Source organism: Cyprinodon tularosa, unplaced genomic scaffold (assembly GCF_016077235.1).
Source record: "Cyprinodon tularosa strain WSP-4 unplaced genomic scaffold, ASM1607723v1 ctg1396, whole genome shotgun sequence".
NCBI classification, from domain to species: domain Eukaryota; kingdom Metazoa; phylum Chordata; class Actinopteri; order Cyprinodontiformes; family Cyprinodontidae; genus Cyprinodon; species Cyprinodon tularosa.
The window spans coordinates 1-67,407 of record NW_024038217.1 but is presented as its reverse complement, the minus strand read 5'-3'; the positions used below and the strand labels follow the sequence as shown (position 1 = coordinate 67,407).

At 39.9% G+C, this 67,407-nt stretch overlaps 3 protein-coding genes across 3 annotated transcripts; 2 read left to right on the top strand and 1 right to left on the bottom strand.

Annotated features, from left to right (window-relative positions):
* Nucleotides 1–35,777: 35,777 nt before the first annotated feature.
* On the top strand, nt 35,778–38,874 carry LOC119778827 (GTPase IMAP family member 9-like). The gene is made up of 3 exons (XM_038278213.1): nt 35,778–35,784; nt 38,092–38,708; nt 38,836–38,874. Exons 1-3 carry the CDS (start codon nt 35,778–35,780, stop codon nt 38,872–38,874), a joined length of 663 nt encoding a protein of 220 aa, XP_038134141.1.
* Nucleotides 38,875–50,574: 11,700 nt separating this feature from the next.
* Nucleotides 50,575–52,286, bottom strand: LOC119778826. The gene is made up of 2 exons (XM_038278212.1): nt 51,390–52,286; nt 50,575–51,113 (listed from the first exon to the last, which is right to left on the bottom strand). The coding sequence occupies exons 1-2, from the start codon at nt 52,284–52,286 to the stop codon at nt 50,604–50,606; spliced, it is 1,407 nt and encodes a 468-aa protein (XP_038134140.1). The 3' UTR covers nt 50,575–50,603.
* Nucleotides 52,287–56,033: 3,747 nt separating this feature from the next.
* LOC119778828 (GTPase IMAP family member 9-like) lies at nt 56,034–63,594 on the top strand. Its single transcript, XM_038278214.1, has 2 exons — nt 56,034–56,113; nt 62,326–63,594. Exons 1-2 carry the CDS (start codon nt 56,107–56,109, stop codon nt 63,237–63,239), a joined length of 921 nt encoding a protein of 306 aa, XP_038134142.1. The 5' UTR covers nt 56,034–56,106; the 3' UTR covers nt 63,240–63,594.
* Nucleotides 63,595–67,407: the final 3,813 nt, after the last annotated feature.

Genomic DNA, 67,407 nt, shown 5'->3' with positions numbered 1-67,407 from the left:
CCTCTGCTGAGAAACAGAATTAGAAAATCTTGCTACAAAAAAAAAGTAAGCAACGAGGACGGGTCCTCTTAAGGGAGCCAAGAGGGGGATCCTTCTTTGTTTTTGTATATTCTGTTTTCTGCATTTTATAAGTTTAATATTTACTCAGACACCACCACATCTTATATTACTCACTTCTACTATATGGTGTGTGTATAATCTCACGTTTAGTTTAGTGTGCACAATATATATATATAAACTTTTGTCACTTGGGTGAGTTCACATTTAAGGTGTTTTAGATTAGTTATCACCTGCATAATCACATAAATTGATCCTTTTAGGATCAAAGGGGGGAATGTTGTGTATTAATCTGCACTAATCATAAGATAAAATAAAGTTAATGTTTTATAAGTTTAAAGTTGTTTTCCCAAATACTGTTATAAGAGCCATTCGAGGCCAGAGAGGAAAAAAGCAGAGGAGCGAGTGTGTGTATCTGTTGCAGCTGGCGCCAATGGGAGTGAGGTCTACAGGACAACGCAGGGTTGAGGCCCCTTAGTGATAAGAAAGCACCCGCAATAAAAATGAAATATTTGACATCTCAAGGTTGCCCAGCTCAGCAAAAATTTGGCCATACAAAAGAGTTGTTATTTTCAAAGCACACGGAGCAGTAATGGTCCTAGAAAGGGTGATGAGACGAGGGGGGAGCAGTATGTTAGACTGACATGGCTTGAAGCAAGGGCTGACATGTTTGTGACTAAACCGTCATAAGTTTCTGATTTGAATGCACCAGATGTTTTCATGGCCTGAGAGATTGCTCTCACAAGAATGAGATGTGTCTATGAATGTCACCGTGTTTTGCAGATAAATATCAATGTGACCTTTACCAATGACTGAAATATGTTCTGAAGGGGGTTTTTCCACCGATAAGAAATGTATAAAAGGGAGCTGGCTTCACCATTTGTTCAGCTTCGGCTCACCGCTGACCAGCTCATTGTAAATGTGTTGTGTTCAGCAATAAACTCACTGGACCCGGACTCAGCGGCATCTGTCTAAATTTTTTGATCTTTGTTTGAGTCTTTTTCTGCTTTTTAAGAACTTTGAATTTTTATAAAACTTAGCTTCAATTTTAAGTCGTCAAGAAGAGAATTATAGGACGACAAAATCCACAAATCTGTATTCAGATCTACAAATGTGTGTTAAGATTTTCAGATGTGTACTAAGCTTTACAAATGTGTAAATCAGTCTGTAAACACACAGTCACTTAAGTCTGAAGTATTTTTTTTCAACACCCACAAATACAGACAAATCATTATTTACAGGTCAAGCAGTTTCTTGGTTGGCTCTTTACACATGTAATTTTTGCTACACTTCTGCTGTGTGAGATCTGCAAATGCATAGAGAGGATTTGTATGTGTAATATCTTGATTTACTAACCTGAGCGCAGGCTAACAGGCTTTTGGGCAGCCGTTTATCATAGAATCAGCTTTTCTGACCATCCGTAATTACTTCAAAGATATCAAGATAAAAGTTTTAACTTGAAAAAACTAAATTTTGACCATTCAGAAAGATATTTTAAGATATCTGTCAGGGCTCCTACACCAATGCGTTTCTTGAGTTAGTGGGGGAAGAAAATAAAAAAGGGGGCTGGGCGAACATTTCGATCCTCTCAGCGGGAATCACAGTGGGACCATTGCTGGGAGCACTTTTTGGTGCTATGTGGTTGTACAGTATTTTCCCTCTCTAGTGGCGTCAGCAGCAAAAGTAGCTGTGGGTGGAGCAGTAATTTTAGGTGCAATAGGGGGACAAATGTGTGCAGGAAAAAGCACAGAAAAATACATTTAAAACACTGTAATTTTATTCTTTTTGAAGAGTTAGAATTTGTGCATGAGTTTGATACCATGAGGCTGTTTATCCATGTTTTTAATCAGCAGTGGAGAAGAGTGTTTTTAGAACCACAATGTTAATTTAATCTTAAATGAATGTTGTGCCATGCGCCATGATCATGGTTTTTGGACATTGGGAACTATATTTCATCTTGACATTTTGCCCAGAGAAGGAAATAAAAGTTTGGTGAATAACCAGCTATTAGATCTCTCCAACCCCCCCTTCTCAGCCAAGTCCTCCACAGGAACTCCCACAGAGGTGTGACTTGCCAGCCCCCTCTCTGTGAGGACTGTTGGGTTTTAATCCAGAAAAATGTGAGTTTAAAAGATTAAAAGGAAATGATCAACACAGAGACAGGGTTTTGTGACGTCAGTGTCTGCCGAGTGGAGAGAAGCTGCTGGCTCGGAAAACCAGCACCTTCTCACACAGATCCCTTCATAGCCAAGCCTTTTATTAACAGTTTACAAAATCAAACAGGCGGGCCTAAAACAGAAGACCCAGTAATGATTGTCTGGGAGGATGCAGGTAACAAGATAGTGTGAATTGACCAACTGGCTGGATGGAAGTCACACAACCGTGTGATTCTGCCTCATGACCTACTAGGGGTCATAAAAGTTTATGACCCTTCTGGTTGAATCACAGGATAGTTATCACTCTAACAAGGACAAGAAAAGCACAGACAACACAGGATTCCTTCTCTTTGCCTCTTTTCCCTTGCCGATGAAGCTGGGATCCACTTCGACCGCATCTCCAGCAAGAATGGAGATCTGGACCCCAAAATACCCAGATCTCCAGAATCATCAAAGATAAGTCATCATGGACCTTCAAGAACCAAACTGCTGCAAAACAGACCTTTTGCAACACATTTCTCTTGAGTTTTAGAACTTATAGAGCCAGACTGGAGAGAAGGCCTGCCTTGATGAAACGCTGTGACAAAGAGGACCCCTGCTGTGAACCACTGAGACAGAGAGCCTTTGTTGGGATCCAAGGGTTTGCCCTCCAGAGGGCTGTGTGGATCCCTTCCTGTGGGCTTCTATTTCTGTTGGGATCCAGAGGTTTGCCCACCAGAGGGCGCCATGGATCCTCTCCTGGGAGCTGGTTCTCTGCACTCAGCTGGTTCCCATCAGCTCTGCTGATTAACCTCTCCCTATATAAACTGTTTGATAGCTTCACTCTGAGCCGGATCGTTTCCATGCCTTGCCATGTTCTCCCATGCTCTGCCATGTGCTGCCTTGCCTTGCCTTGCCATGCTCTGCCATTGCCATGCCCGCCTGAATCTGCTTTTCTGTGCCTGTTAAACCCAGTCTGTCAGAACCAGCGAACCTGTGAGTTTGAGCTTGTTAATCTGTCCCTGTGTTTAACCTGTGCTCTGTCTTCTCTGCCTTTCAGGGCAGAACCCTGTGTGAATCCATTAAACATTGGACTTTAATCCTGCCTCAGTGTCTGTTGAGTTCTGCATCTTGGGCTAGAAATCCCTGATAAATCATGACAGCCTTGTTGTTAGCTGCCTGCTAACAAAGGTTTGCAGGTCTGGCATGAATAGAGAGAGAACAAACAATATGTCTTTTGATGATGTTGATCATTTCATGTGTTTACTGATGAGTACTGTAAGAACAAGGCTAACAGAATGGACTACATGCTATGCTATGCTATACAGAAACATGTGTTGAGTTGTTGTTGAAGATTGGATAAGCTTTATTTCACGGTTTAAACACTGATATAACATTAGTGTTCATGTGTTCCTCATATGCTCATTACATTTCGATAACCAAGTATGACCAAGAGTCATTTACTGGAATACTGTTGTCTATACGCTGCTAGCTATTCCAAAGAGTATAAAGAATAATTTACCTAAAGGTTTATTGGTTCCTGATTAAGGGAATCATTTAATAAAACCTTATTTGGCCAAATAATGTTTTATTCACCTCATGGATTTGCATTGTGAATTGGTTTGAAAACATTCCAATTTCTCCAAATTATTTAAAAGCTAATTTGATCACATCCCAAATTCTTCCAGATAAACTTTGGTTTTCAAACACAAAATCCATCTTAAACTGTAATATGGTTTTCAACCATGCTTCACTTCGTCTTTGTACTTAATAGTTTGGTTTAGTTTAGTTGAGTTTTACTAGTCTTAGTTGAGAGTTTTAAACTGAAATATGTTTGACTTGGAGCTGAATGATTGTTAATAAACTTATATTTTGAACAGAAGTTGTGGTGAATTTATTCCATGTATGTGCAGAAATAACTGTTTTATCATGATTTCAGCTTGAATCACTATTTCATTTATTGTTCTAACACACAGCTAGTAGGGTGTGTGTTCATAAACAATATATAACAGCTAAAATAATATCTGATTAAATAAGATATTTTCTACCCCTAATGGGGAGGGCAATAAACTGTCATGATGGGTTACTGAGTAAACCCAATATGCAGAACACAAACGGAGGCTGATGAAAAATTTAACAAGGTTTACTGTTACACAAGCACATGAATATTGCAACTGGAACTGGTTCAGGCCTGGGGGCAGGTTCACTGGAGTCTGCAGGGATGATGTCATGATGGGTTCTCAAAGAGCGACCCAAGTATGCAGAACACCACTGACGGACACAGGAATAAAAGTTTAACAAGTTTATTTTGCTACAAGCACACAGAATGTACAGGTTCTGGCTCGGGCCTGGATACTGGTTCACCGGAGACTGCGTGAGAGACAGTTCAGTTAGCGTTGCAAGTTGGAGCTTGATTTCTTGATGATTACTGATTGTACCTTGAGGGTTCTTGAGGTTAGCCTTGGGAGAGTCACTGTTGGATCTGGAGAGGAGTTGATCAGCAGAGTCCGCTTGCTGCTTCAGCGTCTCACGTCTATTAATGAACAGACCTTGGCTTTGGGTTTTCCAGCTCTTAGTCCTGAGCTGCATGGAAGTTCTCTATGGTTCTTCGGGTTTGGCTCTGAGGGTCGGCTCGGCAGGTTAGCTCTTCCTGAGCTTCACAGAGGAGACACTGGTTTCCTGGAAGACAGAGACAACGGTTAGAATCCAGGCTGGATTCAAACTCACAAAGTAACACTGAGAGTCTAGGCTTAGGCGCTGACCAACTGGATCAACACTGCGGCGTTGAGGCAAGGTCTGAAGACAGCTTATATACTGGATCCTCTGATGATCTTGATGAGCTGCAGCTGTGCAGGAGGCTCACTCAGAAGGATCCACGGCGGACTCTGCTGGAGAAAAGGTGGAACTTCTCCAGCTCCCAACAGATGATAGTTCAGTTAGCTCAGGGACTGATGAGTTATGAGACTTAGAGTTTGCTGAAGAATACCTTGAAGGAGTCCGGGTTTCTCTTTGAGAGAGGTTACTGTTGGATCCAGAGACTGTTTGTTCAGCAGAGTCCAATAACTGCTTCAGCGTCTTACTTCTGACTTTGGGGGCAGACCTTGATTTGGGTTTCTAGCTCTTAACCAAGAGCCACAGGGGAATCCAGAGAAGAGTCTTCAGGTTTGGCTCACGAGGGCAGGCTCGGCAGGTTAAGCTCATCCAGAGCTTCACGAAGAGACGGGATTCCTGTGAGGCAAAAACAAGGAAGAGTTAGAATTTTATCTCAACTAGAGATAGCAAAGATTCTCAGGTTTACTAGGCTCAGGTTGCTAACCAAACTAGATCAACACTGCGGCGTTGAGGCAAGGTCTGAAGGCAGGTTATATAGTGGTGGATCCTCTGATGATGAGATGGGCCACAGGTGTGTTGCAGGCTCAGCTCAGAGGGACCCACGGCGCACTCTGCTGGAGGAAGGTGGTACAGCTCCAGATCCCAACATAAACATCTTAAAGTATCAAAATATCAATTCCCAGCTGGCTGGGAATTGAATAGAACATAAAATCACAACATGTCTCATCTATGATGTGGGGTAAACAACAACAAAAAAACAAAATGTTTTTTAACATCTTTCTTTTTGCTCAAACTGTGTGTAACAGATTTTAAGACCTTCACAGCTTTTTGCATACGTTTAAGATACTTAGAATGCTTGGTCAGAACAGGACTGAGCACGTGAGCTGTGGCTTGTATGATTTTCTTGTTCTTGTCTTTGCAAAGACCAAATTAAGTGCAGACTAAAGGATTAGCACTGATCTCCCTTTATTTAAATTAAGTAGCAAAGGTGAATAATGATTTTCTACAACAGGTAACGAAAGTTTTAAATACACTTTCATAATAGATTACTATAACAATGGCACACTATGCATCACTCTACTTTTATATAGTGTTTCATTTTCATCAAATATAAAATATAAAAACTTTTTAACTTGATTTTTTATGTACATCTTAGCATAACTAATTTTCTAAAAAGAAGTTACAATTCACATTATCAAATGGGACCCAAAGAAAAAGAATAGTTTAATGTCAAACAGTCTTACATGCACTTTCAATGTACTAGCAGATAGTTTTTTAATGTTCATTTTGCTGTAAAGCAGTGAATGACCTTAGAATCTATCTCCTATGTTGGGCCATAAACCATGATAAAGTTTTGGACATTGAGAACCATGTCCATGTTTCATCTTAACATGTTCACTGGGGAAGAGCATGCAGCTTTGCTCATCAAATGGTTGTGAGAACTCTCTTCCCTGCTCTGCAACCCCCTCTCAGCCCAACTTGCTCCACAGTTTTCCCTTCCTCTTTGTACATAGTAGATTAGTTTAGTTGAGTTTCACTAGTTTTTAGGCAGGATTTTTTTTTTCTTTTTTTTTTTTTTTACTGAAATATGTTTGACTTAGAGCTGAATGTCTTTTGTTAATAAATTCTTACATTTTGAATGGAAGTTGTGAGGATTTTTTCGATGTATGTGCAGAATTATCTGATTGAGCATCCCGAGCATGATCCCGAGCTTAGGAGGAGCTGGCGTACGTGGAGTGCGATTTTCTCCTCTTGAAGCTGCAGTTATGTGTGATTTTGAGGTGCGGTGGTAGATAAACCATGCACAGAAGTAGTTTAACATACATGTGAGTATGTTTAGTTTGCTCATGGAAATTTTTAAATAAATGTGACGCAATATAATCCCTAAACATTTCTACTTTAGCTCTAACTTCAAGTGTGGGAACTGGAAGATGAAATTCCACCCTCCCAGTTTTACTTTAACCAGCTCACCTGTCCTGCTGATAAGAAACATCCCCACAGCGTGATGCTGCCATTAACATGTTTTACCACATAAATGAAACAAAAGGGGAATTTATAAAATTAAGTGGTATACTTATCAAATGTTTTTGTAAAAGATTTAGAGACATACTTTCTTTGACTTCTTTTTTCAAGCTAAATTATTACCATGTCTTTTACATAAACTCCCACATAAATGCACTAAAGTTTGTGATATGTAGTAGAGTGACATTTTCTAATGGTAGCAATATTTATAAAGGAACAATAAGCTGTTCATATATGACCTTTTTTTTAGTGCACAAACAGTATAATATTCCTTCATCAGGGCTGCCGAGAGAAACAACATTGAGGGGTTGATGTCTAAGAAGAGGCGATGAACTGAAGCAGATCTGGATCTGTGCTCTGCACTTTCACATTCACCTCTCTGTACTTCTGTTTTCATTTAGACAAAAGTGCAAATATTCGTTTTGTGTAGTGTAATTAAGAGAGGCAAATATAATTTACCATCACTCTCTCACAGCACAGACAGAAAGGAGAATGTTGGCCAGGATAAAATCCATGCTGGACAATAGTGCACGTTCTCTTCATTATATGCTGGCCGCCCACAGTATCATCTTCAGTCAGAGACTCATCACGCTGCACCACAGAACACCACAGGAAGTCATTCCTGCCTGTGATCATCAAACGGTATAATTCATCTCTCAGACAGTCACTTAATTTTGTTACTTATTATTTATTTATTTCATTACTTTACAGTGCGCAATAACACAGTACTGAGCTGCATTGAAAATTATAAATACTGTTGTTTGTATATAAGGTGATCTTTAACTTATTTTATTCTTATATCTTATTCCACACTGTCTATATGGTCTGGGTTGAAATTTTGCTAAGTTTACTTATTGTATTCTGTCTGTCTTGTTATTAGTGGTGTCATGATTGGTTTAAGGAATCTGACCCAAATAGAAAGAGAAAAACACTCAGAGAACACAGAAAAAAGTTCAACAGGTTTATTTGTGGTAATGAGGACAGGGGTTGGATCTGGAACTCAATGAACTGGTGAACCGGAACTGGAAAGTCTGAAGGGAAGATCACAGCGACCAATTCAGGGACTGGGGGAATTGAGACATGAATTGTAGGAGAATTATGCTGGAGAGGGACTCGCGTTTGAGGGGGCTCTTATCAATCCTTGAATCCAGTCTGTGTGGGATTATCCAGAGAAGTGGGGACTCGTTGGAGAGTGGAGAGGTAGATATACATTGGTCCCGGAGGAGTAATGGAGCAGATTGTCACTTGGATTTTCGATGGGAACTTGAACGGATCATGTGGAGGTTTTCCCCTGCTCAGTGTAAACTCTGTTATTCCTTCCAGGGGGAGAAGGTCCAGGTATCCAGTTATACAGGAAGGCTTCCTGCCGAAGAGCAAAGACAAAAACAACACAAGTGTCAGAGAAACAAAGCTCAAGTTAGACTGTGCTAATCTCAGCTTGGCTAGAGTACCCAAAACTGGCAAACACTCTGGCGCCGACGTAGTAACAGCCCATTACTCAAGTACTCCTCCAGTAATGGTCCAGTGAGCCGCAGGTGTGCCGGGAGCCCAACGAGGACAGTGGTGTGGGGAGAAGGAAACACACAAACAGACCACACAAACTGGATTCATAACAAGCAGTGGGCATAGATTCATTTTAAATCTAGTTTAATCTCACTGTAATCTCAGAATAAATCTAGATTAAAATGGCTCGTTTAAATTTTGCCAAAGGGCTTAATGAAACAGAATCAGAATAACTTTATTATTCCCTTGTGGGGATTTTTTTCTTGCAGTGCAACCATTTACAGAAGAGAGAAAAATAACATTGTGAGTACATATAAAATGTAAGAAAAAAATAAGATAAGGATAAGAATAAAATAAGATAATAAGTAAAAGAAAGTCTTTGAACAAGTTTCTCAAGCCAGGAGGCGCGTTAGACCAGGGTCTCACCTCTTGCAACACAAACTGCTTGAGAAAGTTTTTCTCTAATATGATAACAGTTGATGAAAATTAATAATATTCAATAAGATGTATTTGTTTTTAATAAGTGTTTATTCAGATAAACATGAACTCAGAACTGTAGGCCTACATAATAGGTCATGATGAACTCTTTAAAGCATTGTGTCAGTCAGGCCAAGCTCTATTTCTCCTTTTTCCACCAGTCACTCAGGCAGTCATTGTAACATCCTGTGAGCTTGGAGTAGCCGCAAGGGCTGCTTGGGTAATGTCAAGATGGGGATAACATCACCATTAAAGAGGGTTGTTAATGTTTGTAATATGTTCATGCTAAGCTAACATTATGCTCTGGAGGTTGCAGTTATGTTAACACTGACACCATCGATAGAATGTTTAACCATTTTGATATAAAGGAACAATCATTTCCTGCTTTTTGGTATTGCATAAATGAAGAGCATTGAGACTGGACCTTAGTTTCAGTGTGAATTACTTACCTGCAGGCAAACACGCTACAATATCAAGGTGAAAGACATCATTAGTACAGACCCAGCTCCCAACCCAAATATGAGAATAAATTAACGCCGAGGTTTTTTTTATTGCCCGATAAGAGTCTCTGGTTAAAGCATTAACGCAGCACGTTACTGCAAATAATGGCCCACCACTACTTATTATACTATATTTTATTTTCCTCTCTTCTACTTACAATCTTAATTTTTTCTCTTATGAAAACAGTTGCACTGCAAGAAAATAATTTCCTGCGAGGGATTAATAAAATGTCATTCTGATTCTGCTGACAAAGTACAGTGTTTAGCTCTAATCAGACTTTTCTGTAAAATGTTGCATTGTTCATCCTCTCTCCTGCTAGTTGGACTCAAACGCTGTTTGACTGTTTAGTTTCACTTGTGCCTTGGCTGCGCTCCAGTACCATTTCTTGTAAAACAAAAGGCACAGAAAGGGAGTGTACTGTCATTTCACAAAAAATGACTGTATTTAATGTGGAGTGCATTTGTTTTTAGTTTCTGCATTTGTTTTTACCAAGGATTTGAAACCTCTGTACAAGGCTGTGAGCCTTGCATCAGGCTGCAGTTATACAAACCTCAGTTGGTTCAAAGAGCCCTCTTCTCATTCGAAGACAGGGATCTTGAAGTGGCTCTGGATCTTATTGCTGACTCCTAAAGCTGCTCTTATGATTCAGCAAGTATTATTATTCATTCGATCGCTGTTTGGGCTCCTTTGTTTAAGGAAGAAGGGACAAATAATAGAAAGAAATAAAAACCCTGCAAACATACAAGTAAAAATTTTTTTAAAGGCATTTTTTTATGCATTAGAAATGTTATTCCAACAGGAGAGGATTAATTGAAGACCAACAGTAGGAATTTCCTTCATTTTTTTAATCATGTCTGTAGTGCTGCACCCACCATTGTTTTCTGTCAATACATTCTTCATAGTTGTGTGAAGCTGCGTCACTTAGAACTGGTTTGTTCTGTTGTGGTAGAAGAAAAAAAGCAACATACCATCTGTTTATAACAATTGTGAGATTGAGAATACCACTGCTAGGTAGTGTTGCTTTTGTCAACGAATATTTTGATGAAAATATGGTCGTCAGCTAACCAATATCACATGGCAAAATCTTGTTGGTGGTTTTGTGAAAAGAAATAAAATAAGAAGCCATTCATTCTACGCACACATATATGTATATATTGTAGCCATGCCAAAATGCCTGCTTCCTGCAGGTATTTGTCTGTCATTGTGTCACCTTTTTCTCTATTCTACTTTTCTTTGTTTGTCTGTGTATAGTGTATATATATATTGTAATAAGTACAAAAAAAATCCTAAACATACGTGAGTGGCTCTTTTTCTGCAAAATATATGCATCAAATCAAACTAACGTGTCTGGTGAGTGCCATACCCTACCAATAGACTTTAGGAAAGCTGACGAATCGTCTCATATACCTATCATTAGTAATAGCAATAATGACTCATATTCTATCTTAAAAAGATGTTAAAAAGAAGCCAATTTGACCACAAACCTGTCCAATATGTGCCAGAACAACTAGATGTCCTTTCTCTCTCATTCTCAAACTTCATGCACAAAGTTGACTTTGACCCAAAATGGACGACTTCCTGTAGGTTTTAGAGCATAACTCCAATTAACTTTGTTTTCATGATTTGTTGAGATCTGCCTACCTGCCAAATCTTAAGTCCCTGTGACCTGCGTTTTTCCCCATCTCACTTTTGGGGGCACTGTAGAGGCATTTGGTCACGCCCATTCTGAATTCCAACATAATTAAATCTTCACAGGGGGACTATTTACTGCCAAGTTTGGTGAGTTTTTGAACATGTTAAAGCCTCCCAATTACCAAACATTTATAGACTCAATTTTATGTTAAATAACATCTGTATGCATCAGAAATGTATTTCATACATATCTTGTAACTACTATGCACATTCAAATGAATATAGCATCCCCTTAAATTGGCCTCTTCTTCACAGCGAAAATACAATAATTCTGTTTTTATAAGCTATAACTCGGTAGTAAGTTGTTTTTATCCTGTATGATTTTGTCTTACTCTACCTTGTCTTTCAGTTGGTCAAATAACAAATTTTTTTGTTAAGTAAATGCTGATCCATTTGCTTTTGTTAAATTATTACTTTAAAACATTTTTTGCATCTTTATAATTCCCACCTGACCTACTGTAATTGTGATGGAGTGTTCACATTAAAATGTTGTAAGAGAAGATTTATAAACCTGTAAATTGGTTTAATATTTGTTATTGAATAACTATCATTCATGTAATTAAAAATAACATGTTCGTTCTTTTAGGATCAAATAAAATCAATATTTTCCTGCTGGATAAAAACTTGGGAAGAGCAGCCTGAGAAATACCATACTAGGAGACTGTTTAAAAAAAAAACATTTCCCAATTTCCCATCTCTGAAACAGATGAGGGCCAAGCAGAAAGAAAAGACATCGGTGGGGTACCTGTCAAAGTGATCGACACTCCTGGCTTCTTTGACAACACCAAGAATGAAGAAACACTAAAGATTAAGATAATGAACCCAAGATTAATGCCTTTCTCATTGTGCTGAGAGTGGATCTATACACAGACCAGGAGAAAGAAATCATCAGTGAAACAGAACAGTGTTTCTCAGAGGAGGCTCTGAAACATGCAGTGGTTGTGTTTACGCATGGAGAGCAACTCAAAGATGGGGAGATAATTGAGGAATTTGTTAAAAAGGATTGTGATCTGAAAACGGCAGTAGAGAGGTGTGGCGGCAGGCAGTGGCGCAAAGTGAGTATGCATTGTGTGCAACGCATAGGGGCACTGCACTAGAGGGGGCGTCAAAACCCCCTCTAGAAAAAAAAGTTCTAGTTGGCATCTTTTATATTTAAAAATATAAAATGATTAATAATAAAGTGACTGCACTGATTATGCGCCCCACTGTTCCTTCACCTCCCCTCCTATCGCTCTCCCTTCCACACAGGTGATTTGGGCACACTCCCCCTTTTTTTTCTTAACTTAGACTACGGCTGTTCCTTGAATGTTTTCTATTGAGAAACACTCAATAAATAGAAATAGTTGTTTTAATGGTTATTGAGTCAGATATGTGGCTATAATGTTTGATTTATCTAAATGTTTTTATCTGATACTGTGTAAATGGATTTGACTGTCATTTAAGGACAGATTCTAATATATCTGCAGTGTGGGGACTATAAATCTAATAGGAGTTTTATTTCTTAACTTCTATTTTGCACAATTTGCTTAACTAAGTATTTTTTGTTGTTGAATATAAGATGTTAGATTTTTTTGTTTAGATTTACTTATATCTTTCTACCCCTTTTATAGAATAGAATAGAAAATCCCTGTGGAAAATACACAGCAGCAAAAGGATTATTAAAACAAATGGTTACAAAAGTGTACCTTAGAAAAATGTATAAGATTAACATATTAGTGAAGAGTTACAAGAAAAAAAATAAATAAAATACTGTACTGTAAAGTGTTTTAACAAAATAAAACTGTGGACCTAGAGAATAAATAACCAATATACAGCTATAGACATTTTTACAGTATGGATATTTGAAAAGATAACATGTTTTGAGTGTGCCTGTTTCAGTAGGAGTAATGATACAGACATCCTAAACATTCACTGCTGTACTGTTTAGGGGGCAGAAAGCAGATGCCTCCCTACTCTAGACAAGGTTGAAGGGAAGGTCATGAGAGATAATGAGTTCACACAGCCTCTTTCAGATTTGTGAGATGATGGGGATAACATCACCATTAAAGAGGGTTGGTAATGTTGGTAATCTGTTCATACTAATGTTGGGATATATTGCCAAAATGGAGCTTAAAATCAGTTGGATGAACCTTCTGAAACCATGCCCCTTTCCTTTTCCACAAAGAGAACAAAGGATTTCCTGAAAAATACTGTGGGAGGCGGTCACTTCAGGCACAGACAAATCAGCTGATGAATCTGCTGATGCTTCAACAGGAAGTGCCCCCATGTCAGTCATGGTTTAAAACCCAGCGCGCGGACTTTATCTTTCTCTTTTCCGTGGATTTCACTGCCCAAAAGGGGAGACCGGTTTCACGTGAAATACCAGAAGAAAGCTTACTGAAAGTAACTTTCGTTTTCCTGCATCAAAAGTCACGGATTGTAGTGTTCCATCGTGCATAGCGGCTGCGCCAACTGGGGAGACAGAAGCCTTTGAAGCTGACTGCTGAGTGCAGTGTGTTTTTCCCGTTTTCGTAAGGATCGGCCAGGGGGGACGCTTCCGGCCGATTGCTTCCACAAAATTAATCTTCCTCGACTTAAGAGCACATCAAGCTCTCTGCTGTAGCATCGAACTGACTGAACTTTCCCGAGAGCGGATCCGGTGTTGAAGAACATCCGCGCGACCATTGCCAGGCCACTTGTTCCCTCGGAACTCCCCGCTCCTTCACGTACCGAAGGCAACTCACAGTTAATCAATTTCCTTTCCTTTTGATGCATTAATGAGGTGCTGCGCTCGGCGAGAGAGACAAGTAGATTCAGGGATTTGAATTAATGCTGAATATATATATATTCTTTTATCTGTGTTGGTTACAAAAGTTCTGATTCATTTGGTTGAAGTAAGTGTGCTCTGAAAGCTGCAAGTGATATTTCTTTCTTTTTCTTCTTTCCTTTCCTATCTTCTTTTGTTTCTGCTTTAAGATAGTTATAGAATTATTAAATTCAACTGCATGGGCCATTTTACCACCGATCGTTGTCCCCCCCCCCTTTTTTTTTCTTCTTATCACATGAAAGGGGGCTCCCTCATTCGTTTACATGCCCTCCTCACGTACATGCATACTGCTCTGTTGATGTTCTTTTGCCAAAACGACTTCTGCTGCTGTTTGTTTAATGCATTTTAATCATTTACCATTTTTAAGCTGAATGTATTAAATTAATGTTAATTAATTGCACTGTTATCATTAGGGATGGGGATCGTTGATATTTATTGATATCGATACCTTTATCGATACTCCTTATCGATACGAGTCTTTATCGATACCACTATCGATACTTTTCTGTTATTTGGTGGAAAGACGATGCGACAATATGTATAAATATATGTAAATATTTGAAGAAATGTCCTATATTTTGAAGAAATGTCTTCTTTTGGTTTAAAAAAATATATAAATTTTCACAATTGTTGGTTAATGTATTGTCTACTGTCACTTTTCATCATGTTTTTAGTGATTAGGAAAATATTTAGCAAATAAATAATTGTATTTTAAATTAAATGTAATTTTTTAATAATTGTCGGCATCAGTAGTTTAATTATATATTCTAAAATAATTAGAGCAATATACAACTGGATTACTCATGTTTCTCGCCAAAAACTAAATTTCCTTTTTCTTTACGTTACACATGATCTGAACACATCATCACGCAGCACGTCTGAAACTTTATTTACTTTTCAAGCTAACTAGCTTGTATGCTGCCGATTACAACACGGATTTCACAATTAGCCCTTTGGTTGCCCTAGGCGAGATTGAGTTTTTATATCATTAATATAAGAACCTAATCTCCATTGAACATATTTTAATCCGTTTTCCTCGTCGATATGCAGTTCAACAGAGCGAGGCGCGCTCCCGCGACTGGGGATGCATATTTCGGCAGGCATGCACTTTTGGGCATAACACCTGTTGACTTCCAATCTCCACTCATTGTCCGACTCGCTGTTGTTCGTCCGCTGCCTTCTCTTCATCTGAAACATCTGGGTCGAACATGTGAGGCTCCAGACACAAATATTCTTCCTCCGATACATCAGAATGGTCTCCTGGTAGGAATCGCTCGGTTGAAGTCGAAATTTTGCTTTCAGATTTCTCGTTTTGGCTATCACATTTAGTGCAGTAGACTGCCATGAACGCTCCCGTTCTGACGTCACGACTTCCGGGTTGGAGGGCGCTTGAAAAGTGATCAGAATCTTTTCCGATTTTCTCTTAAATGTGAAAAAATAAATAAAAAAATAAAAAACGGTGGTATATTTATTTGTTCATATTTTGCTATTTATATATACGTAAGGTTAAGTCAAACTGACGGACGCTTCATAACCGGTTTAATTCGCTATTTTTTCTAATTCTATGATTAATGGGAAGTAAGCCTAAGGGCGACGCTAGAGGGCGCCCCCAACACATTTGTCGCCCTAGGCAATTGCCTATCTCGCCTATAGCAATCGCCGGCCCTGGTCGAAGGTACTGCATTTGGCCTTTATTTGATGCACAATACTAATGTGCTTGGCCATTGAGGTTGTGTTCCCCCCTTTAAAAGAGATGATTTTGCAACATAAGTTGCATTTCGCTTATTCTTTATCTTTGAACTTGGTAAAATGAAGCCAAACTTTAGCCATCCTCGAGTCGCGAGCGAAGTTAACTGCCAGACTTCACTTGTTTTACTTTTAATATCTGTTTGCTTACAATTTCATTCCAAAACATTGGTGGATATGCTGCAGTGATTGGATTGATTAGATTTAAATGCTGTGACTCGAGGGACACACAATTATGTTACAGGACCTCCGGGAGAAAAAAAAAACGACCAGACTCGATAGTGGTATCGATAAGCCCAAACGTTATTGATTTTCGGGTTTTGAAAAAAGTGGAACCGGGTCCTTGATAGAACTGGGTTTCGATCCCCATCCCTAGTTATCATCATACCTGCTGCTATTCCAACGGACATTAGTGAATGTATTAATATCTGGCATATTTTGGACAATCTCAGAAGCCAGTAAACGGACTCTTAGGGTTTTATTCTTTTTATGTTATTTTTATTCTTTATCTCGATTTCTTTAAACTAGTCATATAACCTACCTCGTGTTTATTTTTCTAATAGCGTGTAGTGTTGGCATAGATGTTAGATTTTCTGTAATCCTGAATTATTAGAATAAAGACATCATTGGTTAACTTGTAGTGGTTCTGTGTTTCATATAGTGGACGATTTATCACTCAGGTCAGATCCACCCCCTTTTTTTGTAATAGTGTGAATAAACAGAGATAAAAGGTTCTTTATTGATAATTAGGAGCTCTGCTGAGAACTTAGCCTGGGCCACTAGATTGGTGGAGACCTGGATTTTAACAGCCGGTCTAGGAACCTTCCAGAGGTGAAACCACCATCCCTGGTAAGTACGTAAGTTAAAGCTATAATTATTCAACTAAGAACACTAAATTGATTTTACCTCCGATTTTGAATAGGTTAAATAATTAGCTATAACTCCAGTTCTGGTTAATCATTTATTCATTATCTGCAGGATATAATTTTGCACAACACTAAGCTAACATTATGCTCTGGAGGTTGCAATTGTGTTAACACTGACCCCATCGATAGAATGTTTCACCATTTTGATATAAAGGAACAATCATTTCCTGCTTTTTGGTATTGCATAAATGAAGAGCATTGGGACTGGACCTTAGTTTCAGTGTGAATTACTTACCTGCAGGCAAACACACTACAATATCAAGGTGAAAGTCATCATTAGTACAGACCCAGCTCCCAACCCAAATATGAGAATAAATTAACAGCGAGTTTTTTTTTATTGCCCGATAAGAGTCTCTGGTTAAAGCATTAACGCAGCATGTTACTGCAAATAATGGCCCACCACTACTTATTATACTATATTTTATTTTCCTCTTCTCTACTTACAACCTTAATTTTTTCTCTTGTGTAAACAGTTGCATTGCAAGAAAATAATTTCCTGCGAGGGATTAATAAAATGTCATTCTGATTCTGCTGACAAAGTACAGTGTTTAGCTCTAATCAGACTTTTCTGTAAAATGTTGCATTGTTCATCCTCTCAGGGTGTTTTCTCTCCTGCTAGTTGGACTCAAAAGTTGTTTGACTGTTTAGTTTCACTTGTGCCTTGGCTGCGCTCCAGTACCATTTCTTGTGAAACGAAAGGCACAGAAAGGGAGTGTACTGTCATTTCACAAATAATGACTGTATTTAATGTGGAGTGCATTTGTTTTCAGTTTCTGCATTTGTTTTTACCAAGGATTGGAAACCTTTGTACAAGGATGTGAGCCTTGCATCAGGCTGCAGTTCTACAAACCTCCGTTGGTTCAAAGAGCCCTCTTCTCATTCGAAGACAGAGATCTTGAAGTGGCTCTGGATCTTATTGCTGACTCCTAAAGCTGCTCTTATGATTCAGCAAGTATTATGATTCATTAGCTCGCTGTTTAGGCTTCTTTGTTTAAGGAAGAAGGGACAAAAGGCCATAATAGAAAGAAATAAAAACCCTGCAAACATACAAGTAAAAATGTTTTAAAGGTATTTTTTATGCATTAGAAATGTAATTCCAACAGGAGAGGTTTAATTGAAGACCAACAGTAGGAATTTCCTTCATTTTTTTAATCATGTCTGTAGTGCTGCACCCACCATTGTTTTCTGTCAATACATTCTTTATAGTTGTGTGAAGCTGCATCACTTAGAACTGGTTTGTTCTGTTGTGGTAGAAGAAAAAAAGCAACATACCATCTGTTTATAACAATTGTGAGATTGAGAATACCACTGCTAGGTAGTGTTGCTTTTGTCAACGAATATTTTGATGAAAATATGGTCGTCAACTAACCTTTATCACATGGCAAAATCTTGTTGGTGGTTTTGTGAAAAGAAATAAAATAAGAAGCCATTCATTCTACGCACACATATATGTATATATTGTAGCCCAGCCACACAGCAGCAAAAGGATTATTGAAACAAATGGTTACAAAAGTGTACCTTGGAAAAATGTATAAGATTAACATATTACTGAAGAGTTAAAAGATAAACAAATAAAATACTGTACTGTATCGTGTTTTAACAATATAAAACTGTGCACCTGGAGAATAAATAACCAATATACAGCTATAGACATTTTTACAGTATGGATATTTGAAAAGATAAAATGTTTTGAGTGTGCCTGTTTGAGTAGGAGTAATGATACAGACATCCTAAACATTCACTATGCTGTACTGTTTAGGGGGCATAAAGCAGATGCCTCCCTACTCTAGACAAGGGTGAAGGGAAGGTCATGAGAGATAATGAGTTCACACAGCCTCTTTCATGCCATGGTTAAAATTTATGTCCTTGAAGAACTGAAGACTCAATGTTCGTGAGTGAGAATTCTCTTTCTATGCAGGGGTACGAAGCTACCTCGCCAGAGCCACACTAACAGTTCAACAGTTTGTGCTGTTCTCCTCTACAGAGCAAAATAAAACCTTTTTTTGTTGCGTCTTGCCTCTCAGCTCTCATTTTTAATTCAAAAATTGACGTCACGAAAACAGGATCCTTCGCTGATCCGTCCGCTCGGTGTATTCCAGAAGAAGGGCTGATCACCAAAACTATCTGAGTTTTTCTTTTACCTTAAATATGCAATTTCAGAGAAGGAGGAGACTGAGAGAGGAAGAAAACTAACAAACTCCTTTTAAGGTAAAAAGCTAAAATATTGTTATGACATTAAGTACTGTAGGCAGTCGAAAGACTGAACGACGTAGGTCTCTCATAGGCTGAGGGAAGGTCATAATAGACCGAGGAAAACTTGTAGGTCTCTATTACAATTATTAGACTGAGAATAAATGTAGGCTTTAAATAGGCTGAGTGTAGGTCCCCGGACTGAGTATTAAAATGTAGGCCATTTGATATTGTTTAAATCGGCCGGGGGTTTTTAAGACCGAGGTTGTAGGTCTTACTGAGACCGAGTGTTGCAACAAAATAAAAAGAGAAAACAACAAACCCGGAGTCATTTTGAGCACTCAAAATAAAAAAATGAAAAAAAAAAAATACAAAAAGAAAAACATCTCATATAACATATAATATAATGACAGGAACAACTTAAAAAAATTCACTTCTGTTCTATTAACTACTGCACATCTTTCTTTTCTCTTTTACTCTTCTGCTTTGGCTGTTGTGCCGTGGGTTCATTTCCAACGGCACCATCGAGCACCTCCAGCCTTTATCCCAGTTTACCACAAGCCTGCTGCTCCCTGCTCCACCTCCACCTTATAAACCGAAGGCTACAAATCCTTTTCTAAAAGAGACAGACTTTTATGACCCTGGTTCTCAGCGAGCCAAACCAGAGGAGGAAGACGATGGGGGCAATCTGAGACAATCATTTCACCCGAACTAGACTCAGAATCAGACTCTAGTATCCCTGGGGAAAACGGCGGGGATTCCATTCTATCACCTTTGCTCCACAGTCACTAAATTGGAGCCACTATCCTCAACAGACTGCAAACAGCCTGTATGGACCAGCTCTTCATTCAAGTAGGGGCCGCCCTGAGCACAGTTGAGTGACTGAGATAGGAAATGTGTGCAAAAAGAAAATAACAGCCTGAGGAACAGCTGACCCTCCTCCAAAACTGCCACTGAACTGTTCAAAATGTTCTTCATGCAGCCTCAGACAAGAACAGTTCTCCAAATGATGGTTGCTGCTACATCTCCGGCAACTGGGCCAGAAACCGTCCAAACAAAAAATGTGGGGACAGAGGAGGATGCGGCAGAGGCTCAGTTCATCATGGGGGTCCACCACCCTACCATGGAACCCAGGGAAGAAAAAGAAAAAAGTGAGGCTGCAACCACAGGCAGAGGCTATTCTCAGCAATGTCAGGCACTGAAGAGAGGTTACACCACCTGCCTAGTGAGGGAGCCGTTGGAGTGACCCCAGTTCGACCGACTGTAAGTAACACACACACACATACACCCACAAAGTACATTTTAAAGACGTACATTAGTTTTGTCATTTTCTTGATAATTTTTTATTTTTTACTCCAGTGAGTTGCTGGTCTCATGTTTGAGTCGATATTCTTTTTTCATCTAATAATGGATATCCAGTAACTACAACAAATTGGCAATAGTTACCTTTTCTTCTCAAAATTAAATGCTGTAATAACAGGGCTGTCTCATACCTAAAAATAATTTATTTAATAAATTTGCATTCAGTAAACAACACCTGAGGAAGCCCCACCTCATAACAGTGTTGTAAAAATTAAAATAAGGGACCCCTTTAAATTTCCCTGGATCTGGAATGCTTTTTCTTTTCAGATCATCACACCTATAGAATACTCTTATTATTTAGACACATGAGAAAGCATGTGTTAAAGGGGGAGATTTATATAAGGGTTTATATATCATTGTATCATATTATATATCATATAAAATGTAATAATAATGATATTGAAATTAATACAATATTGCTATCATTAAATACTTCAGTTTAGTCATTCTAACATCTCAGTCTAGTTTTTTTTTTGGGCTCCTTCTTTTTTCTTAAATCTGAGGGGCAGCCATTCTTCATCATTCCTCCATGGCTTATTTATGAGGCTAAACTATTTACTTAGGGCCGGATCTATCAAAGGTTTGCGTGTATAAAAACGTGAGCTATTTCACTGCGCACGCTAAAAAATGTACAAACTGAACTATCAACAGCGTGCTAAAAGGATTTGGTCTTTAAAATGTGCTAAATAGCGCCTGTTATCCATTTAGTACTTTTTCTGCAATGAATATGCAATATGGGGCATTTACACGCAAAAGTGCGTCTTGTGGGAGGAGAACATGTAAATATATTAATTTAGCACTCGCAAAGTGATTTATCAAACCTGAAAGCAATTTTGCTAACGGTATCTGACTCTATATTTAACACATTTCAAAAAAAGGTGCAAATGGTCTGTATGCGTAATTGCGCACACATGGCAGCGGTTATTGAAACAAGAAGGAGACATCGAAATGAAGCAAGGAGACGCAGAGAACGCATTTTTTCACTCCGTGTGAATATTTTTCGAATGAACAAGGAAATGATCAAAACATATCGTTTATCCAGCATTGCCATTTTGGAGCTGCAATTCCAGTGATTTGCTCCTCACAGAGCGTCAGCTGTACTTGTTCCTCAATGCTGGTCAGAGGCATCTCATCTACTGTGCCCCCTCCTCTTTTGTTCGCAGATGTTTTGTTATATGCCAGTTTTTCTTTGGTTCGCCTTCTAATATCCTGGTATCTTCTTTTTACTTCATCCACTGTTCGCAAGGTTTCACCAACAGCGTTTACTTTATTACAGATTTGTTCACATATAGCGTTCCTCTGTGTGACAGTCACACTTCTTTGCTGTAGCTCACTTAAATGTTTGTTGGCTTCATCCACCAACACCTCCATTTCGATGGGGTCGAATTTCCTTTTGCGCTTTCTGCTGTCCAAACTCGCCATTCCGCAAACCACCAAATGCGCAAAACCATCATTTAAATAGGGTGTCTGCAACAGTTTTGCACCTGCCACCAGTTACGCAATTGCTCTTGTTAAATCACCCGCAAACCATGGTTCAGCCCCCCGCGCAAAATTCCAGTTTGCGAGCGCAAATTACTGCACGCAAAATTGGATCTTGATAAATCCGGCCCTTAGTTGTCTATCCAAACCTGTGAACTGCATGGCTGCTAAATAGGCTGCTGCATGCCCCCACCTTTCCTAAGATGAAGTCCTTTGCTCTGACATCTGAACTAGACAAATGGAACACTTTGTTTTTCTTTTAAAATAACATCTGGTGGGGCTTAAATGGTTACCAAAACAATTTTTTTCCATCCCTTTTGTGTTTTGACCCATGGGGGACAATACGTCAAAAAGGGAGGAGTAGGAAATGGATAAAAATTGGTTCACTGTTCTTTTTTTTTTTTCTCAAACAGCAACAAAATATTGTGAAGATTGTTTAATCTGTGCATGTCACTACATTTCTAGAGGACAGAAAATTATGTTCCAGGGAGCTGTGGCTGTGAATGCTCCATTTCAACATCTTGTGATAGATTATATTGAACTAACTCCATGTTAAGGAAAGAAATATTGCTTGGTGATTTAGATATGTTCTAAAGATGGATTGAAGCATACCAAGTAAAATATTACAACACATGCTGAAATGTTTAATGTTAACCTAATGAAGCATTGTGTCTGTGAAGAAATGGGTCTGAATTGGGTCAAGGCACTTCAAATTGCTTTGAGGCACATATGCCGCCATAAAAAATCTAACCCTTAGGCTTTTTGAAATTCTCTTTGCAGGACTGCCAGAGACTTATACATCTACACTTGCATATGATGATAAAATGCTTAATTGCTTAATTCATGCTTCCTACTGCGAGAGGTCCACTGGTAGAGTACCAGACTAAAGAAGCAGATGAACATAGCTCAACCGAGGAGCTACATCAAGCACCTGAGTTTTCCTTAGCTGCCAACTGCACTGGCCTACTCAGTAGAAGCAATCCTAGCTGAGGCAGTGTAAAAATAAAACATGACTGAAAGAAGCCTGCAGATAGCACAGGGGCTAAGCTGCTATAATGTGCTAGATTTTCCATCTGGGGTGCATGCTCCTCACACTGCTCTTCTGGTATGTGCATACATCCCAGATTAAAGGACGACCTCCTGTGAGTAATAATACCCCACATCGAAGGAAGTGAGCTGCAATACGACCTTCCAACTCTTCTTGTGAAGCTGGCTGCTCTGCAATAAAGGCAGCTATCCCGGTGCCTCTGTGCATGCATTCTACTTGGAACATGGAGGAACAATGGGGAATAATAGATAAGGAAGTTGTGCAATGACTTCCAGTTCCGCTGCACTGTGGCTTTTCATGTGCTGGGGATGAAGTGTTGAATGAGACTCCTAAAATACAGCTCAAGACTGACAACTCGTTTAGCAGAAGCATCAATACACAGACAAAGAGCTAGAACTAAAGGATCAGTCTGGATCGGAGTTGTAGCATTAAAAGCTCCAATAGAAGACATTTCAATATCTGATATCTAACTGGTGAACTAAAATGTGTTTAAAAAAAAAAACACTGATTTTCTAAATGTATTAAAAAGCTAACCCCATCAAAATCAGGTTCTTAATATACTCAACATGGCCTCTGTAATAGGATCTGTTAAATGCCTTAATTTATAGTCATAGACTTGGATGCTTTCAAACTGTGACATACTGTGGGTTACAGCTGACTGACTACTTCTTGTCAGTGCAGTTAACAACTTGTGCTGTGAGATCTGTTCAATAGCTAATCAGATGTTTTTGTACTATGTATGGCATGTCAATTTTTTAAAAAATATCTTGATTGTCATAACAATCTAAAAAGGGAGTGATTTACAGTTATGTTCTATCATAGCTGTTTGTTGTAGAACCTGGTTGTCAGATTAAGGCCTCAATATGTTTTTTTCCCTCATCTGCCTTTCATTTTTCTTTTAAAGCAGGTTGTGTGAGAGGCATTAGAGAATTTATTAATTTTACATGTACAAGTAAGCAACAATCTGATAACTTCACCAGATCAAGAAGAACATCTCATTAAGTGGGAGAAGATAACGGCTTCTGTTGATGTGCATGTAAACTATTAGTTTTTCATATTCAAATTCCTGCCTCGATCAGAAATCAATAAATTTTCTGCCATTTGATTAATAGAACATGGTAACAACCAGAGGGGGGTAGTGTTTAGTTACATTTAATTGAGTAACAATTCGAAAAAAGATATACTTTAAGGATTAGGTTTACTGTGTTGTGCTTTTTACTTAAATAATCTAGCCCTACTTATTTAAAATCTCTGACTATGTTGTCCTTTGTGAGTATTTTGAACTATTTAAAATTCAGGTAAACATATAGTAAACAGTAGATATTAATAGTGGAAGTTTGTTACCGCATCCTAAAGCCATCCTCAGTAGTGTTTACAGCTGCAGGGTGCTCTAACTAAATCTCTGAGATTGCAGACTGCTGCCTTGTGTTTATTTGGTTGAAGAGCTACCTTTTAATCTAAACAATCATTCTAGGTTGAATTAACAGTTGGACTTGGACTCTGATGGAGGTTTAATTGCCCTATTGGAGAATGAAGCTGTTAAAAACAACTTTGTGTTGTGCCAAAATGACCGTTTCTATTTTTTGTTTTCTCAATCTTACTCTTAAAAAATAAACATTTTCTTTTATTTTGCTTATTATCAACTAGATGTCCATTTCTGAAACAACAGCTTATTTCCATTAATGTGTGATAATGAAGGTTCTGTCTTAAACCGCTGTATAGTGATGGATAGGAATGGAAGCACTGGTGTTTGTATCTGTTTTATCTTTGTTTATAATTGTTACGTTAAGGAACAAAAGGGAGGATATGTGGAATCCTATTTTTCCTTGGCCTGTTTGTGAGATAAAATGTTTAAAGTGTGACTTTTCTCTGCCTGAATAGAGGTGATTATTTAGAAACCTTGTTCCATTCTTCATGCTGAGATGTAGGAAAAGGAAGGAGGTGTGAAAAGAAGTAGTTTCCTACCTAGTTTAGATAAGGGGGAAATATAGATAAACATGTCCTTATCGTGTGGAGTCTCCTTATATGCAGGGGTGGGAAGCTACCCTGCCAAAGCCACACTAACAGCTCAGCTGTTTGTGTTGTTCTCCTCTGCAGAGTAAAATAAAACCTTTTCTTCCTTGCATATCAGCTCTCAGTGCTCATTTTAATTCACAATATGCAGTTGCATTTACCACTCCGGACCAAAAGGCTAAAACTGTCAGTGGGAATACTTAACAATTACTAATGGTTTTCCAGAAAAGATTCACAGTGATCAAGGTGCAGACTTTGAATCAAAAACAATCAAAGAGCTTTGTGAACTTGCAGGGATTCAAAAAGTCAGAACGTCACCCTATAACCCGAGGGGAAACCCTGTAGAAAGATTTAATAGAACACTACTAAACATGCTTGGTATCCTCAAGGAAGAAGACAAGAAACTTTGGCCATGTTAAACCCCTTGTGCACGCATATCATTGCACCAAACACGACAGTACAGATTACTTGCTATATGACTTAATGCTTGGTAGGCAGCCCAGACTACCTATTGACCTTGCCTTCAATGTTCCACTGAACCAACCTCAGCAACAATCTCACTCACAGTAAATCAAAGCCCTTAAAACTCATCTTCAAGGGAGCTATTAGTTGGCTGCAAGGAATGCTGCCAAAGTTGCTGAACGAAACAAAGTCAGATATGACAAATATGTGACTAATCTGTCCTTGATTGTGGTGATCGTGTGCTTGTTAAGAATGTCAGGCTCAGAGGTTAAAACAAGTCAGCTGACAATTTAGAGTCCACAGTTTATGTTGTTGTCAGCCAGAAACACAACTTACCTGTGTTTAAAGTCAAGACTTAGAACCAAGATGATCCCACCAGAACTCTTCATAGAGATCTCTTGTTGCCATGCAGGTTCCTGCCAACTCTTACTCATACTCCACCTGCTGTTAAAGAAAAGCTCTGCAGGCCCAGCACATGTCAACATCCAGCAACTGACACTGATGAACCTGAGCATGATAACAATTCTGAGGAAGATGTCAATTACTTACAGTATTACCCCCCAGGTCCTTCAAAAGAAATCTTTAAGGTCACTGGAGGAGTACAGAATAGTCATTCCTCCCCAAACTCACCAGAGTCCTACTGACGAGCCCAAGTCAGTCCCAGAACCTGTAATGAACCCTGATAGTGCTCCAGAGCATGTGAATTAATCAGAGCTTTTAAATGTACCTGATTATTGTTGGGATCTGGAGATCTGCCACCTGTCTCCAGCAGAGAGCGCTGTGGGGCTCCTGAGCTGGAGCCTTTCTACACACCTTAGGATCATCAGCTCATCAGGAGACCTCCCTACATAAGCAGCGACCAGACCTGTCTTCAGCGCCGGAGTGTTGACCAGTTTTGGTTAGCGGAACCTGAGCCTCAATCTGAACTAAGAAACTCTGTTTGCTCTAGAGAGTAACCTGATCCTAATCTGCCTCTGTTCTCTCTGCTCACAGGAAACCCGACTGAACTAAGTAGCTCTGGGTCAGCTCATGTTTGGAAACCTGCCTGCCTGCCCAAAGAAGCCAAACCTGAAGATCCTCAGCTAGAATCTTCCAACTAGTTCTCAGGGAAGAACAAGCAGAACAAACTCAAGGTCTGAATCTTGCTAGCCTGAAGCTAAGCTCTGTCGCTGCTGAACTCTCTGCTGGAATCACAGTCTCTGGACCCAACCGGTTCCCCCTCTCCACTGAACAGTCTGAACCTCATCAGGTACAAACCAAGATCCAAACTCTGCCAAGCTAACTCTGCTGCCTGGCTAACCAAACTACCCCTCTCTACAGATTCTCTGTGAAACCGAGTCCTGGACCAGTACCAGAACCAGTGCATTATTTCTCTGTGTTTTTGCAACTCTTTAATAAACTGTTAAACTTTTACCCTGCTTCGTGTGGTGTTCTGCATGTGGGTTTAATCACAGAGACCCATCATGACAATTATGACAAATTAACTGAATGTGAGGAACAAACCGAAAATTACAAAACAGCTGATCATGGAAACTTACCGGATTGTGGGAAAGAAACTGGAAATGTAAGTCTACCTGAAGTGGAGAACTTGTCTCAGTTTGCAAAGGAAGGAGAAATCCAAATACCAACAATTGAAGAAGACGCTGACCCAAATAAAGCAATTACAAATGGGACAAAGGGAAGGGAATCAAACCAAAATGAGCCTATGAATGAAAATGGCACAGAAATCAGGGACACTGACATAGAGCAAAGTGTTAGAAGGGAAGAAGGCCAAACATCCCGCTTGCAGGATGGCTTCCTGCCGAAAGGCAAAGACAAAACAAAGTTAGGCTCAGTGAAACAAAGACTCAGGTTAGACTCAGCTAATCTCAGCATGGCTGGAGTACCCAAAACTGGCAAACACTCTGCCCTGAAGTAGTGACAGTCCACCTCTTAAGTACACCTCCAGATAATGGTCCAACGAGATGGTGTGCAGGGAGTGTCATGATGTTACAAAGTTCTGACCCAAATGCAGATAACCGAACAGAGAGACCAGGGAAAAGGTTTAACGGGTTTTATTGAAGAAGTAAAACAGGGGGAGAACTTTTGCTCTGAACACTGTTCCACCGGAACTGTAAAGTGAGGGGAAGACAGTGGTTAGTTCAGGCTCAGTGGGGAATTTGACTTGTGAAACTTGGAGAGGAGCATTTGGTTGCCAACTCACGTTTCCAGAGAAGTTGTTGTATCCTGTTTGTGTGCCGGGGTTCCAGTGTTTGTCTGATTCGGTGGAGGGCGGAACAGGGTTTACCCAGAATGCGGTTGATAGTTGGTGAATGGAGAAACTGACTGCCACTCAGATTTCCTGCGGTACTTGAACGGGTCATAGTGGAGAATAATCCCTTTCTCAGTGGAAAGCTCAATCGATCTCTTGGGGAAAGTGGATCCAAACCACCTGTTTGAACCCCAGCTCAGTTGATCTCTCTGTCATGATGGGTCTCTGTGTTTAAACCCACATGCAGAACACCACAGGAAACAGAGTAAAAGTTTAACAGTTTATTAAAGAGAAGCACACAATTGTTATGAATGAGCAGGTTCTGGTTCTGGTCCGGGACTGGAATCACAGAGTAATCTGCAGAGATGAATAGTTTGGTTAGCCAGGTAACGGTGATGACTTGTCAGGGGTTTGATTCTGGTTTGTACCTGATGAGGTTCAGACTGATCGATTGAGAGAGGGAACAGGTTGGGTCCAGAGACTGTGGATGCAGCAGAGAGCTCAGCAGCGGCAGCGTTCAGCTTCAGGCTAATGAGGTTCAGACCTTGAGTAGTCCTTCTAGTTCTCCCTTGAGAACTAGCTGGGGAATTCAGACTGATAGTCTTCAGGTTTGGCTTCCTTGGGCAGGCAGTTTCCAAGCACAAGCTCCTCCAGAGCTACAGACTTCAGTAGGGTTCTCCTGTGAGCAGAAAAGACAGAGGCTGGTTAGAATCAGGTTGCTCTCTAGAGCAGACAGAGATTCTCAACGTTTAACTGAGGCTCAGGTTCCGCTAACCAAAACTGGTCAAAACTCCGGCGCCGAAGACAGGTCTGGCTGCTGCTTATGTAGGAGGTCTCCTGATGGGCTTATGATCCTCAGGTGTGCGGGAGGCTCCAGCCCAGGAGACCCACAGCGCTCTCTGCTGGAGACAGGTGGCAGATCTCCAGATCCCAACACTCTCAGGGTGTGAAGGTCCGAGAGATCCAGTTAGATAAAAATAAAAACAAAGTTTTTATAAGATAAAAACAAAGTTAAACTCAGGTTGACATAAACTCAGCTTGACTCAGCAAACTCAGCTTGGCTAGAGTACCCTAAACTGGCAAACACTCTGGCCTTGAAGTAGTGGCAGTCAGCAGCTTAAAAACACTCCATTTAACGAGGAAACCATCAGAAGGTGTGTAAAGAGGCGGACCAGAACCAGGCGCCTCCTGGTGGATGAAGGGAGACCAACACAGACACAAAAAAAGGAGTCCTGACAGGGAGGACCAATGAAGACGGGCACCAGCTGGTGGAGGAGAAAAGGAAACACAAAAACTCCCGAAATCCCGAGTGTGAGTCCGAGCGCGCCTGGGAGGAGCTGGCGTGCGTAGAGTGATTTTTCTCCTCTCAAAGCATCAGTTTCTCACCCATGTAAGGTTTTGTTGTGCGGTGGTAGAAAAAGCATGCACAGAAGTAGATTAACTTACATGTAAGTATGTTTATTTGCTCATGGGCGTTTTGAAATAAATGTGACACATTATAAACCAGGTTCAGACTGGTAATCTGTAATACTGGGCATTTGCCCCGTGGGCTGGTCCTGATTTCAGAATGCCGGCCCCAACATTTACTCTTCGGCCGAAATACCTACCTATGACAGTAAATAGTTAAAAGAGCTCAATAAATAATTCAATGTTAACTACCTAAGTGATGCATGCCATATATATAGCCCTTCCTTGTCATGCACATCCTTGTGACGGCTGAAATATGTTGTATTTTTTTTATTTCTCCAAACTGTAAAATTGTTAGGTTAAAAAATGTAGGTTCATAAAAGAGAAACTGAGTCCACACAGGAAAGTGATTTTCAGCAGCTCCTGCAGGAGGAGAGAGCCACAACCCAACTCTCCAACTCTCTGACGGACTTCCTTTGCAGAGCCTTTTTATTAGCAGATCATAACACATGGGGTGGATTACAAAACAGAGTGTTCTTCTGACAAGGCAATTGATCAGGTCATAGGACAGAATGCTCCTCTGATTGAATCACACAACAGAGTGCTCTTCTGATAACTGTGGTTTAGTCAGCACAAACATCAGTAATTTTCACCACAGCTGCATGACAGTTTGCAGTAAACAGAGTGAAGCATCTAATTTCCTCAATGTTTAATATGCACACACATTAACTTTATAATCATCATTGAGTAAATCTTACAAAAATCCTTGCAGCAAACTAAATTATAATAAAACTAAAATGCTTTCTTTAAACCAAAATGTGATGTTCTGCCTATATTTGTGAATTTATGTTTGAATATTTTGCACAAATATGTTGCGGTACATGATGGGTTTTTGCATCTGTTTACAGTATTTCGTTGGCCGGTGTAAATGGAAAAAAATGCCAAGGTCGAAAATCATTCCCAGTCTGAGCCTGATATAATCCCTAATCATTTCCTCTTTAGCTCTAACTTCAAGTGTGGGAACTGAAAGATGAAATTCCAAGCTCCCAGTTTTATTTTAACCAGTTCACCTCTCCTGCTGATAACAAACATTCCATCAGCCTCATGCTGCCATTACCATGTTTTACCACATAGATGACACAAAAGGGGAATTTATAAAATTAAGTGGCACACTTATCAAATGTTTTTGTAAAAGATTTAGAGAAATACTTTCCTTAAACTTTTCTTTTTTTTAAACTAAGTTATTACCATGTCTCAGTTTTTTTCATAAACTCCCAGTTAAATGCACTAAAAATTGTGATTTGTAGTAGAGTGACATTTTCTAATGGTAGCAATATTTATAAATGAACAATAAGCTGTTCATATATGATATTCTTTTAGTGTCCTTCATCAGGGCTGCAGAGAGAAACAACATTGAGGGGTTGATGTCTAAGAAGAGGCGATGAACTGAAGCAGATCTGGACCTGTGCTCTGCAATTTCACATTCACCTCTCTGTACTTCTGTTTTCATTTAGACACAAGTGCAAATATTGTTTTTCTGCAGTCTTACTAGTACTTACTAAGAGAGAGGCAAATATAATTTACCATCACTCTTTCACAGCAGAGTCAGAAAGGAGAATGTTGACCAGGAGAAAATCAATGCTGAAAAATAGTGCACGTTCTCTTCATGATCTGGCCTGTTTGCTCCTCCCTAATTAGTAACTCCTCTCACCTGCCCTCTTCCTTCCCTGCCTCAATTATAATTTATCCCCCTCACCTGTTTCCTCTGGTTTATATTCAGTTAAGCCTGAGCATTCAGTGCCAGATCATTGCTTGTCTTTCTGTCAGTCTTTCTGTTCAATTTTATTTGGTTCATGTCCTGGATCCTAGCTGCCAGTGGAAAGAGGGTTTTAGTGTTTGTCTCGTCTCCTGATCTTCCACTGTTCCTCCCCCGCGGAGTCCTCTGGGTTTTTGGCTCATTATGGGGGGAGGTTCAGTTTTTATCAAAGTAAGCCTGGCTCCAAGGAGGAGACCAGTTTAAAGTCCTGCTTCAAGTTCTGGTTCCTACGTCCTGTCTTGGCCACCCTCTTCCACTGAGCCTGCTCTTCTGCACCTGATCCAGTCTGCTCCTGTGCGTGACCACCTGGTTATACTTCTGGTCCCAGTCAGACTCTGAACCCTCCTGGAAGCCTGTGCATGTCTGGAAGTCTGGATCCTGCCACCTGTTTCTGTTCCTGCCTGATCTGGATCCTGCCTGTTTCTGTCTGTTCCTGTCTGTTCTGGATCCCTCACCAGGATCGGCTTCCAGTCTCACCTCTGGGACTGCAGCACTGGAGACACTTGTGGTCTTGACTGTTAAACCAGGTAAGTGACCAACCCAGATAATCTTATATTAGTTTATCGTGGTCACTTAGAAATCGTGGTTTCCTCCATAGAGTGTCTGAGATTGGGCGGTGCCCCGCCCCCCCGCCTGCAGTGTCCGTGAGCCACAGCTCCGCTTTTGTTTTGTTTTTATTTTAATAAACCTTTTGAACTTTCCTACTGACTGTCTCTCCTGAATACTGGGTCCATCTGTCAGAGCTGTAAGCCTACATAATAGGTCATGATGAACCTTTTAACGTCAGTAGTTTTGTGTCAATCAGGCCAAACTCTATTTCTCCTTTTTTTCACCAGTCACTCAGGCAGTCATTGTAATGTCCTGTGAGGCTGGAGTAGCCACAAGGGCTGCTGGGTAATGTCAAGATGGGGAAAACATCAACATTAAAGAGGGTTGTTAATGTTGGTAATCTGTTCATGCTAGGCTAACATTATGCTCTGGAGGTGGCAGTTGTGTTAACATTGGCACCACTGGTAGAATGTTACACCATTGTGATTTAAAGGAACAAGCATTTCCTGATTTTTAGTATTGCATAAATAAAGAGCATAGTTTCAGTGTGAGTTACTTACCTGCAGACAAACACACTACAATATCAAGGTGAAAGTCATCACATCTGACTGTATTTATTCTGGAGTGCATATGTTTTCGGTTTCTGCATTTGTTTGTACCAGGGCTTGGGAACGTCTCTACAAGGCTGTGAGCCTTGCATCAGGCTGCCAGGTTCTACAAACTTCAGTTGGTTCAAAGAGCCCTCTTCTCATTGGAAGATAGGGATCTCCAAGTGGCTCTGGATCTTATTGCTGTCTCGCAAAGCTGCTCTTATGATTCAGCGGGTATTATGATTCAATAGAAGAAGGGGTAAAAGGTCATAATAGAAAGAAAGCAAAACCCTGTATACATACAAGAAAAATCCTTTTAAAGGCATTTGTTCTGCATTAGAAATGTAATTCCAACAGAAGAGGTTTAATTAAAAACAAATTTGTTCTTCATAAATGCAATTTTCTGCAGTGGGATTTGATACTAAACTACCTATAGTAAACTTAAAAATGTAGATATTTACAATATGGTGAAATAGGCAGAGGAACCACTGACAAGACACCATGGCTACTTTTAAGTTAAACTAACTCAGTTAAAATATACCTAGTATCACAGCTAAGAAATCTGTGTTAAATGGAGCCTAGGCGGAAGTTCAAATGAAAAAGCTAATTGCTCTCCTTCATCACCTGAGACTCAATCATAGGCGTAGGCTTGCGTAGGGACCATAGGGACATATCCCTACCAAAATTTTGAACCAACCTAATTGTCCCTACCAATAATTTGATGTGAGCAACATGTTTATAATTTACAATAGAGCGTTGCTACAGCAGTCGCTTCTTTTCCTCTTGCAGCTTTGCTGCCTGGGAACTGCTGCTTTCCCATTGCATTGGCACTCATGGAACTCTTTTCCATTGCAGCATGCATTACGGCCAACCAGCTCTTTGCTTCAGGCGCATCCCACTTAACTCATCCCAGCAGGTGCATCACGGCCCTCAGTTCATTGCTTCCGGCGCACCGCACCCAAATCCATTTAATGCGTTCGCATCATAAGACTTCGCTTTGAACCCCTTAGCACATCATGGATTATGTATCTCAACTGAATATTACGCTTATTCATCAAGCCTTGCTCTTAACTCATCAATGCTTGCGTATTATATCCCCAGCTAATCGCTTCACGTGCGTGTGTTCTCTGCTCACACCCTCAGCTCATTGCTTCTTAGAGCCTGTCTGTGGTTGGGGCGGGCAGAGCGCTCAGCCACAGCCTATTAATACTTTTTATTACTGTTATCACCACAGTCATCACTGCATCGTTATTTTTCAAGCGTCAGTGTCTCTTGTTTGGTCAGCATTTTGCCATTGCGCATCATCCCACGTTGCATTTTCATTTTCAGGCTGCTTGATGGCTAATTGCATTTCTTTCCTCCTTGTAAGGTTCACTGCTTAAGGGCCGCATTCTGACCTTCTTTTGGTTAAGACTGCTTCTCGTTGGATCAGGAATCTTTCTACTGTCTCATCATGTCTGCAGCTATGTTTCACTATAGTGACATGCCCCATTCATAGGTTTTTGGGGGATCTTTTAAATGACAAAAAGGCAAATGAATTGCCTGCTACCCTCATCAATTCAATTCTCCGCTGTGAGATTAATTCATTAGCTCTAGCCTGCGTCGTCGTCGGGCCTTCATGGAGCATCCACAACAGCTATATGTGGCATCTCATTGAATCTCTCAGCAACGGGGCTGAGGGTCATCAGCTAACCTCATATCCACCCTTAGCATGCATTCATCCCTCCGAACTGCTCTACGTTCTCTCAGCCTTAAGGGTAAGCTAACTACAAAAACTGGTGGTGATTTCAAAACTCATTCACATCCTTTTATTAGATTTAATATTTGATCAATCCAGTTGTGTTTACAACCCATTTCCATCTCGCATCTAACTCCATTAATTCCTCATGCGAGGTGGTTTTGGACCTGGCTACCTTCCATCATTTATCATATCATTTCGTTATGCCAGCTGTTTTTTTACCTGGCTACCTTCTATCGTTCTCCTACCAATTCCTCATGCCAGATGGTCCTTTACCTGGCTACCTTCTATTGCTTTTCCTATCATTTCCTCATGCTGGAGAGTTTTATACCTGGCTATCTTCTATTGTTCATCCTATCATTCCTCATGCCAGATGGTTCATTTCTGGCTACCTTCTCATTCATTCCCTCATTCATCCCAGCAATCATCCTAGCTTTCATCCCTCATCCTATCACCATTCACCTCACCATCCCTTCACAACTTTTTGGTAGGCCTTCGCGGTAACCGGCCCTCTTTTGGTAGGCCTTTGCTGCATTCGACACTGTTTTGGTAGGCCTTTGCAGCAACCGGCCCTCTTTTGGTAGGCCTTTGGGGCAACCAGCCCTCTTTTTGTAGGCCTTTGCGGCAATCAGCCTTCTTTTGGTAGGCCTTCGCGGTACTGGCCTTTAGTAAGCCTTCGCTGGCTCATCTCCTCTCTTACTCCTCCTTCTGTTCTACATTTCTTAGATTTCAATTCAGTCTCTGCCTTTTCAGCATGCAATCGTATCGGCCTCAGCCTCTGCAACTTTTTTGGGGGAAACAGCCCTATTCTTTACTCCTTTTCATCCATATTGATAAAAAATTAAGCTCTGTTTCCTGCTGTGGTCTGAGCGCCAAAGAGTAGTGTCAATAAATTTCTTCTTTCTTTTCTCTCCGTGTGAGTTTTTCAAATTGAACTGTTATTTGTATAAACTGTGAAAAGTAAAGTCCATCCTCAACTTATTGAACAAAAATGAGACAGGTTAATAATAATAGAAAAACTCTGGCTGGATTTAAGAAGTTAATGTTTACATCCAGTCCAATAAGCCTTTAGCCAACAATAAAGTCATGACTAAACTGTTTCAACAGACAGACCACTTTGAACCAAACATCTGTCCCTAAATGGTCTCTGGTGGAGGTTTTTTATCATCTTTTCTATTGAGGTTAACATACCTACAATCAGTACCACACAAAAATTAACATACAGTAGACTTATTTCTTGTATAATTTACCAAACTCTGGAAACTGCAGACCAAGCAATTTCCTTTTTTTTTTTTTTTATCATGTCTACAGTGCTGCACCCACCATTGTTTTCTGTCAATACCTTCGTCATAGTTGTGAGAAGCTGCATCACTTAGAACTGGTTTGTTCTGTTGTGGTAGAAGGAAAAAAACAACATACCATCTGTTAATAACAACTGTGAGATTGAAAATACCACTGCTAGGTAGCATTTCTTTCGTCAATGAATATTATGCTGAAAATATGGTCGTCAACCAACCTATATCAGGTAGCAAAATGTTATTGGTGGTTTTGTGAAAAGAAATGAAATAAAAAAAACATTTATTCTATACACATATATATGTATGTATTGTAGCCTGGCCCTCTCAGGTATCTAAAAAATGCCTGTTCCTGCAGGTATTTGTCTGTAATTGGGTCACCTTTTTCTCTATCATACTTTTCTTTGTTTGTCTGTGTATAGTGTATATATTGTAATAAGTACAAAAAAAGTCCTAAACATTTGAGTGGCTCTTTTTCTGCAAAATATATGCATCAAATCAAACTAACATGTCTGGTAAGTGCCCTATCAATAGAGTTAAGGGAATCTGGCAAAATGCTCCATAAAGTCTCATCTACCTATCATTAGTAATAGCACTAATGAGACACATTGTATCTTAAAAACATGTTAAAAAGAAGCCAATTTGACAACAAACCTGTCCAATATGAGCCAGAACAACTAGATGTTCTTTCTCACTCTTTCCCAAACCTCCCCCTAACTACCCAAAGTTGTTGTAAAACACTTTTGGGTAAAGGGAGTGGCTATGAACCCAAAACAAAAGTGAAACTGTTTAGCACCTATAGTTGAGAGAGCAACAGACCCAGGACCAACATTTTAAAAACTGACTACAAAATCTGCACCTTTTTGAGCTTCTCTTCATAATGGAAGGTAAGATACATGTCATTTATTTTGTCTGTCCCAATAGCCATACAGTTACAGTACTTATTTTTAACAGTGACTTTGATATTTTCCATAATTTTTCTGACATGTATTTTCAGATGCCATGGTCTTTAACATCTACCACCTAACTATCGTAATATATCATTAACATTCTGGTAGACTAGCATTTTTCCAACTATTTGTAGTTTAGGCTTGTAAAAAAATACTTTTCAAGTTTTTTACAATGTACTTTTTTTCTGAGGTCTTTCTATATATGAAATAGAATAGCTTCATTTTAACCAGCATAATAATTAAATCATATAAAATGTTAGTGAATGTTTGGATATCGGATTCATTAATCACCTTCTTATTAAATTAGCATGAAGAAAGATTTAAGATTACATTAAAATATCAAAACTTTAAAAAAAATCTTGTAAGCTAAATAAGAGTTACAGTACTAGACTCTGATCTCATCTAGGCTTTCATAAAATGGTCTGTATAAATACCTACTCAAACAAAATACATATTAACACCTAATTATTTCTTTAACCACAGTAGTGTTTTCGAGTGAACATTATATACTATCAGTGATGGGTTTAGCAACGCTGATGATTTTTGATGAGCTCATGATGTAAAACCCATATCAGTTGACATACTGCCTTTAGAAAAGGTCATCATAGGTGTAGCTGTTTTGCTGAGATGCCAAAATATTTTTTTAAGGTAGCATTCACATTTTAAAAGCAGCAGCAGCCGTTTATCAGCCACCCCACCTGCACATCAGCTGCACAAGTAGACTACTGTTTGAGGAAGTAAACAGCTGTGTGTATCATGAATCTGCTTATCTCGCTTGTGATTGGCTGAGGCTTGTGTCCATCTAACGGTGGTAGATATTAGCATTAGCATTAGGCATTAGCTTTATATATATATATATATATATATATATATATATATATATATATATATATATATATATATATATATATATATATATATTTATATTTATATTGTCAATAAGGGTGTGTAAGTGAAGATTGACGACAAAAAATAAAACTTAAGATTTTTAGGAGGAAAACATAACAGCAATCCAAATTTTAAATTTCAAGAATGAATTCCTAATTTCAGCACTTGTGCCAAACTGTTCAAAAAAGTGAGAAGTTTTCTGTGTAAACATATTGGGTTTTTTTTAGGCGAGCCTTATTTCTGAGCCATTTAAATCTAAATTACTCAGGCCCCGAATAATTTACTTTCAAATGTTCACATCCACATCATCCTGCATGACCTTTATGCTTTTTAATAACAATATAAGCAGTTTAGGCAGTTTACAAGTTGAGAAAGGCCTTATGAAGTATGAGTATGTCTTTTTTGGAAATTAGCCCTGTATCCTTAAGAGCCTACAGGGTATAAAAAAGAAAAAAAAACTGAAAAAATTTTAACTTGAATTTATCTATGATTATACATTGCTGCGTTACTTGCTTAACTGATTCCAATTAATACTGTTAAAAGAAAATTAGGGACTCAAGGATCTTCCAGATCCGTCGTACGTTTTGCTATCCAGATAGATCAAAGACCTGAATTACCAAAATAGCAAAACTTTAAAAACACTTAACTTTTAAAATAAAACTCTTACATACATAAATCACTACATCAATGGCATGTTAGTAAGCAACAACAGATCCACAAAATGCTGATCTTAATTTTTTACATCATAAAAAAATCATATTATTTATTGTTTGAAAAAAAGTCAGATGTTTGTTTTGTTTTTTAAAGTTAGATAAGTCCAATTTTAATATAAAATTATAGAATATTTTCCAAGGTTCACAAGGACTGATATACCAATCACCAAACATTTATAGTCTCAAGTTGATGTTAGATAGCATATTCTACAAGCATCAGAAATGTATTCCATACATATCTTGTAACTACTATGTTCATTCAAATTAATATAGCATCCCCCTTAAATTAACATCTGCTTCAGAGCGAAAATATAATCATTCTGTTATAATCTCTAACTCAGTAGTAAGGTGTTTTTATCCTGTATGAGTTTGTTTTATTAGGTTGTCTATCAGTTGGTCAAATAACAAATTGTTTCTTTAAGTAAATGCTGATCCATTTGCTTCTATTAAGTTATTACTCTAAAATATATTTTTTTGCATTTATATAATAATTCCCACCTGACCTACTGTGATTATGATGGGGTGTTCCATTTGAAATGTTGTAATACAAGATTTATAAACCTGTAAATTGGTTGAATATTTGTTTTATAATAACTATCATTCTATCATTCATTTAATTAAAAATAACATGTTTGTTTTTTAGGACCAAATGAAATCAATATTTTCCTGGTGGGAAAAACTGGTATTGGGAAGAGCAGCCTGGGAAATACCATCCTGGGAGACAGTCTGTTTAAAGAAAAAACATCTCCTACATCTGAAACAGATGTGGGCAAAGATGAAAGAAAATACATCAATGGGGTACCTATCAATGTGATCGACACTCCTGGCTTCTTTGACACCAACATGGATGAAGAAACACTAAAGCGTGAGATAATAGACAGTGTCAAACTGTGTGCACCCAAGATTGATGCCTTTCTTATTGTGCTGAGAGTGGATCGTTACTCAAAACAGGAGAAGGAAATCATCAAAGAAATAGAACAGTGTTTCTCAGAGGAGGCTCTGAAACACGCTGTGGTTGTGTTTACGCATGGAGACCAACTGGAAGATGGGATGACAATTGAGGATTTTGTTGAAAAGCATTCTGATCTGAAAAAGCTAGTAGAGAGGTGTGGCGGCAGATGCCACGTTGTTGATAACAAATACTGGAAAGAAAAGCAAGAAGGTTACAGGAGCAACAAGTTTCAGGCTGAGCAGCTTCTCAACACAATAAAAACAATGATAAACAATCAGGGCTACTACACCAATACGTTTCTTAAATTAGTGGGGGAAGAAAAAAAAAAGTTGGGCTGGAGGGAAATCTTGATTATCACAGGTGGAGTCACAGTTGGAGCAATACTGGGAGCACTTTTTGGTGCTTATATGGTTGCACCTTTTTTACCTGCTGCAGTGGCTTCAACAGGAATTCCAGCTGTGGGTGGAGCAGTAATTGGAGGTGCCATAGGGGGTGTTGCAACTTACTTCAAATCTGAGCAAATTATTAAAATCGGAGGTAAGATTGTAAGAATTCAAACGGAAAAAGAGGAAATGAAAAAAAAATGTTGAGGGTTCAATAAAACAAACTTACAGCTTCAAGATCCAGCATACTGCAGATATAATATCCTTTTTATGTTTTAGTAATTTGTCTTCATGGAGGGCTTTAGCTGGAGATGAAGAATAAACTTTAAACCTTACCAAAATATTAAAAAATACTGGAAAATCACTGTGTAATTTTATTCTTTTTGTTAGAATTTGTGCATGACTTTGATACCATGAGGCTGTTTATCCATATTATTAATTAGCAGTGGAGAAGAGTGCTTTTAGCATTTTTTTAGCATCTTTCTGTTTGCTTAAACTCTGTGTAACAGATATTAAGACCTTCACAGCTTTTTGCATAATTGTTAAGATACTTAGAATGCTCAGAGCAGGACTGAGCATGTGAGCTGTGGTTGTTATGATTTTCTTTTTCTTGTCTTTGCAAAGACCAAATAAAGTGTAGAGTAAATGCTTACCGCTGTTCTCCCTTTTTTCAAATGAAGTAGCATAAGTGAGTCATGTTTTCCATTAACAGGTAACAAAGTCTTAAATACACTTTCATAATAGATTACTATAACAATGGCACACTATGCGTCACTGTACTTTTATATAGTTTTTCATTTTCATCAAAATAACATTTAAAATCCTTTTTAACTTGATTTTTTTAAAGAAATTACAATTCACATCATCAAATGGGACCCAAAGAAAAAGAATAGCCTCATGTCAAACAGACTTAAGTGCCTTTTCAGAATAGATTAAAGCATCTATTGCATATGGTTTTAATTGTATTAGCAGAAATTCTTCATTTTCATATTGCTGTAAAGCAGTGAATGACCTTAGATGTATCTCCTATGTTGGGCCATAAACCATAATAAAGTTTTGGACATTGAGAACCATGTCCATGTTTCATCTTAACATGTTCAGTGGGGAAGAGCATGCAGCTTTGCTCATCAAATGGTTGTGAGAAGTCTCTTCCCTGCTCTGCAACCCCCTCTCAGCCCAACTTGCTCCACAGTTTTCCCTTCCTCTTTGTACATAGTAGATTAGTTTAGTTGAGTTTCACTAGTTTTTTTTTTTTTTTCTTTTTTTTTTTTTACTTAAATATGTTTGACTTGGAGCTGAATGTTTTTTGTTAATAAATTCTTACATTTTGAATGGAAGTTGTGGTATATTTTTTTTTCGATGTATGTGCAGAATTATCTCTTTGAGCATCCCGAGCATGATCCCGAGCGCGCCTGGGAGGAGCTGGCGTACGTGAAGTGCGATTTTCTCCTCTCGAAGCGGCAGTTTCCCTGCTTATGTGTGATTTTTTTGTGCCGTGGTAGATAAACCATTTACAGAAGTAGTTTAACATAAATGTGAGTATGTTTAGTTTGCTCATGGGCATTTTGAAATAAATGTGACGTAATATAATCCCTAAACATTTCTGATGGTAGAAATATTTATAAAGGAACAATAAGCTGTTCATATGTGATCTTCTTTTAGTGCACAAACAGTATAATATTCCTTCATCAGGGCTGCCGAGAGAAACAACATTGAGGGGTTGATGTCTAAGAAGAGGCGATGAAGTGACGCAGATCTGGTTCTGTGCTCTGCACTTTCACATTCACCTCTCTGTACTTCTGTTTTCATTTAGACACAAGTGCAAATATTGCTTTTCTGCAGTCTTACTAAGAGAGGCAAATATAATTTACCATCACTCTCTCACAGCACAGACAGAAAGGAGAATGTTGGCCAGGATAAAGTCCATGCTGGACAATAGTGCACGTTTTCTTTATTATATGCTAGTCGCCCACAGTATCATCTTCAGTCAGAGACTCATTTTATCACGCTGCACCACAGAACACCAGAGGAAGTCATTCCTGCCTGTGATCATCAAACGGAATAATTCATCTCTCTGACAGTCACTTAATTTTGTTACTAATTATTTATTTATTTCATTACTTTACTGTGCGCAATAACACAGTACTGAGCTGCATTGAAAATTATAAATACTGTTATTTGTATATAATGTGATTCTTATATTATTTTATTCTTATATTTTATTCCACACAGGACATAACGCAGAATCAGCTACGCTACGTATGGTATAATTTAAAGACTGATCCCATTTCTAATTCCATGGATACAACCAGAGGCAGATCTAGGGGGTGGCTACTTGGGCTACAGCCCAAAATGTTTCCCCAAGAGCCCCGGATCTAGCTTCTGAGCTGATCTGAGTAAAATGTGCAGTACTGGAATTCACCAGATAGTGGCAGCATGCAAAGGAAAGCAGCCTGTAGCTTTCCCATGCAGAAGAGGAAGTGTTTCCCTCTCGTCCCTCCAATCTCTTACGAGTCAACAGCCTGTGCAGCAAATTTGAAACGGATAGGCCAGTCGCGGATATCAATTGATATCAAAAGCTTTTTCAAAAAACAGACAGCATCACCAACAGCTCTTCCTTTTGATAGTGTAGACTTTTTGGTAAATCATGTTCTATTGTAAAATATGACAGATTACTGGATTAAAGAAATTTCTAGTATAATACATGCAGAGCACTTTTTGAAAAGTTGGAAACAGTTGCTTTTTATTTCCCAAAGATATGGGAGGAGGAGAGGAGAGAATGGATGTTTTAGCTGCCTAAAATAGTGTGTTACCTCTCCATAACATGGGAACAAATTAATATATCTGCAAGTTTTTAACTGTGTGTTTATTCCTCTCACCATCAACAACAAACGCTGTGGATGTGGTAATGTTTACCCTTTATTTTGTAAACTTACCTGGGGGGGGGGGGGGGGGGTGGGGGGGGGGGTTATTCTTGAACTTTCACCTTCAGGGACAAACAGATGACCATCGGGGCAACCACTGGGAGAAGATTGGTTAAGGAGAGCCTGCCTGACTTCCTTCTCAATGTCAACCATAGTAATGCAACATCTTACTGATTCCGGCAACACACACTCCTCGGCACCACCAGAACTCTCCTCATCCACCTCAAACACCCTGGACAGAGCATCAGGTTTAATATTGTTGGTCCCAGGCCTGTAAGACAGGCCAAAAAAGTACCCACCTCGCCTGTCAGGGATTGAGTCTCTTTGCTGACTTGAGGTACTCCAAGTTTTTATGGTCGGTCCAAACCAGAAAAAGAATCTTGAAACCCTCCAACCAGTGTCTCCATTCCTCTAAAGCCAGCTTAGCTGCCAGCAGTTCTCTGTCCCCTACATCGTAGTTCCATCCCCCAACCCCTGTACTGGAAACATCCACCAACACAATAAATTGTCTTTCGGGACAGGAGAAACCAGAACAGGTGCAGAGGTGAACAAAGACTTAAGTCTTCGGAAAGTCCGAACAGCCTGATCAGACCAACAGAACCTAACCTTGGCGGAGGTTAGGGCATGGAGGGGCGCAGCCAGATGACTGTAGTTCCTGATATTGAAATTCACACTTTTCTGCCTTGACAAACAGTTGGTTCTGAAGCAGGCTGACACAACAGATCTGATGGGAATGAATAATAATGTCATCCAGGTAAACAAAAACAAAATGTCCAACCATGTTTCTGAGCACCTCATTAACCAGATTCTGAAAAACTGCACAGGCATTAGTGAGCCCAAAAGAAATCACCAAATTCTCAGAATTGCCAGTATCGAAAGCAGTCCTCCATTCGTCATCCTCATGAATGCGGACCAGATGGTAAGCATTGCGGAGATCCAGCTTGAAAAAAATTTTTGACCCTTGAATCTGGTCAAAAGCTGAGTTTATTAGAGGTATGGGAATCATGATGTTGTTTAGACCCCTGTAATCTTTACATGGCCTGAAGGAACCATCCTTCTTCCCCACAAAAACTAAACCAGCACCAGCAGGGGAAGAGGAGGGATGAATAATACCAGCTCTAAGTGATACAGAGACATATTTTTCCATGGTGAGAGTCTCAGGAGCAGATAAAGAAAATAACCTACACCTAGGGCGGGGGTCGACAACCCGTGGCTCTGGAGCCACATGCAAAAATTAATTATGATTTCCAATGCTGTAAATATTTGTATAATAAATAAATTAAAAAAATAATTTGCATCATAGCCATATAGATCAGTGGTCACAACTTGCAACCAACCAGCGTGGCGCGGTGCCAGGCAAACAAAGCGGTGGGTGTGTCTTGGACCATGGATTCCAAACGGAAAAATTGAAGATAGCTAAAGAGAAAAGAGGATTCAAAGAATCGAGCCAATCATGTGCTTTCATTATAAATGCAAATGGATTGCCTGCATTTTTGCTTTGTAATGAGAGGTTGACAAAAATAAAAAGAAAAATTTGCAGAACTTCTGGATTAATTAGAGAAGTGCAAAGAAGTGGATTGCATCTCCAAACTCCACTACTGCTGCTAGTTTGGTTACAAGGATGGAAAGTCGTCCACAGATCAAACAGGTAGCGCTCCGATGCAGGTATGTGAACTTTCTTCCATTTTTTCCCCAAATCCTAAAAATATAAATCACACCAAGGAACGCTGGTGATGGAGGATGTGGGATTTCAGAATTAGAGAGCTCTGCTCTGATGGATGTCAGTTTCTGTTTGGTTCCTAATGACTCACTCAGCTCCTCCCTACAGAAACACATCCACGATAGAAAAATTCCTTCCTATAATGCTGCATTGTGACACCTCATGCTGCATTGTGACATTTGCTTCAGGGTTAACATGTAATCATGAATGCCTACTAAATATTTCAGCCCACATAGTCCTTTTCCATAGTGGTATAGTAATACACTTGTTTTGCCAAACAAGGCTTATATAAGACTTTTACATTTTTGCGGCTTCAGACAGATTTATCTTTTGTTTTTTTTGGTCTTTAATGGCTCTTTGAGCAGGTTGCTGACCCGTGCCCTAGGGGGTGTGGTTCCGGGTAGCAAATCAATCCTGCAATCATAAGGCCTGTGTGGAGGTAGAGGAGTGGCTCTGCTTTTATTGAAAACCTCCAGGAGATCGTAGTACTCCACAGGAACCTTGAAGAGATCAGGGTAATGATCATCATCCTCACTCTTAACAGAGGATTCTGACAGCGCAGACAAGAACCAAAACAGGAAGTAGCCCAACTACTTGTGCTAGGTTAGCCAGGTCAAACCCAAAACGACTGGAACCTGAGGAGAGTCAATAATTATGCAGAAAGTGCTCTCAGAATGTTTACCCCACACAACTGGCTCGACCGGCTCCATCATTAGAGATGACCGGTTGAGTTCATGGCCATCTAAGGCTAGTACCTTGTGGGTGTCCTTTAAGGGAAGGAGCTTAATGCTGAGTTGTTTGGCCAGGTCTCTGTCCATAAACTTGTGGTCTTCTCCAGAGTCCACAAACGCTGAAAGACTATGACTGAGAGCACCGACAGAAATAGTCACAGGGAGCAGGAGTTCTGGGGAGGCAGACAGTCTAGCTTGGCTCAGCGGGATCCTCCCCGCTACTACTGAGCCTTCCCTCTTAACTGGGCAAAATCAAACGCAGTGACCCTCACCACCACAGTAGAGACAGAGGCCGAGCTTGAAGCGACGATCCCTTTCGTCCTTGGAAAGACGTGTGCGTCCCAGCTGCATCGGTTCTGGACCAGAGAAACAAGGAGGTTCAAGAATGGTCATGTGAGCAGCAGAAGAAGAAGAGATGAAGTGACGGTCTGCAGGTCCCTGCTCTCTGCGCTGCTCCTGAAGGCGAAGATTGATCCGGGTCGCCAACTCTTCCAGATGCTTCAGAGAACGTGGATACTACCGGGTGGAGAGCTCATCTTTGATCCTATCACTAAGTCTAGTGATGAACTAGAGCTCTCGATTTACCGATCAATCTACGTTCCCACCCTCACCTATGGTCATGAGATGTGGGTAATGACTGAAAGGACAATATCATGAATACAAGTGACCGAATGAGTTTCCTTTGTAGGGTGGCTGGGCGCATTCTTCGAGATTGGGTGAGGAGCTCAGTTTCCCAGGAGGAGCTCAGAGTAGAATCGCTACTCCTCCAAGTCGTAAGGAGCCAGCTGAGGTGGCTCGGGCATCTGTTTCGATTGCCTCCTTGTCGCCTCCTTTGGGAGGTGTTCCAGGCATGTCCCATTGCGAGGAGGCCTCTTGGAAGGCCCAGGACACACTGGAGGGAATATTTCTCTCAGCCGGCCTGGTGTCCCCACAGAGCAGCTGGAGGGAGTATGTGGGGATAGGGAAGTCAGGGCATCTTTGCTTAGACTGCTGCCTCAGTGACACGGCCCCGGATTAGCATAAAAAAATTGATGGAAATAATCACATCCCCCTCCATAAAATGAAAGAATTATTGTTGATGGTGAGAGGAGGAGTATATAGTTACCATCCTTTAAATTTGGCAAATAACAGAGGTGTCAAGTAACGAAGTACAAATACTATAAAAGTACACTTTTTAAGTATCTATACTTTACTCCATTACTGTTGGAGGCTGGAGAAGTACCTCTCTTCTCCAGCAGAGTCCGCCGTGGATCCTCCTGAGCAGAGCCCTCTGCACAGCTGCTGCTCGTTACCATCATCAGGAGGACCCACTACTTAAGCTGTCTTCAGACCTTGCCTCAACGCCGCAGTGTTGAGCCAGTTGGTTAGCACCTAAGCCCAGAACCTCTGAGAACTTTGCTTGCTCTGAGATCCTGACAGGATCCTAATCTTGTCTCTGTCTTTCCAGGAAAACCTGATCTTCCTTCGTGAAGCTCTGGAAGAGCTTAACCCACCGAGCCTGCCCTCAGAGCCAAACCTGAAGACTTCCCCTGGATTCTCTTGCGGCTCTGGACCAAGAGCTGGAAATCCAAAGTCAAGGTCAGCAACCTTTCTAGAAGCAAGACGCTGAAGCAGCTAACGGACTCAGCTAATCAGACTCTCTCCAGTTCCAACAACCTTCCTCTCCAAGATCCATTCAAGGACCCACAAGGTACAAACCAGAGACTATCAAAGGACAAACCGCTAAGAGCCCAGCTAACTAACTGTCTTCCTCACAGACTCCGGTGAACCCGTTTGCCCAGGACCAGAACCAGAACATTCTATCTTTAGATTGTATTCAATAAACTCTGTTAACTTTTCATCTGTTTCCTGTGTCGTGGTGTTCTGCATAATTGGGTCACATTCGTGTACCGATCATGACAGAACACTGCGGCCAAACACAAGGCCCAGCAGACCACCTCCGTCGTCTATTGGAAGAACGGGAGGTTCAAATCCATGGACATGTTCAAGCTCTCAGTGAGTTAAACACCCACATAGAGTTACAAGACCAAGTAATCCAAAATTTTGCTAACCGCTTGAACAGTGCTAATGCCACACCGGCAGCGCAACCATTTCCGGGTCCAGTTCCCCCTCCGAGGTCACCAGCAGTAACGTAATCAGAGTTCCGCCTAAGCCTTCCTGAAAAATTTTCGGGTAATATGAAGGAATGCAGAGGATTTTTATTTCAGTGCAGATTATTGTTCCAGAACTCTCCCAACAATTTTTCGACGGACTTTAAGAAAGTAACCTTTATTCTCTCTCAACTAACAGGAAGAGCTTTGGAGTGGGCCCAGGCCAGATTTCCCTCAGATGAAAGTCTCAACTGCCGATACTCTGATTTCATTTCTGAGTTCTCCCAGGTTTTTAATCAAGAAACTGATCAAACTATTGACTCTCGTGCTCTTTTCAGTATTAAGCAGGGAAATTCATCTGTGGCTGATTTTTCGATCAACTTCCGGGTTAAGGCAGCAGCTTCCGGATGGAATCAAAGCGCTCTGAAGGGAGCTTATTTTATGGCCTTAAATGAGAATATAAAAGACGAACTGGCAACTCTCGACGAGCCAGCCTCCCTTGAGGATCTAATCAAACTAACTATTAGATTGGACAACAGAATTAGAGCCAGAAACAGCTCCAAGATAAGAAATTCTGGGTCTCATGCCTCTACATCTGCTTCAAATATTATGACTGTTGCTTCTCCTCCCACAGAGCGACCAAAAGCCCAGTCTCTCCCTCTGCCTGTTCAGGCTTCACATTCTGATGGTATGGAGGTCGAACCTATGCAGGTGGGACACACTCGGCTTACTCCTGAGGAGAGACAAAGACGTTTTTTGAGCAGACTTTGCATCTATTGTGGTGAAAGTGGACATTTCATTGCTTCCTGCCCGGCTAAATCAAAAGGCAGGGCCCGCCAGAGGATCTGAGGAGTCTGGCGGGCCAAACCAACTCTAAGAAATCTCCTCGATTGATGCTTCCTGCCACTTTGTTTTGTGATAATCAGAACCTCTCCTTTTCTGCCTTTATTGACTCAGGCTGTGAACGGAACCTCATAGACTCTAACCTTGTTCAACAGTTGATGATTGAAACTGTTCCCCTTTCTCAACCTCTCCGTGTCTCTGCCATTGATGGGAAAAATCTCCACCAAGTAACTCATCAAACTCAACCCCTCGAGCTCCTCCTCTCAGGTAACCATCGTGAAACTATCACATTTTTTGTCATTCCCTCCGCATGTTCCCCGTTGGTGCTCGGATTCGAATGGCTGGAGAAACACAATCCACGCATTAATTGGACTGAACGTCACGTGGAAGCATGGTCTACGTCATGCCATGAGACTTGTCTTCGGTCGGCAGCCCCCGTGGTGGGGCCTCCTAGAGGGGGGGGAGAGATGGACTCTCCTGACCTATCTTCAGTTCCCTTTGAGTACCATGACTTGGCCCCGGTCTTCAGTAAGGTCAGTGCTACGTCCCTTCCACCACATAGACCATATGACTGTGCAATTGAGTTGTTACCTGGACCACCGTTACCCAGCAGCCGTTTATATAACATCTCCAAACCAGAACGAGAGACAATGGAGAAGTATATTAACGAGTCTTTAGCTGCTGGAATTATTCGTCCGTCCTCTTCTCCTTTGGGTGCTGGTTTCTTTTTTGTTGGCAAGAAGGATTGTTCATTAAGACCATGCATTGACTACAGAGGGTTGAACCAAATCACTATAAAGAATAAGTACCCTCTACCTCTCCTAGCCTCAGCTTTTGAACCAGTTCAGGGGGCAACAGTCTTCACCAAACTGGATCTGAGAAACGCATATCATCTCCTCAGAATCAGAGAAGGTGATGAATGGAAGACTGCTTTCAAGACACCATTAGGTCAGTTCGAGTACCTGGTGATGCCTTTTGGTTTAACAAACGCCCCCGCCTGCTTTCAAGCACTAGTGAATGATGTTCTCAGAGATTTTTTAAATGTGTTTGTCTTTGTCTATATAGACGACATACTCATTTATTCACGGAACTTAACTGATCACAAGAAACATGTCCGCCTGGTGTTACAGAGGCTACTGGAGAACAAGTTATTCGTCAAGGCAGAAAAATGTGAATTCCACCAACCATCAGTGACCTTTTTGGGGTTTGTGCTCGAGGGCGGGCAGGTTAAGCCTGCTGAGGACAAGATAAAGGCGGTATTGGACTGGCCGATTCCTGAAACTCGAAAACAGCTTCAAAGGTTTTTGGGGTTCACCAATTTTTACCGTCGTTTCATTAGAAATTATAGCCAGACGGCTCAACCTCTGACCTCTTTAACTTCGGTTAAGAGGAATTTTCAATGGACTCCCGAAGCTCAGGCTGCTTTTGACAAACTGAAGTCATTGTTTTCCAGAGCACCGGTGTTAATTCAGCCTGACCTTTCTAAACAGTTCATCCTCGAGGTTGATGCTTCGGATTCTGGCGTCGGAGCCGTCCTTTCCCAGAGACTCGACTCAGATCAAAAGATTCATCCATGTGCTTTTTTCTCTCGCAGACTCTCATCAGCAGAACAGAACTACGGTGTTGGAGATCGAGAACTATTAGCCATTAAGTTGGCGTTGGAGGAGTGGAGACACTGGTTAGAGGGAGCTGAGCACCCGGTTCTAGTCTGGACTGACCACAAGAACCTTGCTAGCATCCAGTCTGCCAAACAGGCCAATCCTCGTCAATCCAGGTGGTCCATTTTCTTCTCCAGATTTAATCTCGTTATCTCCTACAGACCCGGATCAAAGAATGTGAAACCAGACTCCCTCTCGCGCCTATACTCCGTCGATCAACCCGAGACACCAGAGCCAGTCCTCCCGGCCTCTTGTACTGTGGGAGTCGTGAATTGGGAGATCTCCGATCTCATTAACTCCGCCCTGGCCACGGAACCCGACCCAGGTAACGGTCCGGCTAACAGAACTTATGTCCCGTCTTCCGTCAGGTCCAGGCTCATTCAATGGATGCACACTGCCAAATTCTCGGCCCACCCTGGAGTCAGTAGAACCATCGCTCTCATCACCAGACGCTTCTGGTGGCCCACTCTCCACAGGGATGTAAAGGAATGTGTGCTGGCCTGCCCCATTTGTGCTAGAAACAAGGCCTCGCATCAGCCACCCTCTGGTCTGCTTCAACCTCTTCCGATCCCTTCACGTCCATGGTCCCACATTGCCATAGATTTCGTCACTGGTCTCCCCGTCTCTCGAGGTATGTCCACAATACTCACCATCGTTGACCGTTTTTCCAAGTCCTGTCATTTAGTCCCTCTCAGGAAGCTCCCCTCGGCGTTCCAGACTTCTCAGCTTCTCGTGAAACACGTCTTCAGATTACATGGCATCCCCCAGGAAATCCTATCAGACCGTGGTCCTCAATTTATCTCTCAAGTTTGGAAAGCCTTCTGTTCAGCTCTGGGTTGTAAGTCTGCTTTGACTTCAGGTTATCATCCACAATCCAACGGTCAGACCGAGCGCATGAACCAGCACCTTGAATCCACCCTCCGCTGCCTAACTTCCAACAACCCCACCGACTGGAGCCAGTATCTCCCTTGGATTGAGTACGCCCATAACTCCCAGAGATCCGCTTCCACCGGCCAGTCACCATTTCAGGTCAGTCATGGACAGTGTTGCCACAGTTACTTTGAAACAGTAATCCGACTACTGACTACTGACTACCTCTTTAAAAAGTAACTTAGTTAAGTTACTGATTACTTGCTTTTAAAAGTAACTAAATGAGATTACTTTTAGTTACTTTCAGCAGATCCCCGGCCCAGCCCTATAACATGAAAATGACCACCAGTTCTGCCAATACTCACTTTATTGACTCCAACATTTGCAAACATTTTCTGGAAATAGGCTTACTTGTTTTTTAAATGAAGAATAAATAAAAGACAGTCTTTCTTGACTTTACTTAAAATATCTTTTTCAAAAAACTCTTACAAATAAAAGTAGTACATAGGCTTAATATCCCCCCCTCCTTCAGGATAAATGAATGAACATGTAGGCCTATATTGAACATCACATTGAACCTGTAGTTGTCTAACATTAGAGCAGCAAAAATTGGTTTTAGGGAAATAAAACCATATTAAAAAAAAAATCAAAATACTCTTCACTATATTTAACTGAAATACTTATTACAAATAAAACGGTTTTGTTGACTCCCTTAAATCCAACTTAAATACTTCCTATAAAAAATAAAGTAGCTTTTCTTGGCTCAATTTGACACAAACACTTCTTTAAACAAAAACAAAATACAATAGACATTCTTGACTCCATGCATTTAACTCTGATTGAATTTATCTGTATGAATTACTGTAACACTGAAGTTATATTTAACATTTTAATGAACCTGTAGTTGTCCCACATTAGAGCAGCAAGGAGTTTTACAAAAAAAATCAAACCTGTATCTGTATTCATGACTTCACTTAGTTGTATTTATGCAAGGAACTGTGGGGTGGGGCAGGTAAACCACTGATTGTACCTCATTAACAGAAGCTTTTCAAACCTCTGGTCAGACAGTCTATTTCTTCTTGGCGTGAGTACCAAACCCTCCAGACTGAAGAGACGCTCCACAGGAGCACTGGATGGGGTTGGAGTGTTATACTTCATGAAGATCTTCTTGATGTTTGTAAACTGATGCAGGATCTGCAGATCATGGGATGAGCTCAGGTAGTTCATGACCTCCTTTTCTGCAGAGTAGGTCTCCTCTGGCTCTGCCTCAAAATTGAAGAAGTCCATCTCACCCTGGGTGACAACTGTGTTGGCCACACTGGCAGAGCTCTGTATTGGAGGAGCAGTTGCGCGGCATTCTTCGGTTAGAAGCTGTTTGACTTGCTCCCTCCTATCGGCATCTCTCAGCCACCTGAGTTTGAATTTTGGGCAGCTCACAGCTGCTAGAAGGGCATCTCTGTCTTGCAGGAGATCACCAAACCGGGTCTTGACCGCCTGAAAAATAAAAATAAATTGCTATGTTTAGGATACGTGCAATAACCTGTCTGTCTGTGTTTCTGTTTCTCTTTTCATTTTTTTCTCTTTTGTGCTGTGATGTAAATATCCCATTTGTTTGTGTATGTGTATTTATTTATTTATTTATTTATTAATTCATTTATTTTTTTTATTAAATAGCACACTGTTGAACATAATATTGGCATAAGTGAGCATTTTGACTCTCATTGTGAATGTGTATAGTGTTAAGTGGAATAGCTTAAACGTGGATCATACCTGCACTATAGCATCTGGAAGGCCTGCGGTCATGGTGGAAAGGGCATCTTTGACAGCCAGGGTCCTCTGCATCAGGACTTCCAGTGTTGGTAATAAAGTTCCATAAGGACAGTCTGCTTGGAGAATGTCCAGAGCCACAGTCAGGGGCTTTGTGGCCGTGCAGTATTCATTAAGGAATTGGTATTCTCTCTCTTTGAAGCATTTCACTCCCAGCTTTGTGCACAGAGTATTCAGCTCATTCATGGGGATTTCTGTAACCCTCTTCAAAGCATCAAAAAATGAGTTCCACCTTGTGGAGGTTGGTACCAGGAGCTTTCTTCTACTGACTTCCTCTACTGCCTCTGATGCGCTGGTGGACCTACTTGCTTTTGTCCAAAGAGCTGAGCATTTTGCTGTGCTGCTCCTGTAAACAACCTTAATGTCCGCATTAGATGTTAAATATTTTTCCACATCGTTTGTGGAAATTAGGTTGATTGTGTGGGAAGCACACCTGTGGTGTGGAGGAAGCACAATCTGCGCCTCAGCATCACTTTCATGCTCAGCTGACAAGAGTTCTGCCATAGGTAAAAACGTGACGTCATCATCGGGGTTTGGCTCTTCCTCCATCTCATCATCGCTAGACACAGCCTGGTAAACTCGAAACGCCTTAACAAAGTTCGAGCCGTTATCTGTCACTGTTGCAACCACCTTGTTCCCAATCCCATACGCCGAGTGGATGTCTTCAATTTCTTGTCCAATTACGTCATACGTGTGTCTCCCTCGCACTCTTCTGCATGCTAAAGCGGCCTTTTTACGTTCTAACGTGTCTTTACTAAGCCAGTGTAATGTCACCCCCGATGTAACTTTTATTGTTAGCTGTCCAAATATCAGCTGTTGTTGACACAAAATCGACCTCATGTAGCGCAGCCTTCAGATTTTTTTCCATCGCTTCATATTGTTTGTCCAGGTAACTAGAAAAGCATGTTCTGTGAGGCAGCTCGGTATCATTACTGGTAGGGATCTTAGATATGATGGCTCGAAACGATGGTGAGTCCACAGTATTCACAGGCAGCATTTCCTCGACCACATAATGCCCAACCATCCTGTTCAACTCCGCCCCACTTACTGGTTTTACACCGAAATCCAGCTTCCTCTGCTTGCTGGGTCTGGGACCTCCTTCACCTGTGTCTTTTGCGGGTGGGACTTGCTCCGTTAGCTTCGTTGTGCTGTGCTGTTTCTCCAGATGTTTTTTTAGGTTTGATGTCGTGTTTTTGAATGTAGACAACACTCTGTCACCAGCGCAAAGTGTACAACGGACCTTAATGTTGTCATCCTTAACCGAAATAAAATCAAAATAATGCCTGTATTTCCAGCTGCTAAAGGCGGACTTCTCTCCTTCCATGTTCATTGTTCACATCACATCTGATCTGACGAGATAGAATCTTTGATTTGATTTTGGCGCCGCGGAACAGATATGACGTACCTCGTAGATAGACAAAAAAAAAAAAGAAAAGAAAAAATGTATATTAGACCTAAATAACCCGCGCAGTAGTAACGCATGGTGTTTTATAAAAGTAACTTTAATCTGACTACTAGTTTTGGAATAGTAGTTGCGTTAGATTACTCGTTATTGAAAAAAGTAGTCCGACTACAGTAATGCGTTACTAAGTAACGCGTTACCGGCAACACTGGTCATGGATACCAACCACCACTTTTTCCCGCAGATGAAAAGGAGATATCTGTCAGGACCATCAACCAACACATCCGCCGCTGTCAAAGGATTTGGAAGGAAACCATCACTACCCTCAACAGATCATCAGAAACCACCAAACGTTTTGCCGACTCTAAGAGACGTCCCGCTCCTGAGTACACCATCGGACAGGAGGTATGGCTGTCTACCCGGGACATTCCCCTCAAGGGAATGTCTCGGAAACTGTCTCCCAGATTCATCGGTCCGTTTAAGGTTTCCCAGGTCATCAGTCCCTCCGCAGTCCGTCTCCAGCTACCTCCGAGTCTACGCATCCATCCCACCTTTCATGTATCTCAGGTCAAGCCCGTAGTCTCTAGCCCTCTGTGCCCGCCATCCGACTCCCCTCCACCCGCCCTGGAAGTCGATGGTCATCCTGCATTTACCGTCCGTCGCATCGTGGACTCCCGTCGGCGAGGTCGCGGCTGGCAGTACCTCGTCGACTGGGAGGGCTACGGACCTGAAGACCGTCAGTGGGTTCCCGGCTCTTACATCCTCGATCCTTCCCTGATCGAGGAGTACGAGCGTTCCTGCCCATCTACTTCCTCCGGACCGCCAAGGGGCGGTCGTTGAGGGGGGGTACTGTTGGAGGCTGGAGAAGTACCTCTCTTCTCCAGCAGAGTCCGCCGTGGATCCTCCTGAGCAGAGCCCTCTGCACAGCTGCTGCTCGTTACCATCATCAGGAGGACCCACTACTTAAGCTGTCTTCAGACCTTGCCTCAACGCCGCAGTGTTGAGCCAGTTGGTTAGCACCTAAGCCCAGAACCTCTGAGAACTTTGCTTGCTCTGAGATCCTGAAAGGATCCTAATCTTGTCTCTGTCTTTCCAGGAAAACCTGATCTTCCTTCGTGAAGCTCTGGAAGAGCTTAACCCACCGAGCCTGCCCTCAGAGCCAAACCTGAAGACTTCCCCTGGATTCTCTTGCGGCTCTGGACCAAGAGCTGGAAATCCAAAGTCAAGGTCAGCAACCTTTCTAGAAGCAAGACGCTGAAGCAGCTAACGGACTCAGCTAATCAGACTCTCTCCAGTTCCAACAACCTTCCTCTCCAAGATCCATTCAAGGACCCACAAGGTACAAACCAGAGACTATCAAAGGACAAACCGCTAAGAGCCCAGCTAACTAACTGTCTTCCTCACAGACTCCGGTGAACCCGTTTGCCCAGGACCAGAACCAGAACATTCTATCTTTAGATTGTATTCAATAAACTCTGTTAACTTTTCATCTGTTTCCTGTGTCGTGGTGTTCTGCATAATTGGGTCACATTCGTGTACCGATCATGACAATTACTTATTTTTTTTCCTACTTCCGACTTCTACTCATTACATTTTCACACAAGTATCTGTACTTTCTATTCCTTACATTTTTAAAACAAACGTCACTCGTTACTCTTGGCTTCGGTTTAATGTTTATAAATATTTATTTCATGTCATATGCGCCATCCAATGCAGATAATCTGTGCCATCCACATCTAGTGAAAACTAGTGTAATTGGATGAGTCATATAATGCAAACACTCATTGGTTAGCTATTCGTCAAATTAGTGCTGACGGCGCTAAAGGAAATCCTCAGAAGCAAGCAGGTGTTCTTCAAACTGCAAACGTGAATTCAGAAAAAGATGTTAAAATGTCTAAATTTTTTTGAAATAGTTGAATAATTGAGCTTTCAATTCCTATAGTGGCATCTGGCTGTTTTTTTAAAGGTTACTTTATACTTTTATACTTTAAGTAGTTTTTGGAGCACATAATTTTTCACTTTTACTTGAGTAAAGAGGTCAAGTTGATACTTTAACTTTCACCAGAGTGTTTTCAAACTGCAGTATCTATACTTCTACTTAAGTAACAAATTTGTGTACTCTTGACACCACTGGCAAATAATGATAAAATATCACCAAATCCACAGGGTTTGTTGTTGATGGTGAGAGGAAAAAAACACATTTTAATATTTGCAGGTAAATTAATTTGCTCCTATTTTATGGAGCGGCAACTGATTATTTCAGAGAGCTGAAATATATGGTTCCCCTCTCATAACTTTGGCAAATAAGGACTAAATGCTACCAAAATGACAGAATATGTTGTTGATAAAGAGAGGAATAAGCACAGTTAAAGATGTGCAGGTAAATCAATTTCATCCAGTGTTATGGAAAGGTAAGACATTATTTCAGGCAGCTTAAATATACATTCTCTCCTCTCATCCTCCCATATCTTTGGGAAATAAAGAGTAACTGTTTCCAAATTCTCAAAAATTGTTGTGTGATAGCGTAGTATACCAGACATTTCCTTAATCCAGTAATCTGTCATATTTTACAATAGAACATGATTTACCAGAAAGTCTACACTCATCTTCCCCATCAGGGCTAAACCCCTGATCTACTGGAATCCTAGATCTGTGCCTGGATAAAACCTTTTTTTGTTGCTTCTTGCACGTATTTGTCTGTCATTGTATTACCTTTTTTCTCCATTATAACTTTCTTTTTTGTGTGTGTATGGTATTTATACTGTAATAAGTTAAAAAAATTCTTAAATATTTGAGTGGCTCTGTTTTATGCAAAATATTTGTATGAAATCTTAATATGCGTTGAGAACTTCAATTGGCAATAGAGGTCAATGCAGGGTATATTTATAAATATGTCTATGACCAAGACCCTATCAATACTGTACAGTTTAGGGAATCTGGCGGGACGCCTTATGAGCCTTCATCTACCTATCATTAGTAAAAGCAGTAATGAGACCAATTTTATCTTAAACCAAGCTGACAACAAACCTGTCAAATATGTGCCAGAACAACTACATGTTCTTTCTTGCTCTGTAACAGACATCCCCGCCTAACAACCCAAAGTTGTTGTGGAAACACATTTGGTTAAAGGAAGTGGCTATGAACCCAAGAACAAAAGTGAAACTGCTTAGCACGTATTAGTTGAGAGAGCAATAGATAAAGGACTAACATTTTAAAAACTGACTACACAGTCTGCACCTTTTTGAGCTTCTCTTCATCATGGCAGGTAAGATACTTGACATTTATTTAGTCTGTTCCAATACACATACAGCAACAGTACTTGTTTTTAACACTGACATTGATATTTTCCTTCATTTTTCTGTGTATTGTCAGATTCTATTGTCTTTAACTCCTACCACCTTTAACTATCATAATATTTTATTAACATTCTGTGGGAGACAAGTATTATCTAGCTATGTTTGGTATTCTTAGGCTTGTTAAAACATTTTTCAAGTAATTCATAAAAACATACTATTTTTGTCATGTTTTTCTATCAGTGGATTCAAAAGAACACACATTTGTTACTTAAGTAGAAGTATAGATACTGCAGTTTAAAAACACTCTGGTAAAAGTTGAAGTATCAACTTGACCTCTTTACTCAAGTAAAAGTGAAAAAGTATGTGCCCCAAAAACTACTTAAAGTATAAAATATAAAGTAACCTTTAAAAAAAAACAGCCAGATGCCACTATATGAATTGAAAGCTCAATTTTACGACTATTTAAAAATATTCTCTGAGATAGGGCGAAGGATGAGGGAGGTCTTGTTGGTCTCCGTCTCCCGATACTCTCTCGCCTGTGTCCGACCTTTCAGACATTTCAACATCTTTTTCTGAATCCTACATTGTAGCATGGCATAGACAATTCAAGTTTGCAGTTTGAAGAACACCTGCTTGCTTCTGATGATTTCCTTTAGCTAACCAATGAGTGTTTGTTATATGACTCATCCAATTACACTAGTTTTCACTAGATGTGGATGGAGCCAATGATCTATATTGGATGGCACAGATGACGTGAAATAAGTATTTATAAAAGTTAAACCAGGGATAAAATCAGCAGGGTCCAAATAAAGAAAATCATCAACCAGTAAAGGTCCGGAGACATTTTTAATTATCTGTTACTTTAAACAGAATTTAACACTGAAATAAAATGAGGTGTTTATGCATTCATGTTATACATTGAATTTTTAAATAAAAAAAAGACAAAAACATAGAAAATTTTTCCATTTTAAAATCCAAAGGGTTCTTTGAAGTAGAGAACAACATTCTTTCAGTTTGGTATATAGACAATTTCCTGATTCACATATTTTATGAAACATCTGAACTCACTGTTTGTTTGTTTTTTTTTTTTTGTTTTTTTATGGCTAAATGAGATCAGTGGGCTTTAGGCTGACCTGCAAGGCTTTAAACCTGGGTTTAAATGGAGACAAAGCCATTCTCAAGCTCATAGCAAGGTGCTCATTTTGAGCCTGGATCTATATTTATTTTTGATTCTGTTCATGGTGGAGAATCCTGCTTCACAGTAGTACGATGAGCCATACTCAAAATGTTCAGGCTCTGCTCTGGTCCAGCCAGGTCAAGATGGTCAAGATGATCCACTATTGCAATCGCACCAAACAAATTACAGCATAATTCTTATAGCAAATTTCTCATCTCCATCAGCATCCGCACATATGCTGGATGCTGATGGAGATTTTTCTAATGCGTTATTTTAAATTAAGCGTAGAATTTCTGCATGTTTTGCTACTACGAATTTAATGATAATATTGTGCATGCTCTCTTAAACAGTGTTGCCAACTCAGCAACTTTGTCGCTATATTTAGCGACTTTTCAGACCCCTCCAGTGACACTTTTTTTTAAAAAAGTGACTAGAGACAAATCTAGCGACTTTTCTGGTGTCACTGGCGGCTTTTGGAGACTCTTACATGAAAGCACGTATCGTTCCTACTCTTGTCCTCCAGCGGCAGGTGCTGCCGTGGGGGGCCTCCCCCATCCCAACCCTGTTCTCCCGCTTCCGCAGGAGTCCCTCTCAGTGGTGCAGTCAGAGCCACAGCATGTTTACCCTCAGCATCCAGACTGCAATAGAACCACACGCATGCGCCAGGATTGACGGCATAGGTTGATCCTGCTGGAGTGAGCTCCCTCAGTTGCTGAACCTGCCATGTCTTTTTGTGAGGAGGCACATTCTGAGTGTTTTTACTCAAATTGTCTCTTTCTAACAATGTAATATCTCCCACAGTTTCAATAACATGCACATCACATTATGTGGCACATTATGCAAATTAGGAACTGACATCAATACAACGACTTCTAGCGACTTATGGCACAGCCAATAGCTACTTTCCTTACTGAGGAGTTGGCAACACTGCTCTTAAAGCTCAGAGGATAAGTCGGATCACAGCAATACGGGAGGAACATCGGAGGTTGTTGGCTTTCCTTTGCGCAGGAGGTCTGGAGCGCTGTGGGGTGGAGACGGAGGATGTGGGATTTCGGGGTAACAGGAGAAGCGGCGCAAGTGAAGTCCAGACGCTGTTGTCAGACAATATGTGGTAATTTGTAAATGTTTTAAATCTGGTTGTGTCCGGATTAGCCAGCAGGTGGGTCCGGATCTGGAACGCGGTCCGCTTATCCATGACCTCTGCATTAAACTGAAGCCAAGAGTAACGAGCAGTGTTAATTTCGTCAACCATGACGATGACGAAAATATTTCGTCAACGCCCCTTTTTCCCGTGACTATGACGAGATGATAACAAAAAAATAGATTCCAGAAAATGAAAATATGACGAAAACAAAAAATGATTTTCATCAACGAGACTACAACAGACGAAGTTTACGATCCATTGACTAATGGACATTAAGAAATGTAATGTAATTGTTTATGATTGTTTATGATTAATTTGTAATTGTTAATATAAGTGTTTCTTGGGCGTCATAGAAGATTATGCGTTGTTGCGCCGTTTGTCCCTACACGGCGCCTGTCCCACAGTGCCTCGTGCCCCTCAGTCGGTAGTAGCAGAGGGCATATACTCATAGCTCAACTTCGCAGTCATTGCGGATACTGGTGTGCGGTTTGTTAAACAACGCCTGGATGTATGGAGCCAAATCAATCAACGCAAAGGAAAACACCCGAGGAAGGATGCCACCAAAGAGTCTGCAGCTTCAAATTGGCAGGGAAGAACACAGCGAAAATCAAGCGACATCTGAGGAGCCAACAGCTGACATATGGAAGACGGTAAGGAACGGGTGGGCCTGTAGTAGCGGGAACGGCTGTGTTAGTGTGTGCATGGGTGCATGCATGTAAATGTATATGTGTGTGTGCGGGTGTGCATGCATCTGGCTGTATGTGTGTGTTTCTTCCTGTGCCTGTGTCTGTCTGTTTTTCTGTCATAGAAGAAAGATGTTCTACTGATAAACTGGATATTAATTGTTTAACTTTCTTCCTCCCAACTAGATACCTGACACAGTGACACCACAGCCAAATCAGAGGTTGGGGTAGGAAGGAAAGTCTGTTGCAGAGATGCACCCCCACCCCTGACGCCAAAGAGCAGAAAGCCCTGAAGAACTCAATGGCAAAGTGGATTGGGCGTTCTGGCCTCACTGCAGGGACCATTGAGGATGAAGACTTTATGGATATGATGAAACAAGATGACAAAAGGTTTTAATGTTTACAGTGTGATATATGTTAAAAAGAGAATCATTGTGTGAAGTTCTATTCTGCACAGTGTTATATAAATAAAATAGAGAAAAAGAGAAGCAGTGTGTGGTGAAGTTTTATTCTGTACAGTGTGATATATATGTTAAAAACAAGCAGTGTGTGGAGAAGTTCTATTACTTACAGTGTTGACTAAAACTGGACTAAGACTAAAATTGATTTTCGTCATTTAGACTAAGACTAAAACTAAATTGGGAAGGCAATGGCTAAATATTACTAAGACTAAAATTGATTTTTGTCATTGTGACTAAGACTAAGACTACATTTTAAAAAGCTGACGAAATTAACACTGGTAACGAGTAACGTTTGTTTAAAAAATGTAAGGAATAAAAAGTACTGTTGTAAGGAGTAGAAGTCAGAAGTAGGAGAAAAAATAAGTATTGGAGTAAAGTATTGCTACCTAAAAAGTGTACTTAAGTACAGCAACGAAGTATTTGTACTTTGTTACTTGACACCTCTGCTTTCTATATATTGAAAAGAATAGCTTCATTTGAACCAGCATACTAATTAAATTCTATAAAATATTGGTGATTGTTTTCACATTGGTTTCATTTAGGTCATTCAATTCTCTAATAAGTGCCGTTTCAGTGCCTTGCCCAGATTTAAAGCAGGACTGAAATTTTTCTAAAATGCAATGTTCATTAAGGTCACTGTTGAGCTGTATGTGAACCAGTTTCTCCCAAACTTTGGATAAAAAGAGCAATTTAGAAATTGTAAAGTTAAGAGCAGCAGCAGCTGTTTATCAGTCACGCCACCTGCACAACAAATAGATAAGTAGGTGTTTGGGGAAAGAGGCAAACAGCTGTGTCTTTGATTAATTAGGATTCTATTATGATGGAAAACCATTAAAGAGGAAGAAATTAATCAGAAAAAAATTAAATAATAATCATACTGTCTGTATTTATTTCACAGTGTTTGAACAGTTTAAAAAGTATCTGTTATCAATTAATTTTGTTTGGGCTCTGGTTTCAGACTCTTCCCCAGTATTCAGCACTAGGAACAGAGAGCATTTCTATTTTCCACTTAATTAAAATGACATGGAGCCCGCTTTTAGATCATATTTGATTATTTCAGACATTTCTGCCAGTGACGGCTAAAACTCCCATCCCCTTTGTTTATTTATAACCTATTTATTGTTTTTATTTATGCATTTTTTCATTTTCATCACTTATATTATATTTATTTTTTCTCTATATGTCCATTAACCCCTTAAGCCTGAGCACCCCCTTTCAAGGTGCCGGGAGCTATTTTACAACAATAATAACTTGTAGCTGATTAACACTGAGACTAAGGGTCCTGTCACACTTTGCTGATTTATGCCCAATGTCCAAACGCTGGCATAAGCTGAACTTTCTATGTATTTTTTTAAATTTTGGGGATAGACATAGCGCATACATAATGAGTCCAGAACTTATCTCCAACGACAAATTATGCATAATGCACGGCAGTGTAATGCCCATTAAATGATGCACAAGCAAGTGTCCTGAGGGGGCAGCAATGCACCCGGAGGTGCATTAAAAGATATATTTGATTGCGGTATTAACCTAGCTGCTGCTTACCGCCCACCAAAAAAAAAAAAAAAGAAGAAATAAAAAGATAAAAGAAAGAGAAGGAAAGGAGGTGGGGATGAAGTCTGGAGGTGAGGCCCCTTTTACACCAAAAAGCTGCTAATACACCATTATAAGATAACAGTAGCTGGTAATTAGAAACCCGTTCATTGGTCGTCTGGAACACGTCAAATAATTTGATATGCTGTGGAGATAAGTTCTTGATAAGTTACGCATAAGTTATACACAGGGTACTCATAGGTTTTGGATTAGCTGGACACTACAACTGATGAATAACTTAAACTTAACATATATCAACTATCAGGTAACTTACCTGTAAATTATGGGCCACGTATGAGCATACGCTGGCATACGTCGGGAAATTTGAACAAACCTGTCATACTTTTTTACATCCAGATAGATTTTTATAACTTGCCTCAAAGACCTGAATTTCCAAAATACCAGAAACTTTAGAAATACTTACGTTTTTAATTGAAGCTCTTACACAAATAAATCCCCTCATCAATGGCATGTTAGTAAGCAACAACACATCCACAAAGTGCTAACCTTAATTTTATATATTATAAAAAATTCACATGTTTTATTGTTTGTATAGTGTAAAAATGTCAAACATTTTCTAAACTTAGATAAGTCCAGTTTTTATATAAAATAATAGAATGTTTTGCAAGGCTCACAGGTCTGATTTACCAATCACTAAATGTTTATATTCTCAAGCTAATGTTAGATAACATCTTTTGAAAGCATCAGAAATGTATTTCATATATATCTTATAAATACTATGTTTATTTAAATTAAAATAGCATCCCCCTTAAATTAGCATCTGCTTCATAGCAAACATACAATCATTCTGGTTTTATAAGCCATAACTCGGTAATAAGGTGTTTTTATCCTGTATGAGTTTGGTTTACACTACCTTGTCTTTCAGTTGGTCAAATAACAAATTGTTTCTATAAGTTAATGCTGATCCATTTGCTTATTTGAATTATTAAATTAAAATATTATTATTTGCATCTTTATAATAATTCTCACAAGAACTTATTGTGATAGAGTGTCCCCATTGAAATGTTTTAATAGAAAATTTATAAATCTGTAAATTGGTTTAATATTTGTTATGTAATAACCATCATTCATGTAAATAAAAATAACATGTTTGTTTTTTTAGGACCAAATGAAATCAATATTTTCCTGCTGGGAAAAACTGGTATTGGGAAGAGCAGCCTGGGAAATACCATCCTGGGAGACAGTCTGTTTAAAGGAAAAACATCTCCTACATCTGAAACAGATTTGGGCCAAGCAGAGGGAAAATACATCAATGGGGTACCTATCAAAGTGATCGACACTCCTGGCCTCTTTGGCACCACCATGGATGAAGAAACACTGAAGCGTGAGATAATACACAGTGTCAAACTGTGTGCACCCAAGATTGATGCCTTTATTATCGTGCTGAGAGTGGATCGATACTCAAAACAGGAGAAGGAAATCATCAAGAAAATAGAGCAGTTTTTCTCAAAGGAGGCTCTGAAACACGCTGTGGTTGTGTTTACGCATGGAGACCAACTGGAAGATGAGATGACAATTGAGGATTTTGTTGAAAAGGATTCTGATCTGAAAAGGCTAGTAGAGAGGTGTGGCGGCAGATGCCACGTTGTTGATAACAAATACTGGAAAGAAAAGCAGGAAGGTTACAGGAGTAACAAGTTTCAGGTGGAGCAGCTTCTCAACACAATAAAAACAATGAAAAACAGCCAGGGCTCCTACACCAATATGCTTCTTGAGTTAGTGGGGGAAGAAAAGAAAAAGGGGGGGGGCTGGGGAAACATTTTGATTATTTCAGCAGGAGTCACAGTGGGAGCATTGCTGGGAGCATTTTTAGGTGCTTTTGTGCTTACAAAACTTGTACACTCTGGATTTACTTCAGCAGCAGTAGGAGCAGTGGGTGGAGCAGTAATTGGAGGTATAACAGGAGGAGCTGTAGCTTCCACATGTGCAACACCAAAGGAAGCTGTGCTGGAAACAACTGAGCAAATTATTAAGATAGGAAGTAATTTACTAATGTTGAATGCTGTTGTCAAATAAAAGACACTTACAACTGAGATCTAGAGTCAAGATCCAGAGTACTGTAAATATTTTATCATTTTTATGTTTTAGTCATTTTTCTTCAGAAGAGCTATAGCGGCAGATGAAGAACAAACTTTAAACCAAACAAACCTTTAGAGAAATACAGTAATATCAATGTGTAATTCTCATTTTATTCTTTTTGAGGTGTTTGAATTTTTGCTTGAGTTTGATACCATGAGGCTGTTTGTCCAAGTTATTAATTAGCAGTGAAGAGTGTTTTCAGCACACGATGTTAATTAAATCTTAAATGCCTTATCTCTGATGTGATGTGGGGTAAATAAAATTATTGAGCTTTTTTCTGTTTGCTTAAACTGACCAGTTTTAAGACCTTCGCAGCTTTTGCATTAATTCACAATAAATAGAAAGCTTTGTCTGAGTCAGAACAGGACTGAGCACTTGAGGTGTGGCTGTTATGATTTTCTTGCTCTTGTCTTTGCAAATACCAAATAAAGTGCAGACTAAATGATTACCACTGATCTCCCTTTATTCAACTGATGTAGCATAGGTGAATAATGTTTTACTACAACAGGGTGCCGAAGTCTTAGGTACACTTTCATAATAGATTACTGTAACAATGTATCACTGGACTTTTATGTAGTTTATAATTTTCATCAAAATAAAATGGAAAATCCTTTTTAACTAGATTTTTTATGTTCATCTTAGCCCAACCTATTGTCTTATATCATGTTACACAACACAAAGAGAAAAAATAGTTTCCTGTTCAACAGTCATAAATAAATGCATACCGTTTCCACTGTACTTGCAGATAGCTTTTCATTTTCATATTGCTATAACCCAGTGAATGGTCTAAAGATGTAATGTAGTGTACTCTATGTCCTATGTTAGGCCATAAACCATGATGAAGTTTTGGACATTGAGAACCAATGTCCATCTTTTATTTAACATGTTCACTGGAGAAGAGGAGGCAGCTTTGCTCATAAAACTGCTGAGAACTCTCTTGAAGAGGCATAAATTTGTTACAGTGGTTCGATTGAGCTGCAATATCATTGTTAAATAAATAGATGTGTGGCATATTCTAACACACTGAACAGGAAACTGGCGTTCCCTCATTTTTCCATTCTGGGCCCTGGTATCAAAAATGATCCTTTATGTTCTTCTAAAACACCGGTTCTGTGTGGATACACAGTTTGAATAACCCAATATTTTTGCAGTGACACCTAATCTTGTCTCCATGTAGAACGGACCTGAAGGAACAGAGGTGTCAATGTTAAGAGTTTATTTACAAGGACCAGATAGATAGTGTGTTAATGCAATCCTCATATGCTCAGGTCTTCTCATCTATCAGTTCAAACTTTAGCTCATATGTAGCTTTCACCTTCAGCCTTGTCTTAGCTATAGTTCCTTTTGGTGGGAAGACATACCCAGTCTCAGACTGGTAATCTGTGTTACCAGGCATTTACCCGTTGGGCCGGTCCTAATTTCAGTGTGCGAGGGCCGGCCCTCGTTAAATCATACTGGTCCCATCAAAGTCATTTCCTTCTGGGATTATTAAAGTATCTGATTCTGATTTCCTCTCCCTCTCCAGCCGAAGCATCTGACAATAAGTAACCAATTAGTTAAAAAAGTAATACCATGTTAACTACCTAAATGATGCATGCAGTAGACATGTTCACAAGTCATTTTTTGCAGGTCCAAATCAAGTCTCAAGTCTAAAGTAGGCCTTTTGCAATAATAAATTAATCGCACAATAAATTCTAATCACATGATTAATTAAAATAAGTTTAATAATTTGCGTGCTTTCTTGTTTCTCCTTGTGTTTTCATCTCCTTCACTGAGACGGTATAGCTTAAAGGTCGCTATTATATCTATGGAATCATCATTATCTTGAACTGGTAAGTGAAAAATACAATTAAAAAAAACATGCAAAAACATTTTTCCAGGTATAATTTGCATCTTTATTTTTTCTTTCAAAAACAACTATTTTCTTACAGTATTTAACTGACATTTGTGGTTACAACTTTTTCTTGTTTTAGCAGTAAATGTCTGCTCTTTTATTTTTAAATGAAAATGAGGGCTGTGAAGAAAACCAATCACAATCCTGCCCTTTTATAAATATATATGAGGTTAGCAACTACAAGAAATAAAGAAAAACTCTAAATGAATAGCAGGGCAATAACAATTCTTCCATAAAAGAAACATTGCAGCAATACCTTTTTGTAACTTAATGCCCTGGAACACACAGAACCTAATTAAATGTCTAGGTGTCTTTCAGCGAACCAACACAGGGAAAATGTTTAGAAATCTGGTGGTGCGACTTGGCCAGTGGTGCTCAAAAAACTACTTAAAGTATAAAAGTATAAAGTAATCTTTAAAAAAAAACAGCCATAATTGAAAGCTAAATTTTTCGACTATTTCAAAAAAAAAAATTTATGATGGGGCTAAGGATGAGGGAGGTCTTGTTGGCACATCTTGGTGACGGTTGGCATATGGTGTCATTTTCTATTTCTTCAAACTGTAAAATCCTTGCAACAAACTCAATCATAATAAAACTAACTTCTTTAAACCAAACTACGATTTTCCTCTTATATTTAACGAATTTATGTTTGAATATTTTGCAAAAATCTGTTGCGGTGCATGATGGGGTTTTGCATTTGTTTATATCATTCCATTTGCCCTCTTGCCACCTAGACTGGCAGTGAATGCTTACACAGCGCTGAGCTTTCATGTATTAATTCTTGAAGAACTGCCTGTCTGCCTCCATGTTGTATTGTTTTATGTTGGTGTTTTTATAACACTCGGGCTTACGTTGTAAACCTAGTATGTGCAAGTGAACTGCATGATAGAAGTCTTGGTAATGTTTATCATGTGATGCTTGAAGATAGATTGGTTAATCCAAAATGTCGTATTGTGCTTCACATTTGAGATGCATGCATTTGACTGTGCTTCAAAATTTCAAAGTACAAAATGGAAAACTTCTGCCTCACTTCTTATCTATTCATCTGATGTCCTCCTACTGCAACCCCATCAGCCCCACGCTATTCCTCTGCTTTGCCCAATCATCGTCTGGGACTCTGCTGTTAAAGCCTCTACTTCCATGTCTGCTTCCAACAACCTGTAACTCTCCACCCCATTTCCATCATATCCTTGTTTTCATCTGGTTTCCTTCCTCCTTCGGTCTCCATTCCAGCATCAGGCCCCAAGGAAGATGTACCTATTGTAATTAATCTGCTCAAGCATGAAATCATAGTTCTCTATGGCTACATCTTCAGCAAGGGCATGAGCACCAAAGTCAATCGTCTTCATGTCAATAAAAATCCCTATTGCTGATTCTTTCCAGGTTGAAATGGCTGAAGGTATCAAAGACGTAAAAGGGGTATGACAGTGTGGGGTCCTGTCACTCTGACTGATCATGTGGCATATTACCTTTCGCCAACTACAGTAGGTGCCTGACATTCACCTGGGATTCTGGGGATCGAATCCCACTCCTGCTGTCTGTTGGTGTGTACTTTGTCACAAAGGCCTATGTCTGAATTGTGATTATTCATCTTAATCAGTTTTCACATTTATAATGGATTATAAATTAAGGATGATAAGAAGTTTAAATTACTTGATGCTATACTCTGATTACAAAGTGTTCCTTTAAGTTTTTTTTTAAGTAGTGTATTTGTTATTTTCTATTTTGGAGCAATGTAGATTTTAATGATCTGTGTGCAATACTTAATTCATAGTAGATGATGTCTAAAACCATTATTTTATTGTACATTTTGTTAGCTTGTCTGTTTGCTATATTAACCAATATGATGTGTTGAATTAGATTTGCAATTTTCACAGCTTTTGCTAGACACTTTTGGATAATAAAAAAAAATGCATTTGAATTCTATAAATAAAAGTTTTCTGCCCAACACCAAGGATGAACTTCACAGCAGCATTCTATACCCAGCAATTGTAGCATCTATGCAAGAGTTGTCAGTCTGGTAAAGAATTTTGGAAGAATTTTGTTATTCAAAATTTTTAAGGTTAACTTTTTTTTAAAGATAAAACTGACTAAAGCTAGACTAAAACCTTTTTGAGTTTTAGTCGACTAAAACTGACCAAAACTATCACATATAGTAATGACTAAAACGCGACTAAAACAAATAATAGTTTTCGCAGTGGGATTACTCAA

Excerpts from the sequence above, each read along its gene's own strand:
- LOC119778827 (XM_038278213.1), top strand. Across the intron at positions 38,709-38,835 it reads CCAATACGTTTCTTAAATTA|TGGCTTCAACAGGAATTCCA; the intron begins GTGGGGGAAGAA and ends TACCTGCTGCAG.
- LOC119778826 (XM_038278212.1), bottom strand. The coding sequence starts at position 52,286 with ATGAGGTCGATTTTGTGTCAACAACAGCTGATATTTGGACAGCTAACA. Across the intron at positions 51,114-51,389 it reads TTCCAGATGCTATAGTGCAG|GCGGTCAAGACCCGGTTTGG; the intron begins GTATGATCCACG and ends TTTATTTTTCAG.